Source organism: Miscanthus floridulus, chromosome 9 (assembly GCF_019320115.1).
Source record: "Miscanthus floridulus cultivar M001 chromosome 9, ASM1932011v1, whole genome shotgun sequence".
Taxonomy (NCBI): domain Eukaryota; kingdom Viridiplantae; phylum Streptophyta; class Magnoliopsida; order Poales; family Poaceae; genus Miscanthus; species Miscanthus floridulus.
In genome coordinates this window covers 18,777,599-18,838,546 of record NC_089588.1, presented here as the reverse complement: position 1 = coordinate 18,838,546, position 60,948 = coordinate 18,777,599, and the positions used below count along the sequence as shown (strand labels likewise).

At 42.9% G+C, this 60,948-nt stretch overlaps 1 protein-coding gene, 1 long non-coding RNA gene and 4 pseudogenes across 3 annotated transcripts; 4 read left to right on the top strand and 2 right to left on the bottom strand.

Annotated features, from left to right (window-relative positions):
• Positions 1–4,045: 4,045 nt before the first annotated feature.
• LOC136481491 (uncharacterized) lies at positions 4,046–6,627 on the top strand. The gene is made up of 4 exons (XR_010764728.1): positions 4,046–4,185; positions 6,020–6,087; positions 6,271–6,374; positions 6,561–6,627. It is a non-coding gene; the product is annotated as an uncharacterized lncRNA (long non-coding RNA).
• Positions 6,628–6,987: 360 nt separating this feature from the next.
• LOC136483501 (uncharacterized) lies at positions 6,988–8,097 on the bottom strand. 2 transcript variants are annotated; one of them, XM_066480580.1, is made up of 2 exons: positions 7,960–8,097; positions 6,988–7,868 (listed from the first exon to the last, which is right to left on the bottom strand). In XM_066480580.1, the coding sequence occupies exon 2, from the start codon at positions 7,832–7,834 to the stop codon at positions 7,259–7,261; it is 576 nt and encodes a 191-aa protein (XP_066336677.1). In that variant the 5' UTR covers positions 7,835–7,868; positions 7,960–8,097; the 3' UTR covers positions 6,988–7,258. The 2 variants fall into 2 exon arrangements, with proteins under 2 accessions (XP_066336677.1, XP_066336676.1); XM_066480579.1 differs by lacking the exon at positions 7,960–8,097 and having other exon boundaries at positions 6,988–7,953.
• A 339-nt stretch (positions 8,098–8,436) lies between these two features.
• On the top strand, positions 8,437–11,532 carry LOC136483500 (uncharacterized; annotated as a pseudogene).
• A 13,874-nt stretch (positions 11,533–25,406) lies between these two features.
• Positions 25,407–27,863, top strand: LOC136479364 (uncharacterized; annotated as a pseudogene).
• A 3,417-nt stretch (positions 27,864–31,280) lies between these two features.
• LOC136479363 (uncharacterized) lies at positions 31,281–36,380 on the top strand (annotated as a pseudogene).
• Positions 36,381–39,067: 2,687 nt separating this feature from the next.
• On the bottom strand, positions 39,068–43,679 carry LOC136479362 (uncharacterized; annotated as a pseudogene).
• Positions 43,680–60,948: the final 17,269 nt, after the last annotated feature.

Genomic DNA, 60,948 nt, shown 5'->3' with positions numbered 1-60,948 from the left:
GCAGGGTTGCGGAAATCCCTGGCAGACACCGAGACGGCACTCCAAAAGTCCATGGAGACCCTTGAGTCGGAGCGGAGTACCTTGGTGTCGGAGCGGAGTGCCCTGGAGTCGGCATGAAAGGCCCTAGAGTCGGAGCGTAAGGCCTGGTCGGAGGCAGACCAAGAAGTGCTTGAGCTTCGGGGGTAGGTGATGGGGATGGAGGAGGCGAGCGCCTGGCTGCATGAGCAGGTGGCCTGGTAGGCGGAGGAATTCTCCACCCTTGAGAACTTTCGCCTTGGTATGTACCTTCTCTATTTTTTGTCATGTTGGTTTCTTAGCTTGTTTCTGAGCTTGTCGCCCTTCTTGCAGAGCTGGGCAGAAAGGTGAAGTCACTGGAGCGAGACCTGGAGACGGTCAAGGCGACTTTTGGCCAAAATGCAGAGGCGCTGGCCAAGTCCCTTGAAGAGCGACGTGCTCTCAAGGGGGAACTTGACCAAGTCCGCAATCTTGCCCATCTTGTCGTCTCAGAAGTCTTTGGGTCGTCACCAAGTACTAGCATGCCCGCCATCCAGCTAGCGGTGGTTCCGGATGAGGTCCTGGCCCTTATCACAAGCAGGCTGTTCTATGGAGCGTCGGGGGTGTTGACTTCGGTGGCGACGCACCATCTGAACCTAGACTTCACCACTATCTGCAGCGGGTATGCCGACGGCCTAAGCACAAAGGACATCCAATTGATCGGGGAGAGCTTGCTACCGCTTGCAAGGTTGGTGGCAGAGCAAGTCTCTGCACAGTGGGTGATGAGTGTCCGTCGTGAAGACATGGCCGAGAGCATGCGTCTGGGGGACGTTGTCCAGCCTACGGATGGCACGGAGCCTAGGCCAGAAGTGGACGTCGTCCCACCTTCAACCGAGCCAAATGTCGTCCCACCGGGGAGTGAGCAGCCCGTGCTTGTAAAGTATAAGTAGTTTAGTAGATGTAAAAAGTTTAAGTTCATGGGGGAGCCCCTGTGCAAACGTTTTTGTGTACTTAATGACTGCAATTGGTTTCATTTTTTGTGATGGAGTTACTCCGTTCGGGAAAGCTTGTCCCTTTCGTTCCTTAGTTTTCCCTTAGCATAATTTTGTTTTTTATTCTTTCTTTCTCGTACTTGCCCATTTGTCCCGTAGGCTGCAACCTTAGGAGCCCGGGGCGTGGCCCGCGAGGCTCGGCTGCTCGTAACCATAGGTAGAGGCGGGGTGCGATCAGTTGAAATATTTTAAAGCAAAGCTACGTAAGACAAATTAAAGGAACAAACTATCCTTTTGTTCGGGTAGGAAGGAGTTTCACCATATGATAATAAACGAAAGAGAGGTAGTAGTGCACCTTCGTGGAGCCCCTGAGCGACCCGGGACAAAAAGTGTTCGGGTCGGGGTGCTCTTATAGGAGCAAACGCTAAGTAAACAGTGGTAAGACTGAATTTTAGGGGAAGAAAAACGACATAGCTGTTCCGAGCGTTTGGTGAGAATGTCGTCGTTGTCGTCCCTCAGTCGATAGACGTCTGGTTGGATTACTTCAATCTTTAGTCGTCCAGATCCTTGTCCGCTACGCCCCTTTTCTTGGACGCTGCTTCTGCGCCTTTTTCTTCCTTTGGTCCGTTGGCCTGTCGTAGAAGGCGTTTGAGGAGCTTGCAGTCCTTGTAGAGGTGTTTGATGGGGTAGGTGTGGTTGGTGCACAGGCTCTCCATGAGCTCGTGGAAGTGGCCCGGAGGGTCCTGCTAGGGCTGCTTGCCCGTGTGTTCAGTCGTGGCGACCAACGCGGAGCTGGCCGATCGGCGGTGATCTTTTCTGTTCTTTTTTCCTTTCTGCGTGGAGGTGCCCTCGTCTTGATCCTAGTGCTTGGCCTTGTCTTTGCCTCAGCCTCCGTTGGAGCGCGGCAGGAGCGGCGCTCGCTGGAGGCATTGGACAAAGGTCCGTGGTCCCGGTCGCTGTTGCGTGCGTCTCGGTTCGGCCCGAGCCGCTTGTGTACAGGCAGTGGGTGCGGAGCGATCGTCAAGTCAAGACGAGGCGCAGGTGTGGCCTCTTGTGCCATGCTTGGTGGTTGTAGCGGTGAGCGTGTGGAGCGACTCGTCTGCTGCGTCCCCATTCCCCTGGTGGGGAGAGAGGCTACGAGTCGGTGTCACGATACGGAGCTCTCCGCCTGTTGAACGGCGGTGGTCACCACTAGTGCCCGAAGGTTCCGGTGAATCGCCTGTTCCCGGGGGTCATTCGGCTTGGGAAGGCCGCGTAGAAGCATTGCCGCAGTGGCGATGTTCTGATTGGCCCGAGCGAACTGTGGGGGATCGTTCCCCTGTCCATGGTGTTGCGCTGGACCCGACGGGCGCGACCCCGGGCGCCGCCTAGTGGTTTATGCGCGCGGGGCGTAGTGTGGTGCGCCGAGCGCGCTGGAGTAGTCGGTGGCTGGTTCAGTCGTTGTTGTCGTAGCTCTTCGCCGTGCTCCCATGTGAGCGCGGGGGGTCTTTGCACGAGGGTCTGGAGGGGTGTGAGTCTGTGAGGACTCTGCTTTCGCTGGTGGGTGTCCTGGAGCGTCCGCCATAGAGCACTCCCAGGACGGACGGTGGCTAGGCGCCACGTCACCGATGCTGGAGCCGTCACTCTCGACATCGTCATCCATGAGGTCAAGGAAACAGGTGGGAGCATAGCTCGCCATCCCCACAAATTCGGACGTGAGAGCGGGAGGCGCCGGCATCCTTCGGAGCCCTCGGGCGTACACATCCACAGGGGACGCGAGGCTGTAGGGGAACCGGTCGCACGATGGTTGCGGTGGAGACAACAGGGTCCCTTCGGATAATCGGCGGAAGATAGAAAATAGCAAGTAAATAACGGTATGTATGTTACTTACAGTGGGGTTTGAGCAGAGAGTTTGCTCGGAATGAAGCGCAGATGCCGCGTCGTTGAAGTCGTCGTGCGTCCTAGAGCCGATGGAGGATGTCCCTCCGATGAGCGCCGGGACGAGTGCTGCCTCGCGGAGGTGTAGTATGCCGAGTCGGTCGGCGACGAAGTATAGACTTCCAAAGAGAAAGGCCTGGGATGGCTCGAAAATGGGTGGAACCCGTATCCCAACAGGTGGGAGTGCGGGAAACTCCAGTGAGCCGAAGCGAGTTATATCGCCTGAGCCCGCCACGGCGAGGGTGGCGGAAAAGTGGGCCATCCGATGACCAAAAGTGTTGAACATACAGCGTCTTCCCCACGAACGACGCCAACTGTCGGTGCAGAAAGTGATCAACAAGTGAATATTTATAGTTTTGCCGTACGTTGTGATCGGAGGTGACCTAGCACTCAATGACATAGGGTTTATACTGGTTCAGGCAACGTGCCCTACGTTCAGTTTGAGTCAGTCGATGACTTTATTTCTGAGCCTAGGTGCTCGAAGTTTACAGTGGGGTTACAAACGAGAAGGAGAAAGATGGGGGGTACAAGAGGTCCGGTCGGACTCCTGCCGGAAGGGCCGAGAGTGACGGGAGCCCCGCTATGAACTAAGTGTTCGAGCGTGTGCTCGTGGTTCGAACCTGGCGGTTTTGTGCTAGTGAACTTGATCGATCTAATGAATCTGGAATGACTTAAATCTCTCCACCTATCTGTTGGGAGAGAGCACATCCCCTTTTATAGATAAAGGGGATGACCTTACAAGTGAGAAGGAGAGAGTACGTATGCTTCTACTCCTTGTTGCCCACGCCGGCGGGTACAGGACGATGGTAGGCGCCCACAATGTTGTTGATATTACTGTTGAATGTCAGATGCATGTGGGTGGTCGTGTTTGTCTTCTTTGGGTATGGCAGACGTCGGCGTCTGCCACACTGTTGGTACCTGGAGGCATGCAAGGGGTTTACCATGTTCTCCTGGCACGGTAAATGCCGGCGCCCACAACACTGTCGATGCCCAGAGGCATGTGGGGGGAGCCTTACCGTATGGGAGTTAATGACGCCCACAATACTATAGAGAAAATATCGACGCCTATAACACTGTTCGGATCCCGTTGCACCAGAGAGGCTGTAGAGTCCTGTTGCACCGGAGAGGCTGTAGAGTACTCTGTTGGATGCATTATTTTTCATCTGCTGACAGGCCCAAATTACCTGAAAATATTGATGATTTCACACTTGTATTTGGCCATTTTTCTTAGGCCACGACGATAAGGAGCACATCAACAGCACTAGCAGAAGCTCCTGGATTGGTATGCCTTCCTTTCTCAAAGACATTCATCCATTGCTCAGTGATAGTTAATCCTATGGCGACATGTTCAGCATTTCCATGCTTTCCTTGAGCATTTGGAAATGCATAAACTAATTTGGAATCACAAGCTGTCAGATCGTGCTTCATAAATTATTTAGTGCCTGCCTGCATCCTTAACTCACATGCATCTATGTCCTTGACATCCCAAAATTCTAAGAATTGGAATGTTTCTGCTACAAAATTAGGCTGCTAAGTGCTGCTAGTAAATATCCAAGAATGTCCAACAAGCTAAACTACCTGACCTCAATATCTAGAGTTGGTGATTACTGAGTACACCATTACTTACAGACTCACGCCGTGGATGTGACACAAGTCAACCTTAAAATATTTTGTTTACATGATCGTTTGCAATTGTACTGACTGTAAGTTTCAAACTGTATGTCTGTATCCTCTGTCATTTGAAGCTTTTTAGCTCTTTCCATGCACTAGATCCTTAGGACACCAGTTTTGCTATAACAAAGTTAGCAAATGACTTCCTGTACCTACAGTTAAATTGAGTCATTAGAATGTTGGTGCCAATTTAGTACCTATTTGCAATCACTGAATTTTCTGTGAGTTAGTGTGTCTTGTTGACAACTCTATGGTTAGCACATCTAAATGAAGTACACACTAAAACAGTGAGTTAATTTCCATTTGGCCATTCCAAACGTGCACTCGATTCAAGTCCAAAAATTTGAGCTTAACAGTAAAAGAGGGCAGAGGCTGAGGAATCCAAGCCTATTGCGCACTTTCTAAATTCATTAGTTGCAGCGAAACACAGAGGATTGATCAATCGGCAAGAATAGCTCGTTTGCTTTTCTATGGTGGATTAAATTACGCCCCTAGTGCTTCTCATCCTGTCCAATTGTGCTTGTGCATTCAAGATCTTTCAAAATCTATAGAAAAAATCCAAATGACTTGAAACTTGTTTCTTTATATATCCTTGTATTGGCATCCTCCAGAATCATTTAATTGTGTATATCATGTTTATATTATATAAATAATTCATCCGAGGCTCTAAAATGGTGAATCCAATTTTGTTCGTCTATGTTAGCGATGCTCTATCTGCAGAAACTTCATTGGCACTCAACTCACAATGCTTATACGATACTAAATTATAATAGCTGAAGATGTATTTTCTTTTCTTTGAAGAGTATATAATTTATACCTTATGTAGGTGATTAGTTTTATGTGAACGGTGAACCTAAAGGTGTCACTACTGGAGAGTAGTTTTTTTCTTCCGAATGCTGAAGATGTATTCTCCCTATTTTCTGTATGTAACTATATACAAAGTCTGACAAAAGTTTGTTCTTTTGCGAACTCTGGGATGTAACAGACTGATAAAACTTGAAATCTGGAAAAAAAATCATGGTAATTCATTGTTTCGTCTGTATCCACTGTGTTGTAATAGATTGACAGCCTGATAAACAGACTGTTTCAGAACTCTGAAATAGCTTATGTGTTCCTAACAACCATCAAACATTGGTCAACTTTTCAAAGCAACAAGCATCCTTCTCCACCTGAAAATTATTAACCTGAAGTATCAACAGCCAGTATAATGTTTATTTAACAAATAACTGCAACCTCCAACAGCTGCATCTATATTTTTCGAAGAAAAATGACAGGAGTTCTCCCTTGAACAAATGCATCTATGGTCCTACCTGATTCCACTTATTATCTATTTCTGACTTGGATTAACATTGAAAGCTCATCTTTTGAACCTCAATTAAATACATGGTTCACGTTACTATTATGATCAACTGGAGGATCACAGTTGTGTGTGTTTGTATGTGCAGAGATACAAAGTTGAGCTGGAAAATTCTTTGAGTCGTGCCTTTGATATGCAGCACTTTATACAGAATTCGTAAGTACTCCACAAAACCACACATTTGTAAGTACCAAAAGTATTTCTTCTAAAAAGATCAAGAGCTAGTAAAAGTGATGTGTAAGCCAATGATAGAACAACCAGACTGAGAGTTGTGCAGCATTATTATGAAAAACGGTACTTCACTTTATTTTTCTCATGCTATGTGTTGTTATTGAACAGGGTGATTTCTGAAGAAACTTGGTGGACTCCACAAGATGGTTGAAAAGTAAATATAAGCTCATTTTCTAAGCCTTCTCTGCAGCTAACAGAGTTATCTTAGACGAGTAAGATTTAATTTTGCTTACAAATTCAGTTTTAGATATTTGCATATGTGAAGGAGTTCAGTCTGGTATTATGCCAATAGCAACTTTGTTCGGTCTTTCAAACTTCAAATCATAAACAGCTATCTACATTTCCAATTAACTGGTTTTGCCTGTAACCTAATTACCGGATGTGTTGTTGTTCTGCAGGACGTATGGTTTTATACTTACAGTGAAGGACCTATCGCCAAATAGCATTATTTCAGTAAGCGTTGAGACAAGGAATATGTGTCACTGCCACTCAGCATATCCCCAATGTGTCTTATCCATATGAGAATGAATGCAGGTGTTCGATGAATTGTTTGTCAGTCTTTAGAAGTTTCTTTCTTGTAGCATTCAATATAAACACTTCTTTTATGCCCTTGCGATTTTTGAATAATTTGAAGCATTGTCCGTGCTAATAAATTAGTCCTTCAGATGCAAAGATTTTTGATACCATCTATGTTACTTAGTTGTGTGCTCGTTTTTATTTTTAATCAGTCCCATATGTATCTTATTGTGGTCTTTTTAAAAAAGCTACAGACTCACCTCTGTATCAAAGCCTTCTGGGCTTATTTACTAGTAATGAATTAGCAGGTAGTTAATGCTTCATTACCATTTGTCATAGTAGTATACAATAGCACAACGAAGCAAAGTTCATCCACTGGACTAGAACATATGTACTGTACCATGAGCACGCACAGTTTTTCTATCATTATTATTATTACAACTCTGCTACAAGTAGTAGAGTAATAATAATAGTAGATCAAGGAACTGCTGATAGATAATAAGATTGCTTGGGTACATGTACATTTGGCAACAATTGCACACACGGCTCCACCAATGTTTGTTGTAGGCAGGTCTTAGGGTTAGGGCTCCTCTGGATCTGTCACCGCCGGTGTGCTCTCCTCCTGATGATTTGCGGCAGCGTCTTCGTCTTCGTCGGAGTCAGTGTCGTCTTCGTCGGAGTCGGAGTCGTCTTCGTCGGAGTCGTCTTCGTCCTCAAAGTCTGGGTCTTTATGCTGCTGCGTGGGCAGGGCGTGACGACACAGCGGGCAGACAGCTTTAACCCGGAGCCAGCTGAAGATACAGTCCGGATGGAAGGCGTGGGAGCACGGCATCACCCTGAGTGTCTCCTTGGCGTCCGCGTCGAAATCCTGCAGGCACACGGCGCACTCCTCCGGCATCCCCGCGTCGCCGGCCCTCGCCTCCCGCAGCAGACCCTGGATGGCATCATCGCTGGAGGCGGGGACTCGAGCACGCTTGCGGTTGAGGCCGTATAAAACCATATCATGTCGCCGGACTTCGTCCCGGATTTCGTCCATTCTGCGGCGGTCGTCGTCGGGGATTATTGGCAACTCGGCGTCGACCAAGTAGATCTCGCCATCGACGAGCACCGGCATAGTCACTGGAAGCCAGTCGGAAGTAGGGATTGTATCATCCATCTGCAGCCAGTCCCGGCTCCTCCTGCGGCGGCCACTGACGGCCGGAAAGGACATGGCGGCGGGCGAAGAGTAGTAAGATGGATGAACACGGGATGGATCGAACGAGATGATCGAGCAAACCTTACCAGGGACAACAGGGAGCGAGGGGATTTGCTCTGCCTCGGCTTATATCGTCGGGAGTCAGACCTCCAAATTGGAGTCGGCTTCCGATTTCGATTTCGATTTGGATCCGGGAGTCCCGACGCGCGAGGGGCCTCACCAGGCGCCGCCGCTACGTGTGGAACGGGAGAAGTGGAGGAGTCGGAGGAGGGACGAAGAAAGAAGCCAGGACGACGCAGGTTTTGACCGGCTAAGGGTGTGATGTGAGCCGTCCTTCCAAAGTTCCCCAATCCACAATCCCCAATCCAGTCCGCCCCGATTCCACAAGGCGCACCCGCCACTGCCGCCGGAGCATCGCCGTCAGCTGATCTCGCGTCCTCCGACGCCCGGCCCAACCTTCCACTCCAACCGCCGCTGCGCTGCCCGACCACCGGGGACCGCATCGACACGCGCAGCAGTCACAGGACCCCGAGACTGTGACGTGTGGGAGAGAAGGTTCCCCCAGCCATGGCGAGCGCGGATCTGCTGCGGAGGGAGGAGGAGTTCCTTGTTTGATTCCGCCAAAGGTAACGCCTTTACCAGTCTCTTGGATGGCGATGTGGATTTCGCCCCCAAATTGGGCGGAGGTAGCGATATTTGCTGAAATTGTGGCGTATGGGCGCAGGCGATGGCGCCAAGTCGCGCTCACAACTGATCGAGAGGAAGATTGAACTCCTCGAGGACATGGCCACCAAGGTGAGAGGATGCTCATCCTGATTGGTGTTGGCCTTCTGTACCTCTTGCCACCCCTTTTTCTTCTGTGATGTGATGCTTAATAAGTCAAAAATTTCCTGTGCATCTCCTGTGATGACAAATAAAAAAAAAGTGTGCAAAATCACATATTCTATGTTTGCAGGCTTTAATGTAATGGAATACAAGTCTGATGTAAATGAAACATTTTTTGTTGTGTATACTAGGGGTTCAACGGTTGATGGTTTACACATGACAATGTTATATATACAGGTCAGTAACCGGAGATCACGAAAGTGGATGAATGACCGTTTGCTGATTGATCTTGTCCCGTGTCTTCATGTTGAAGAAATCAAAGGCCTATTTGCTCCTCCACCATGGGGTAAACTCCAGATGCTGCTTTAGTGTTTTAATAATGCAATTTTACTAACCTGACAATAATCTTTGCTGTTGTACTTGCACGGCTTGTTGTAAATATTTTAGATATGCTTCATGTATACGTGTGCTACAAAAACTCTTCAGTGTGTTTACAGGAAAATAGAGGCCATCTTCTCTTAAGCACGCCCATTTTAAAACAAGGGCTACATTATTAAAAGCTTTGGAGTCAAGATATTCTCGTTGTACTTTCTCTATTTGTTGCAAAAGTGTTACATTTCTTCATGTAGTGGTGTACCAGAAAAGCTCTAAATTATGTTGGCATGTGGCAGAAACATAGAGACTGTCTTCTGTTAAGCATGCCCATTTTAACTTCCACATGGACTACAATACTAAAAAATTATTTAGTCGAAGCATATGCTTGTTGCTCTTGTATTATGAATCACATGTTTTCATTCAAATTCTTACGTGGAATCACTCTTCCATTAATCATGGGCATCACATGCATGATATTTTCATGTGTATACTTTGGAAAAGCTCATCTTTATATTATAATGATTATGCAGGTGAGGAAGTACCCTTGTCAGCATTCTGCAGGACAAGTGTTGGTGAATGGGATGCCTTCAGGAACATTGACATGGATGCTGAGGTACGTGCATGTTAATGCCTTTCTTGCTAGCCACATTCTGTTCATCATTGCCCACAATATAATTTAGTGAAATGAACAACTGAGACAGAAGATCTGTATATCACTCCATGCATTAGTTTGTGGATCAGTTGTATTTAGCAAGTTTTTTCTTATTTGTAGGCAAGATTGATGCAACATATGAAAAGATCATCCCAAAAACCCAGGAATCATGTGGACGAAGGGGAATTGATTGCGCTGAATGCCTGGCACCGGATAGATCGCCAAACTAGAGAAGCAATAAAGAGAAATTTCCTTCCTGATCTGCTTGAAATATATGAAGTACTGCCTTCTTTCCTCAAGTTTGGACTTATATTTATTGAAATGATTATAATGGATCATAGCTAATTAGTTTTTCTTGTAAAGAAGACATCAGAGTTCTTGATTATGTATTTGTATATGTCTGTATCTGCTATCTAAGCACATGTAGATAATTTATCAATACCACATCTAGTTTGTTACTTGTAGTTTCTGGACTAAAAAAATTCAGTGAAGTTTATTTCATAGCTGTTTAATAACTGTTATGTTTCCAGTATAAAAAAATATATCAGTTTGACACTATGCCTGTAAAAACAGAGATGTCTTATCAGCCGGCTTATCAGCTAGAATCTATAGTATTTTTCTCTCACAACAAAACAGCTTCAGCCGGCTTATCAGCCGGCTTTAATACCAGCCGAACAGGGTGTGTGTTAAAGAAATTTTTGGTGTTTATTCTCCAAAGCCCTGTAACTACTTTGTTTCCACCTTTTGCTAAAATTCGTTTACGAGTTTCAAAAGTTAGTATCAATACTAGATAACTGAAATTCTTTTGTTCACTAGAAACTGGAGCAGAGTTTTCTTTTCCACTTATTAGAATTATGGTTTTCTTGACTTCATTTACACCACTTGTACCAACTTTTCATCCAGCCAATTTGATTCAGCTTGTCAGTTGCTCACGTCACCTTCGCCTTTTCATGTTTGCAGGAACGAGTTAGGGCCTTCATTGAAGATACTAGTGACTAGGATGTGCTTGTGCTGAATGTCCAGGACCCATTTCAGAGGCTGCTTCTGCATGGTGTTTGTGAGGTGAGTATCTTCCCAAGTCGAAGAAAATCCAACAGCTTCCTCTGGAAGAACTGTAGTGTTGACCATGGCTTTGTCTATATGCAGTTCTACAACATGACCTCGACGACCACGAGCAGTGTAAGAGATGGGAGGCCTTGGAAGACAACTACCATCAAGAAGAGGCAGGGCACGGGTGTTCCCTCCAGAATCACATTAGTTAACTTTCTGAGGATGAAGAAGAATGGGTCCCATTGACGTTAGTTGTGTGAGGACCTGAAGTTTGGGGCGCTCAGACCTTGCCTGAGTGTGTACTGAAGTATCTTGATGTGGCTCAAGAAGACAACAAATTTGTTGCTTTAGATTCCGTTTAGGCTGTTGGCAAATGTAAATTATCCGTATTTCTTTTTGAAACACATTGCAAGGCAAGTGATGGGTCACTGAATCACATCAACCTGTTGGCAATCTGTATGGTTTGAAACCATGACACCTGTCGTGCCATTATGTGGGCGTCTTGTTGGCATCGACGGTGTCTCGGTATTTGATCGAGTCCCTCTTGAGTTTCTTGGATTTCAAAGTTTGAACTCAAGTTAGGGAATGGGGTGTTTTGAGCTAGTGATGGGATGTTTAATATGGCTAAAATTTTGTGGAGGGATTTAGTGTGGAACTATTTTTGAAAATAAGTCTGGACATACTTTTTTTATGTTCTGATGAAAGCTAGTATTTTTTTTAGTTTAATAAGTTTTAAAAGTTTGATCAGATTTTTGACCAAACAAACATGAAGGATTTGTGTAACGGAAAGGGCCAGTACGTCACTTAAACGAACTGCCAGAAGTAGAGTAGTACACCAAGGATGAAGAGAAATAAAACGTTACTGAACTAAAGTAGATGAGAAATAAAACGTTACATGGTTGACTCCTATTATAAGCCGGCTTATCAGTCATGGTATAATGTTTTTTTCTCCCAATAAATTACCCCATTATAAGCCGGCTTATCAGCTATGGTATAATATTTTTTTCTCCCAACAAATTAGTCAAGGAAGAAGAGAGATACTAACCCAATGCTTCTTGTTTAGTTTTATTTTTATTACACTGAATGAAGATAAACACATCAATCTTTCTTTTTAGGAATTATTATTATTACAACTCTGCTACAAGTAGTAGAGTAATAATAGTAGATCAAGGAACTGCTGATAGATAATAAGATTGCTTGGGTACATGTACATTTGGCAACAATTGCACACACGGCTCCACCAATGTTTGTTGTAGGCAGGTCTTAGGGTTAGGGTTCCTCTGGATCTGTCACCGCCGGTGTGCTCTCCTCCTGATGATTTACGGCGTCGTCTTCGTCGGAGTCAGTGTCGTCTTCGTCTTCGTCGGAGTCGTCTTCGTCCTCAAAGTCTGGGTCTTTATGCTGCTGCGTGGGCAGGGCGTGACGACACAGCGGGCAGACAGCTTTAACCCGGAGCCAGAAGATACAGTCCGGATGGAAGGCGTGGGAGCACGCCATCACCCCTGAGTGTCTCCTTGGCGTCCGCATCAAAATCCTGCAGGCACACGGCGCACTCCTCCGGCATCCCCGCGCCGTCGGCCCTCGCCTCCCGCAGCAGACCCTGGATGGCATCATCGCTGGAGGCGGGGCCTCGAGCACGCTTGCGGTTGAGGCCGTATAAAACCATATCCAGATCCTCCCGCTGTCGCCGGACTTCGTCCAGCCTGCGGCGGTCGTCGTCGGGGATTATTGGCAACTCAGCGTTGACCAAGTAGATCTCGCCATCGACGAGCACCGGCATAGTCACTGGAAGCCAGTCGGAAGTAGGGATTGTATCATCCATCTGCAGCCAGTCCCGGCTCCTCCTGCGGCGGCCACTGATGGCCGGAAAGGACATGGCGGCGGGTGAAGAGTAGTAAGATGTATGAACACGGGATGGATCAAACGAGATGATCGAGCAAACCTTACCAGGGACAACAGGGAGCGAGGGGATCTGCTCTGCCTCGGCTTATATCGTCGGGAGTCAGACCTCCAAATTGGAGTCAACTTTCGATTTCGATTTGGATCTTGGAGTCCCGATGCGCGAGGGGGCTCACCAGGCGCCGCCGCTACGTGTGGAACGGGAGAAGTGGAGGAGTCGGAGGAGGGACCCAGGTTTTGACCGGCTAAGGGTGTGATGTGAGCCGTCCGATCTAATCGGACGGTAAAGAGAGCTACATGGACGAGTAGGCCAAACAGGCCCAGGCAGGGGGAGATGGAGGGCTGAGCTAAATAAGGCCCGGTCAATAATTTTTTTTATAAATATTATTTCAAAATATGAGAACTATGACAGAATTTTTGGATAGCAAATGACTTCAAACAAAAAAGTCATAAACCACAAATTTGTAAAACTCGTCAAGATATACAACTTTTATTTTGGTCATTACTCCATCAGACTTTGTTTGCACAATTCAAATTTTAAATTTCAAAAAATGACAACTTCAAACAATATTTTGAAATAGCTAATGATTCCTGCTGAAAAAGTCATCAACGATAGAGTTGTACAACTCCTCAAAATGTTGTTTGAATTTGTCATTTTTGGAAATTCAAATTTTAAATTGATAAAACAAAGTTACATGAAAAGATGACCAAAATAATAGTCGTAAGAACACAATAAATTGATAGAGCATGATTTTAGCCGGCTTATCAGCTAGAATCTACAGTATTTTTCTCTCACAACAAAACAGCTTTAGTCGGCTTATCAGCCGGCTTTAATACCAGCCGAACAAGCCCGAATCGACGGCCGTCAATCTAGCGCGTAAAATTGCACGGGCCCACTTTTCATAGAGAACCCGACACGACCTCCTGCGGTCCTGCCCCCAAATCCTGAATCCTCCCGTGGAGCCGTGGAGGAACGAGGTAGGCGGAGCAAAGGTGCGTTCCTTGCCGGATACTACGTAGATGTTAGACTGACTCTCCCTTCCAAATTATAAGTCACTTTTTTATACATCTATTTTACTATGTATCTAGATACAATATATTATGTATAGATACATAGCAAAATAGATGTACACAAAAAAGTCAACGTGACTTATAATTTGGAAAGAAGGGAGTATTTATATCTATACCCCCTTCGTCCTGTAATATAGTGCATTCTAGCATTCATAATTTATCCACAAATATAATGCATTTTAGATGACAAAAACCATTTTTTACATTAAATACTTTCCATTTATCAACCAATCAACATTAATCACGTTGATGATAGAGTTTGATTAGGAAATAAAATGAGGGTACATGCGTCTTTTATGTTCTCTCTTAATTTGTTTTAAAATTCTTAGAATACATTATATTACAGGACATGTGGAGTATATATGAATGAATTGAGTGAATCGTATTTCAGAATTTAACTTGAGCGGTCGATACGTACAGAATAACATCAAAGATCAGGCTCCACAGCGAAGGCCAATTTGGCCACACCGCACCAATGCAAAAATGATTTATGGGCTCCATTCATATACACACACATACATATATATATATTGTGGTTATATACAAATTACAATGTTACACAACTTAGCAACCAGCGACACGTAGATTGTTGAATGAGCACTTGTTGTGGTATTACTTGTCGTAGTGACACTTATGTTCATGGATGTTTCATATGTTATTATCCAAAAGAAGTTTTACAAGTGGAAACTAAGTGCTACTACTATAATTTAAGCATGTGGGTTCCTCATACCTCAATACTCCCTCGTTCCCTAAATAAATCAATTCCTAGAATCTATGCCAGTCAAACTTTTTTAAGTTTGACTAATTTTATAGAAAAGAATAATAACATCTATGACATGAAATGAGCATATTATGAAAATATATTCTATGATACATCTAATGGTACTAGTTTGATATCATAAATCTTGATGTTTTTCTCTATAAATTCGGTCAAAGTTTAAAAAGTTTGACTTATGACAACTCTAGGAATTGATTCTTTTGCGGGACTATCAGAAATATCCGGTAGTCATCGAAGAAGTATCACACGAGAAACATTGTTGACATCCATCTGACCTCCAATGGTTATATTCAAATGGTATAGCCGTTGGATTGCTCAATGCTCCGATGTCTCCTATGGATCACCACCGGATAAATCCAGTTGCCCCAAAAGGCTAAAACCATACTGTTTGGGTAACCCGAGAGTTCCTCTGGGTCTCCTCTGTTTTTTGTTGTACTATTGTTTGTGTATAGCCAGCATTGTTGAAAGGTCCTAATGGCTAGAGGGGGGGGGGGGGAAGGGGTGAATAGCCTAATAAAAATTTCTACAACAACACTTAACAAACCTGTTAGACAATTATGAGATGAAGCAAGTGTTGCGCTAGCCTACTACAAATGCAAGCCACCTACCACAAATCTAGTTTATACAGTTTCTATCCACACAATAGCTATGTCACAACACTAAGTTAGTGTGCTCTCAAAGGCTAACTAAAGAGCCACACTAACCAAACAAACAAGCTCTCACAACTAGCTACACTAAAGAGCTTGACAACTAGCTCTCAATGCTTCATCTATCTTCTTTGGTTCAATGGATGACACAAATGAGAAATGTTCACAAAATGATGCCAATCTTGATCTTGTTTGTATACCTCTAGAAATATCACCAACGATAGTGTCCAATGGATGATCCCTTGCAACATTGGTTGGTTGGAGTATTAGAACTTGATTGCTTGCACTTGCTTGATCATTTTGTTGAGATGATGTACTAGCCACTTGATCTTGTTCATTGTCATGAGAGCCACTTGTATTAGCTTGATTTGTATCATCTTACACATTTGAGTTAGAGAGCACTTGTACTTGATTATCTTCATCATCATTCACTTGCCTAGGCCTCAATTCACCAACATCCATGTTCTTCATGGCATTTGAAAGTTAAATACCTCTAACATCTTTCAAGTTCTCATTCTCTACTTGTGAACCCTTGGTTTTATCAAATTCAACATCATGAACTTTCTCAAGAGTACCACTATCCAAATTCCAAACTCTATATGCTTTACTTGTAGTGGAATAACCAAGTAGGAATCCTTCATCACATTTCTTGTCAAACTTGCCTAATCTAGTGCCTTTCTTCAAGATATAGCATTTGCAACCAAAGACCCGAAAATATGCAATGTTGGGCTTTCTACCATTCAAGAGCTCATATGGTGTCTTCTCTTTCAATGGATGACAATATAGACGGTTGCTACAATAGCAAGCCATGTTGATAGCTTTGGCCCCAAAAAATTGACTCACATTGTACTCACTAAGCATAGACCTTGCCATATCAATGAGTGTTCTATTCTTCCTCTCAACAAGGCCATTTGATTGTGGAGTGTACTTGGCCAAGAATTGATGTCTAATTCCAAATTCATCACACAACTCATCAATTCTAGTGTTCTTGAACTCACTACTATTATCACTTCTAACTCTCTTGATGGTTGTTTCAAACTCATTGTGAATGCCCTTGACAAAAGATTTGAATATTGCAAACACATCACTTTTGTCCACTAGAAAGAATACCCAAGTGTATCTAGTGTAATCATCCACTATCACAAAGCCATATTTATTTCCACCAATGCTAGTGTATTGTGTTGGCCCAAACAAGTCCATGTGCAATAACTCAAATGCTTTACTAGTGCTCATCATGCTTTTCTTAGGATGGGTGTTTCCAACTTGTTTTCTGGCTTGACAAGAGCTAGAAAGCTTATCCTTTTCAAACACAACATCTTTCAAGCCTCTAACCAAGTCATGCTTAACCAATCTATTCAATTATTTTATTCCAACATGACCAAGCTTTCTATGCCATAACCAACCCATGCTAGACTTAATGAACAAGCATGTAGATAATTTAGCTTCACTAGCATTGAAATCAACCAAGTATAGATTCTCATATCTAAAACCTTTGAAGATCAAATTAGAGCCATCTACACTTATGATCTCTACATCATCTACCCCAAATATACATTTGAATCCAAGATCACACAATTGAGCCACGGATAGCAAATTGAAGTTCAAGCTCTCTACTAGCAACACATTTGATATGCTTATGTCATTGGATATTGCAATCTTACCAAGCCCTTTGACCTTGCCTTTGCCATTGTCACCAAATGTGATTCTATCATAACCATCATTGCCATTAGTGTTGATTGAGTTGAACATTCTTGCATCACCGGTCATGTGTTGAGTGCACCCACTATCAAGAACCCAATGCCTTCCTCCGGCTTTGTAATTTACCTACAAAAGAAGATCAATTCTTTTTAAGTACCCAAACTTGCTTGGGTCCTTGAAGGTTAGTCACTAAGCTCTTTGATACCCAAATGGCTTTCTTCTTTGATCCCATCCATGGTTTACCAATGAACTTAGCCTTCACACCATTTGTATCCTTGGTAAGCACATAGAAAGAATCAAGCTTAATGGAGGATATATTAGCATTTTTGCTCTTGTTTTTGCATTCATGCTCTACATGACCAACTTACTTGCAACTAGTGCAAAACCGACTATTGTTCTTCACAAAACTAGTCTTGTGAGGAGCAAAGGCCGCCTTGCCTTTCTTGGAGGTATAGCCCAATCCCTCTTTGTAGAGAGAAGCTCTTTGGCTACCCAAGCACATAAGCAAGCGGTCCTCACCACCATAGGCCTTAGCCAAAGTGTGAGTGAGCTTGTTGACCTCCTTCTTGAGGTTCTCATTCTCAACCATTAGTGAGGCATCACAAGTGAAACCATCACTACTAGATGACGTGGAAGTAGAAGTACTACAAGAAGGGTTAGTGGGAGCAACGATGATAGGCATAGATAAAGATTCTTCAATTATATCACAAGTTAAGCCTACATTACAAGTTTGAACATGCTTCTTTTTATCTTGCTCATCTAGCAAAGAGGAATGAGCCTTTTTAAGCTTTTTGTGAGCCTTGCTAAGCCTCTCATGGGCTTCCTCTAGTCTCTCATGAGATGCATTGAGCTCATCAAAGGCTTGCTTAAGGGCTTTTAGTTCTTTATGCAAGCTTTTGCATTCCCTTCTCTTGATGTCAAAGTGTTCTCTAGCATCTTCTAACATGTCAAATAGTTCATCCTTAGTAGGTTCATCATCATCACTATCACTTTCATTTTTATTTTCATTTTCATTATCATGCTCTTCATCACTTCCATCATCACAAATTTGTACCTTAGTGGCATTAGCCATGAAGCATGATGGAGTGTCAAAGAGAGAAGGCTTCTCATTGATAGCAATGCTTGCAAGTGCCTTCTTAGTGGTCTTGTCATCATCACTATCATCATCATCACTTGAGGAAGCATCACTATCCCAAGTAACCACATATGAACCACCCTTCTTCTTCTTGAAGGTCATCTTGTCCTTCTTCTCTTTCTTTTCCTTCTTGTCCTTCTTCTTGTTCTTCTTGTTGTCATCATCATTGTCTCTATTGTATGGATATTGAGCAACAAGATGATCTTTGCTTCCACATTTGAAGCACCTTCTTGACTCTTCCTTGTTCTTGGATGAAGATTTCTTTCTTCTAGCACGGTACCCTTTCTTCATCATGAACTTGCCAAATTTCTTGACAAAGAGAGCCATCTTCTCATCTTCATCATCATCATCATCCCATGAGCCATCATCTTCACTTGATGTATCTTGCTTTGCCTTGCCCTTGGATGATGTGGCCTTGAATGCCACAGTCTTCTTCTTCTCATCCTTCTTCTCATCTTTCTTCTCCTTCTTTTCTTCCTTCTCATCATCATCTCTATATGTATCATCGGTCATTATATCTCCCAACACTTGGTTTGGTATCATGGTGTCCAAACCACTCCTCACTAGTATAGTGACTAATGTGCCAAATCTTGAAGGCAAGCATCTCAAGAACTTGTGGGAGAAGTCCTTGTCCTTCACCTCTTCTCCAAGTGCTTTGAGATCATTAACAAGCACTTGAAGCCTATGGAACATCTCCGGCACACTCTCATCCTCCTTCATCTTGAAGCTTGCAAACTTCTCTTTGAGAATGTATGCCTTTGCACCCTTCATGGCTTGAGTGCCCTCAAATGATTCCTCCAATTTCTTCCATGCCTCATGAGCTCTCTCAATGTTCTTGATTTGCTCAAATGTTCTTTCATCCAAAGCATCATGGATGGCACTAAGAGCAATGTCATTATTTTGAAGTAGTATTTCTTCGGTGGCGGAGGGAGCCTCTTCATCTTCAATCTCAATCTTTGTCTCTACCACCTTCCAAACCTTCCTATTGATTGACTTGATATAAGTTGTCATCTTAGCTTTTCAATAGGGATAATTTGAGCCATCAAATTGGGTGGCTTCTTAGTGTTGTTGATTTGAGCCATTTTTACACAGAAGGTTGTTAAGCCTCAAATCACGGTGACCTCGGCTCTAATACCACTTGAAAGGTCCTAATGGCTAGAGGGGGCGGGGTGAATAGCCTAATAAAAATTTCTACAACAACACTTAACAAACCGGTTAGACAATTATGAGGCGAAGCAAGTGTTGCACTAGTCTACTAAAAATGCAAGCCACCTACCACAATTCTAGTTTATACAGTTTCTATCCACACAATAGCTATGTCACTACACTAAGTTAGTGTGCTCTCAAAGGCTAACTAAAGAGCCACACTAACCAAACTAACAAGCTCTCACAATTAGCTACACTAAAGAGCTTGACAACTAGTTTGCGGTAAAGTAAAGAGAGTGAGCAATTTGTTTATACCGCCGTGTCGAGGAAGGAGCCAATCAATCACAAGAATCAATATCAATGAAGACTAATCACCTCAGAATCAAATGATGAACACAATGATTTTTACTGAGGTTCACTTGCTTGCCGGCAAGCTACTCCTCGTTGTGGTGATTCACTCACTTGGAGGTTCACACGCTAATTGGCATCACACGCCAAACCCTCAATAGGGTGCCGCACAACCAACATAAGATGAGGATCACACAAGCCACGAGCAATCCACTAGAGTACCTTTTGGCTCTCTGCCAGGGAAAGGTCATGAACCCCTCACAATCACCACGATCAGAGCCGGAGACAATCACCAACCTCTGCTCGATGATCCTCGCTGCTCCAAGCCATCTAGGTGGCTGCAACCACCAAGAGTAACAAGCGAATCTCGCAGTGAAACACGAACACCAAGTGCCTCTAGATGCAAACACTCAAGCAATGCACTTGGATTCTCTCCCAATCTCACAAAGATGTTGAATCTATGATGGAGATGAGCGAGAGGGCTTTGGCTAAGCTCACAAGGTTGCTATGTCAATGCAAATGGCCAAGAGGATGAGCTTGAGCTGGCCATGGGGCTTAAATAGAAGCCCTCACGAAATAGAGCCATTGTACCCCTTCACTGGGCACAACACGGGGTGCCCGGATGCTCCGGTCAGATTGACCGGACACTGGACCTCAACGTTCGGTCACGCGATGCGTGCCACATGTCCCCTCTCTTCAAATGTTATTCGCCCGATCTCAACGGTCAAGTGACGACCGGACACTGCAGCTCAAAGTGACCGGACGCTAAACCCCAGTGTCCAGTCATTTCCAGTAAGCATCTAGAGACGACTTTTCATGACCGGACGTGTCCGGTCACGCTCGACCAGACACACCCAGCGTCCGGTCACACGGCGACTCCCTATGCACTGCCATGTTAGCAGGACCGGACATAGCCTTTCAGCGTCCGATCACTAAGTGACCCAGCATCCGGTCAGAGACCGACGCCAGCATCTTCGCTGCTTCTACTGACCGGACGCGCCGGTCCAACCGAGGCTAGCGTCCGATCACTTATAGTGACCTCTATATTTTCTGTCTAGGGCACCGGTGGCACCATCGGACTATCCGCAATCTACGGGCGGACACTCTGCCGATGGAGTTTCTTACCCTTGCTCTCAAACTTCACCACCCTTGATCAAATGTGCCAACCACCAATTGTATCACCTTGTGCACATGTGTTAGCATATTTTTCACAAACATTTTCAAAGGTGTTAGCACTCCACTAGATCCTAAATGCATATGCAATGAGTTAGAGCATCTAGTGGCACTTTGATAACCACATTCCGATATGAGTTTCGCCCCTCTTAATAGTACGGCTATCGATCCTAAATGTGATCACACTCACTAAGTGTCTTGATCACCAAAACAAAATGGCTCCTACAATTTATACCTTTGCCTTGAGCCTTTTGTTTTTCTCTTTCTTCTTTTCAAGTCCAAGCACTTGATCATCATCATGGCATCACCATCATCATGTCATGATCTTCATTTGCTTCACCACTTGGAGTGTGCTACCTATTTCATGATCACTTGATAAACTAGGTTAGCACTTAGGGTTTCATCAATTCACCAAAACCAAACTAGAGCTTTCAATCTCCCCCTTTTTGGTAATTGATGACAACTCTTTCACAAAGATATGAATTAAAATTCAATTGAATCCATGTTGCTTGTCCAAGCATATTTACTATGTGTAAAAGGATATGGACAAGTTTCATGAACCCCAAATGGTAGCAATTGCCCCCCTACATATGTGCTAAGAGTTTGGATTGTAGCTTGCACATATGCTTAGATTAGAAATATAGGAGACAATGTCTACCAAATGATGCTAAGGTATAAAAGATGGACATTTGAAGCGTGATACCAATCGGAGTGCACCAATATACCATCCTTAGCACCATGGTTAGCTTAATACCACTTGGAAGCACTTGAAAATGAAATCACTAGATAACCTACGCATGCTAGATTTTAATTTCATCATTCAAACCTACAACTAGCATACACCACACAAGCATGAATATTGAAATTTAAAACTTGTGCCATGCAAGCAAACATATGAAATGCACATTCAAATGCACCATACAAGTTCATGAGCTTGCTCCCCCTACTTGTGTGCTCAAAATTTTAGTTGATCCCTTTGCTTTGTCATGTATCTCTCCCTATGTCAAGTTCTCCCCCTTTGTTGTCTTTTCATTGTCTTAGTGCACTAATATCTTTGTTTTTCTCCCCATGTACTAATATCTTTGTTTTTCTCCTCCTTCGTCATCAATGACCACAAAGGTTTAAAATGTAGATAGGTTGAGATTATCAATGTCAATCAATGGGGTGAGGATCATTTTCTCAAATTTGGTTCAAGCTAGAATATTTACCAAAGATATTTAACTCGGTTTGATCCAAGGACAAGCTTCTTCACACCTCTAAATAAGGGTTATCTTGTAACATGTTGAGTTAAACACTTAGAGCTCATTTTCCAGATCAAACACTAGGTTTACAAGCCCATAAACATGTCATATGCTACCACTAGATCAAAATAAGCAAAGAAGCAATAGTGGTACCATACAATCATCAAATTTATTTGATTTTCATGAATGAGCCTATTAAATATGAAGGATGTCTAGATGCACTAAACATGTCCTTAGCAAGGATGTATGCCATGCCAACCAACTTTTACCCAGGTTTTGACCGGCTAAGGGTGTGATGTGAGCCGTCCGATCTAATCGGACGATCAAGAGAGCTACACGGACGAGTAGGCCAAACAAGCCCAGGTAAGGGAAGATGGAGGGCTGTGCTAAATAAGGTCCGGTCAATAATTTTTTTATAAATATTATTTTAAAATATGAGAACTATGACAGAATTTTGGATAGCAAATGACCTCAAACAAAAAAGTCATAAACCACAAATTTGTAAAACTCATTAAGATATACAACTTTTATTTTGGTCATTACTCCATCAGACTTTGTTTGAACAATTCAAATTTTAAATTTCAAAAAATGACAACTTCAAACAATATTTTGAAATAGCAAATGATTCCAGCTGAAAAAGTAAAAAACAACAGAGTTATACAACTCATCAAAATGTTGTTTGAAGTTGTCATTTTTAGAAATTCAAATTTTAAATTGATAAAACAAAGTCACATGAAAAGATGACCAAAATAATAGTCGTAAGAACACAATAAATTGATAGAGCATGATTTTAGCCGGCTTATCAGCTAGAATCTACAGTATTTTTCTCTCACAACAAAACAGCTTCAGTCGGCTTATCACCCGGCTTTAATACCTGCCGAACAGGCCTGAATCGATGGTCGTCAATCTAGCGCGTAAAATTGCACGGGCCCACTTTTCATAAAGAAACCGACACGACCTCCTGCGGTCCTGCCCCCAAATCCTAAATCCTCCCATGGAGCCGTGGAGGAACGAGGTAGGTGGAGCAAAGGTGCGTTCCTTGCCGGATACTACGTAGATGTTAGACTGACGCTCCCTTCCAAATTATAAGTCACTTTTTTATACATCTATTTTACTATGTATCTAGATAAAATATATTATATATAGATACATAGCAAAATTGATGTACACAAAAAAGTCAACGTGACTTATAATTTGGAAAGAAGGGAGTATTTATGTCTATACCCCCTTTGTCCTGTAATATAGTGTATTCTAGCATTCATAATTTGTCCACAAATATAATGCATTCTAGATGACAAAAACCAATTTTACATTAAATACTTTCCATTTATCAACCAATCAACATTAATCTCGTTGATGATAGAGTTTGATTAGAAAATAAAATGAGGGTACATGCGTCTTTTATGTTCTCTCTTAATTTGTTTTAAAATTCTTAGAATGCATTATATTACAGGACTGATGGAGTATATATGAATGAATTGAGTGAATCGTATTTGAGAATTTAACTTGAGAGGTTGATACGTACATAACAACATCAACGGATCAGGCTCCACAGCGAAGGCCGATTTGGCCACACCGCACCAACGCAAAAAATGATTTCTGGGCTCCATTCAAATACACACACATACATATATATTGTGGTTATATACAAATTACAATGTTACACAACTTAGCAACCAGCGACACTTAGATTGTTGAATGAGCACTTGTTGTGGTATTACTTGTCGTAGTGGCACTCAGGTTCATGGATGTTTCATATGTTATTATCCAAAAGAAGTTTTACAAGTGGAAACTAAGTGCTACAACTATAATTTAAGCATGTGGGTTCCTCAGACCTCAATACTCTCTCATTCCCCAAATAAATCAATTCCTAGAATCCATGCCAGTCAAACTTTTTTAAGTTTGACTAATTTTATAGAAAAGAATAATAACATCTATGACATGAAATGAGCATATTATGTAAATATATTCTATGATACATCTAATAGTACTAGTTTGATATCATAAATCTTGATGTTTTCTCTATAAATTCGATCAAAGTTTAAAAAGTTTGACTTATGACAACTCCAGGAATTGATTCTTTCAGGGACGGAGTGAGTAGTAAATTTCTGAAGATAGTCGACAGAAGGTTCACATTTGGAAAAATGAGACAAAGAAGTTCTAGACAAAAGCGCTGCCAGGCAGCCTTCAATCAAGAGAGCAACAACATTAACACAAGGTATAACAAATACAGTGCTAATGTTAGGAAGTGTAGACCAAACGGGAGACAATAGATGACAAGATGATTTTTCCCCTAAGGTTTGGTGGCTTGCCAACCATCTACTCCCCGATGAGGCAAGTCCAAGGATGTTACTCCTCCCGCTAGACCCCAAGCCCACAAGTTTGAATCACCTCTCAAGGTGAGCTCTGACGTGAGCACTAGCCTCTTGAGCTAGATGATCATCTTGGTACTCTTCACACCTCTTTTTTTTTACTAGAGCTGATCTTCATCTTCCTCTAGTGGGGACGAGCACAAGAGCACCGAACAAATGCTCTCTCTAGAGCTACCTCACAAGCTTCTTCGATGCTTCAACGAAGCCATTTGCCACCAAGTCGTCTATGAGGTGGCAACCTCCAAGAGTAACAAGCACTCAAGCTTGCTCACAGCCCCTAGTGCCAAGATGCTATCCCTCTCAAGCAAATATACTAGATCACTCCAATCTCACCATGAATTACAACCTCAACTATGCGTATGTGAGTGGAGGGCTAACTTTGGCTCTTATACATGTGGGTGGATTCACAAAGATCTCAACCCTCTCAAATGGTGGGCCAACCCACATAGCCTCAAGCCTCAAAATAGATCATGCGGGACTATCGGAAATATCCGGTAGTCATCGAAGAAGTATCACACGAGAAACATTGCTGACATCCATCTGACATCCAATGGTTATATTCAAATGGTATAGCCATTGGATTGCCCAATGCTCCGATGTCTCCTCTGGATCACCACCGGATAAATCCAGTTGCCCCAAAAGGCTAAAACCATACTGTTTGGGTAACCCGAGAGTTCCTCTGGGTCTCCTCTGATTTTTATTGTACTATTGTTTGTGTATAGCCAGCATTGTGACTTAAAAAAATGAGAGACAGTGACATAGGAAAATAATCGAGTGATGAGGCGAGGGGTCAAGAATCAGCCGGAGACGAGGAGTCCCTCCCAAGAAGGCAAAATTGGCCATGGGACATCGTTAGAATGTGGCTTGTGCCAAAAACCACTAAAAACATGTCTTAGCCAAAAGACATCAAAATTCATTGGAAATATGCTACCGAACACTCAACTCATTATTATATTGGGAAAATTGGTTGTGTATCATCCAAAGATCACGATCTCCGTAAAATACCACCGAAAGTTTGGCGCTCTGTAAAATACCACTGAAAGATTGAAGCGTGAACTGAGAGTAGCATTCTGTTAAAATAAAGTCACGGAAGTGACAGAAGCCTCCATCGCGCCCGTACGCGATGTTGTCACGGATGCTCGTCGTGAATAGGAACGGCTCCTGCGGCACCCCGCCACCACGTGCAGCGCCCGCAGGTTGTGCTTGCGCACGTCCTTGCCAGATAGGACTATAGGAGCACGCGCCAGGACGTGGGCTCATAGAACCGCTGCACCAGCGCTAGCAGGTTCCAGCAGCCAGAAGCACGCATCCTTATTGAGTTGAAGAAGCACTCGTCCAGCAGCAGGTTCTGGCGGCCAGAAGCAGCGCATCGCCTTCGCCACCGTCGGACCATGGCCCTGTCAGCGGCTTGGACGAGACCGACGAGGCGCCGAGGGTGGAGCCAAAGTTGGCCTTCCACTTTAGGAGCACACCATCGTCAGTGCCAGCTCGATGTGTAGGTGTCGTAGCTGAGCGGCGAACCTCGGAGCATGAGTGGTGGACTGGTGGAAGACGTCTGCGATGAGCGCGGGCAGTGGCTCAGAGCGCTAGGAGACGCTGAAAGCTCTAGTTTGATTTTGGTTAATTGATGAAACCCTAAGTGCTAACCTAGTTTATCAAGATGATTATGAGATAGGTAGCACTACTCCAAGTGATGAAGCAATGGCGAAGATCATGACAATGGTGATGACAATGGTGATGGTCAAATGCTTAAACTTGGAAAAGAAGAAAGAGAAAAACAAAAGGCTCAAGGCAAAAGTATAAAATGTAGGAGCCATTTTGTTTTAGTGATCAAGACACTTAGTGAGTGTGATCACATTTAGGATAGATAGCCATACTATTAAGAGGAGTGAAACTCGTATCGGAATGCGGTTATCAAAGTGCCACTAGATGCTCTAACTCATTGCATATGCATTTAGGATCTAGTGATCAAGGTTAAATCCCATCTGAAACTCAAGAAGAGACACTACAAGTTGACAGAACTGAAGTCCTGACAGATTGTGGCCAATCTATCTTGCCAGCATCTTTCAATTATCAGAATGCTATACTTGAGAAGGCTGAAAACAATGAAGTTTTTGTGAATCCTTTTGTGCAGCCTGGTACAGGTTGTTTTGCTGACCCGAAAATTATCGCCAAACATGTTGAATTCGTGCAGGATGCAATGGAAGTAGATACAATAGAATCATGTAGGCCAAAACTCGTTGTCAGTGACAATATTCTTTCAACCTCTGATACTAGTACGAAGCTAGCATGTTATGCTCTTCCCCATGGCATAGAGTTTTCTGGTACTAGTCTTGAGCATCAGGGGCCAAGTCACTCTAGTGAAATCCTAGCTAATGATAAGTCTTATATGAAATATCACACTGATTGCACCTCTGGTGTGAGGTTCATGAAATTTCTTCTGGTGCTGATGTTTGGCCTAAGGACAAGGATTCAGACAGGTATAATGGAATGCAAGCTGATAATGAGGCTTGCAGAGGTACTTCAGAACCACTGGAGTGTCCCCCATGTGGGGTAGATGACGAGGCACCATCTGATCTTTCATTTTACTCAAGTCATGAATTATGCAGGGATGTTATAATTCAGACGAAAGTTATGGAGGGAAAAGTAGAGCAAAGTAGGGATGAAAACATAGTACAAACTGTGGAAAATGAAGCAGAATCCATTGACACAAAAACAAGAACATCTATTTCAGTGGAACCTACGTCCCATGGTCAGGAGATCAGCTCAACTATTCATACAAGAAGCACTGGTGCAAACTGTGAAAGTGATGAGCTGAAAGAACAGAATTCTAAGGACATAAATGCTTCTTTGGATAAAAGTATTGCTAAAACGCATGAGCTACTTCTAAAATGTCCTTATCCAAGTGGTAAGGCTGGGATGTCCACAGTCATATCAGGTAAGATATGATGCCTTGACTAATCTTTTTTTTTTTAATTTGGAACACTCCTAATCTTTCTACTCTTTAATATTCAGAATTGTTTCATTTATTTACGGTGCATACTGCCGTTTTGTGTTGCATACCTTTTTTTTCTATGTTAATTCTCTAGTTTCTTGAGATGATACAATGGGGTTTCTGTCATCTTTCTTTTATAAGGGAAAGGCAATCAGAAGGATACTCCTTGTTCCTTGCCTCATTTACATATTTTGTTATAGAGTAAAATTCCTTTTGGAGAGGCCTAGAGGGTTTATCTTCTTGTTTCGTGAAAAGGATTTGATTCTGTAGAACACAAAAAATAAGTTCATATTATATCTATCTTCTAAACAAGTCTAAATTATTATTACTTTTGCAGAAAAGCGAAGACATAAACTAAGGCCGCACCATCCAGCTTATCTTCCTTTCTTGGGCTTCCTTAGGTCCGTTTGTTTCAAGAAGAAAATATGCAAAGTAAGAGGACTGATCAAACGTGCATGAGGTTTTATTTCACTCTGACAGGAGTTTGCTGTCAAATACCATCCCTGAATCATTATGTAACAAGGGAAGATCAAGAAATCTCGTTTTAAAGTTTTGATCTGAAATGGAAATCCGTTTACCAATCAGTTGTATTGTACATATGGAAAACAGAGACATACCTGAAAGGTGGAAAATTTTCTTTTTTGGTTCGTCCGTATGTAACCTAGGTCTAACTTTCCCCGGTGCCACTACAAATCTCAACTTTCATGTTTTGTATAGTAAAACTCTCCTTTTGGTTCCTACTTTCATGTTTGGTGACTTTGATCAAATTAACCTTGGACAAATTAAGATATATACTGATCTGACCAATGACTAATGGGACCGGCAGTTCCACCTGGCTACAACAACAATAAAGCCTTTAAGTTCCAAACAAGTTGGGGTAGACTAGAGTTGAAACCCAGCAGAAGCAATCAAGGTTCAGGCACGTGAATAGCTATTTTTCAATCACTCCTATCTAAGGCTAAGTCTTTGGGTATATTCTATCCTTTCAAGTTTTCTTTTATTGCCTCTACTCAAGTCAACTTCAGTCTTCCTCTACCTCTTTTCACGTTACTATACTGGCTTAGCATTCCACTACGCACCGGTGCCTCTGGAGGTCTCCGTTGAACATGTCCAAACCATCTCAACTGGTGTTGGACAAGCTTTTCTTCAATTGGTGCCACCCCTAATTTATCACGTATATCATCGTTCCGAACTCGATCCCTTCTTTTATGACCGCAAATTCAACGCAACATACGCATTTCTGCGACACTTATCTGTTGAACATGTTGTCTTTTCGTAAGCCAACATTCTGCACCATACAACATAGCAGGTCTAATCATCGTCCTATAAAACTTGCATTTTAGCTTATGTGGTACCCTTTTGTCACATAAAACACCAGATGCTTGGCGTCACTTCATTCACCCTGCTTTGATTCTATGGCTAACATCTTCATCAATATCCCCGTCTCTCTGTAGTATTGATCCTAAATATCGAAAGGTATCCTTCCTGGACACTACTTGACCTTCCAAACTAATATCTTCCTCCTCCCGAGTAGTAGTGCCGAAGTCACATCTCATATACTCAGTTTTAGTTCTACTGAGTCTAAAACCTTTGGACTCTAAAGTCTCCCGCCACAACTCCAGTTTCTGATTCACTCATGTCCGGCTTTCATCAACTAGCACTGCATCGTCCGCGAAAAGCATACACCAAAGGATGTCCCCTTGTATGTCCCTTGTGACCTCATCCATCACTAAGACAAACAGATAAGGGCTCAAAGCTGACCCTTGATGTAGTCCTATCCTAATCGGGAAGTCAACCGTGTCTCCATCACTTGTTCGAACACTAGTCACAACATTGTTGTACATGTCCTTAATGAGCCCGACGTACTTGAAAGCTCTAGTTTGGTTTTGGTAAATTGATGAAACCCTAAGTGCTAACCTAGTTTATCAAGTGATCATGAGATAGGTAGCACACTCCAAGTGATGAAGCAAATGAAGATCATAGCATGATGATGATGATACCATGATGATGATCAAGTGCTTGGACTTGGAAAGAAGAAAGAGAAAAACAAAAAGCTCAAGGCAAAGGTATAAACCATAGGAGCTATTTTGTTTTGGTGATCAAGACACTTAGAGAGTGTGATCACATTTAGGATTTATAGCCGTACTATTAAGAGGGGTGAAACTCGTATCGAAATGCGGTTATCAAAGTGCCACTAGATGCTCTAACTCATTGCATATGCATTTAGGATCTAGTGGAGTGCTAACACCCTTGAAAATGTTTGTGAAAATATGCTAACACATGTGCACAAGGTGATACACTTGTGTTGGCACATTTACAAAGGAGGTGGTGTTTGTAGGGTTGAGATGGGTTTAGGTCCCTCTCTCCCTCCCGCCTCGCAAGCTCGGCGGGATTCGGCGCTTTTGGGAAAATGGAATGCCTATTTTCTATTGCGCCGGATGCAAATTCTTGTGGTTGGCACATTAGAGCAAGGGTGAAGAAGTTAGAAGTGAAAACGAGTTGATCGCGAAGACGCTGACGTCGGTCAACTGACCGGACGCTGGATCTGAAAGCACCGGACCCTAGCAGCGCGTGTCCGGTCAGGTGTGGCAGAGAGGTCGCCAGTTTCGGTGTTGCACCGGACGCTGGACCTGAGATGCACCGGACGCTGGTTTCTGCATCTGGTCAAACTGACGGGTCTGCACAGTATCAAGGGCATTGCACCGGACGCTGGTCTATGTCCGGTCAAGGTGGACCGGACGCATCCGGTCGAAGAAATACGCCTCGGGGAGCTTACTGGAAACAACCGGACACTGAGATCCAGCGTCCAGTCACTTTGTAACTGACGCGTCCGGTCATGTCATGACCGTTAAGATTAGACGACTCCTGTTGAACGCAGGATGACACGTGGCTTACATCGGTTGACCAGACGCTGGGTCTAGAGTCCGGTCAGTATGACCAGAGCGTCCGGTCAGAGCGCGTTTTGCCCAATGAAGGGGTACAACGGCTCTATTTGATGGGGACTCTATTTATAGCCCCATGGCCGACTCAAGGGATAACTCTTACACATTTTCATTAACATATCAACCTTGTGAGCTTAGCCAAAGTCCTCCCACTCATCTCCATCATTGATTCATCATTTTTGTGAGATTGGGAGAGAATCCAAGTGCATTGCTTGAGTGATTGCATCTAGAGGCACTTGGTATTCGTGTTGCGCTGCGGATTTCGCTTGTTTCTCTTGGTGGTTGCCACCACCTAGACGGTTGGAGCAGCGATGGAGGATTGGCATGAGTCGGTGATTGTTCGTGGCCGCCTTCGGTGATTGTGAGGGGAGTTGTACCTTCCCTGGTGGAGTGCCGAAAGGTAACTCTAGTAAATTGCTCGTGTCATTGAGTTACCTCACTTGTGGGTCGGTTCTTGCGGTGTCCTATCATGTGGACGAGGTTTGTGAAACACCTCTTAGCCGCCGAACCACCAAGTGTTGGTCGACACAACGGGGACGTAGCGTGTTGGCAAGCACGTGAACCTCGGGAGAAAATCAATTGTCTCTTGTCTTTGGCATTCTCCCGGTGATTGGCTATACATTCTTCTTGTGATTGGTTCATCCCCTACACGTCGGTATAATCACCCTACTCACTTATTTACATTCTTGTAAACTAGTTGATACAAGCTCTTTAGTGTAATTAGAATTGAGAGCTTGCTTCATTATTTACATTCATCTAGTTGAGCTCTTTAGAGTAGCAAGATTAAGAGCTCTTAGTGAGTAATTACTTTGGAAGTTGTGTGCCTAAGTAATCATTGCAACTAGAATTGTTGGATAGGTGGCTTGCAACCCTTGTAGAGCTAGAGCAAGTTTGCATTACGCTATTTGTCATACTAATCAAATTGCTCTAGTTGATTTGTAGATTTTTAAATAGGCTATTCACCCCCCCTCTAGCCATATTAGGACCTTTCAGACGCCTACCGCGGCGGGGTCAGGATCTGTCCGAGCGCGTGGCGATGCCATCAATCAGGACGCGCGCGATGTGCATGAACACGCCGCTCCCACAGCTAGCGCCTGGTGCGGCGGGATCCCGGTACAATGAAGGAGGAGGATGGTGGGTCATCGGGATGACACAGTCGATGCGGATGAAGACGAAGTCGACGAGCAGCATGAGCGCGTGGAAGCAGCGTGAGACGAGGGCGCAGCTACCGAGCGCCTTGGTGTCACCAATGTGGTTGAGGATGTCCCACTGCAGGGGCCCTCCTCCTCCTCCTCCATCCCATGCATGTTACAGGCACACAGATCGGGATTGAGGAGTGGCGTTGGCGCGAGGCAGGACTGGGCAGGGCGAGAGCCGGGGCGGCAAGGACGTGCGCAAGCACGGGCGCTGCGGCACTTGGTGCCGGTGGTGCCGCGGGAGCCATTCCTGTTTGTGGCGAGCGTCCACAAGAACAACCCGTAAGGGCGTGATGACGTGACGGAGGCTACTTTCAGTTCCGTCACTTCTGTCGCTTTATTTTAACGGAATGCTATTTTCAGTTCACGGTTCAATCTTTTGGTGGTATTTTATAAGGACGCAAACTTTCGATGGTATTTTATGGAGATCGTGATCTTTTCATGCTACACAACCAATTTTTCATATTATATTTGGTTTTAGCGGATAGCCACGTGAAATGATGGGTATGCCCTTGCCTCTTTATTATATCCCTTCAATTCAAAACAGATAGGGACTTCAGGAGCCCGTGCATCGGTGCGTGCGGCCGCCCTCAACTCGCTCACACGGAAAAGCAGCAAGAACGGCCACACCATCTCCCCCACCGCTGGTGGCACCCTGCAACGGCTGTGGTGGCAGCGCCCGTAAATGGCTATGCGACAACGGCAGGGCTCGCTTCCCATGATGGCAGCAACACCCGTTTTCTGTACCAGCGAACGGAGCGGCGACGGCGCCTAATGCCGAAGGTAGCGATAGTGATGGAGTCTCCACGATTCTTGAGCGACATTTTCCCCAAGGAGCATGCTAATCTCTCATGGGTTCCCGACGGGTAACTAATTTCTGCCATTATTCGTACCCTAGGGTTCATTCAGATTATCTCCTACCCTAGCCTTAATTGAAATCATATGGCGTGTTCATTCAAATTATATTTCTGTTCATATTTATATATGTAGGATGGATCACAATTCGTCCTACAGGTTTGTTGCACGTGTAGGTGCTTTTGTTAAATTGACTGAAGATGGCAAGCACGAGTATTGTGATGCTTGTAACATTGCTAAGATTTTAGACATGGATACCACAAATTGGAATGAGTTGCTACTTGACATTGGTATAGAAATTAAGCTAGACTCTAAACATAAGTTACGTGTCACCTATTGGGATAATATGAGTCATAGCTATGAAGAAATTGATTCTGATAACAACTGCTGCATGCAATTGACATGTATTGGGATATAAGAAGGCTCTCAGTGCAAGTGTGGGTTATGATAAAGTGAAAGGACCTAGGATGCCGCCTAGAGGTGGGGGGGTGAATAGGCGTTTCTGAAAATTAACACCTTTAAATGCAGAAACGATTAGTAAAGGGAGTTACTCCAAATAAGAGTAATACCCCCCTCACAAGTTAGCCATAGAGTATGTAAAAGATACTAAATAAATCTAGGAGCCACAACCCTGCAACACAACGATTAGTGCAGTGAATAGATAAAAATAGAGCAGGGGCCAATACCGAACATGTCCAGTAGAGGTACCAGACATGTCTGGTTTGATCGAACACTTCAGGCAATATCGGACACGTCTGGTAGTTATACCAAACACGTCCTATATACACGAGTTCTACAGTGTGACCCCTAGCTTCCTCCTTTTGATGCCAAACTTCAATCCAACCTATAGGCACCCACTAAAGATAGTGCCACACACAGGTAACCTGCACAAGAGCTAGAGCAATACAAATATCAAATGAAATGCAAATTGAGACACGATATTTGTTTTACCAAAGTTCAGACTCATTCGAGTTCTACTCTTCATTGAGGGGGCTATGGGCGACCCATCGAAGGTCAGCCCTAGAGGGTACCATGAAGGTCACTCTAGCCGGAGTCTTTTCCAACTCCTTTTCCTCCTTCCACTAGTTGATTCCGAGGTGGTGGAATCGACCGTTACAAACTTTTCGAGGCACACCACAATCTCTTGGGTGCTCTCTGGCGACACCTAGCCGTCTAGGACCAAAGAGTCCAAGAGTAACATGCAAATCATGAAATAGACAATATGCACAAGTGCTCAAGTGGTGGCTTGCTCTCAATTTTGAATTCCCTCTCAACCCACAAATGGATTTGGCAATTTGGATCACATACTCACTAAGAGAGGGTTTGGAGAGTTTGCAAGGCTAAAAAATGTGTATTGCAACCAGCAGAATCAGCAGCCTCCAAAGGTGAAGGCTTGGGGGTATTTATAGCCCCTTTGAAAAACTAGTCGTTTTCTAGCTGTTGGAATACCGGACACATCCTATATGCATACCAGACACGGTATGACTTGCACTACGCCAACAGTAACAGAGTAAAGTATCATTGTGAGGCATCGAAACTCCCGACGAATGCCAGAACTCCCAACCATCAGAACTCCCGACTCACGTCGGAATTCCCGACCCTTAGCTCATTTGAAAACTAGCCGTTGGGCTCTCACTGAGTTAAAGTATGCGAGGTGTCAAAACTTCCGATGCTTGCTGGAACTCCCGACCGTCGAAACTCCCAACTCACGTCAGAACTTCTGACCCTCAGCTCATTTGAAAACTAGCTGTTGGGCTTTGGCCGTCCGTTATGAATACCAGACACGTCCGGTATGATCAGGACAGTGAACTTCTCCAAGTTAGTTAAGCGCGAGACGTCGGAACTCCCGACGATTGTCGGAACTCCTGACTGTTGGAACTCTCGACTCACATCGGAACTCCCGATGAACCAACCCAAGGACATCAAAAAATTTACCATGGCTGGGCACATACCGGACATGTCCGGTATCCCAGACCAGCAAAAAACTAGTTAGCTCTTTTGTCTCTCAAACACTCAAAACTCACATGGGTTGGCATGAGCACTTATGAATGATTATCTATCAACATGATACATCCCTCTTAATAGTACGACATACCTATTAAACTCAAGATCAAAGGAAAAAATGAATTTATACCGCTTGAGTTGATCTCTTTTGAATTGATGCCGTCTCTTTTAATCTTCATCAAGTAAGGGTGCCAACATGTCAACTTTGATCTTTTTCACTTGAGCCTAGCCATCTTGAGCACGTGACTTGATTCCATTCATCAAATATGAATAACTCCAAATGCATCAAGTTACTTTCAACACTTTGTCCAATATAGATTTGATCCTCCACATCAATATGACCATCATAGCTTGATTAGTACCTCAACTAAATGCAAGTACTTCCTTCTTCACCCTAGCTAGGTTCTTCAGCCGCCAAGCCATTGCTTGCCCTTCACCCTTGCTTAGTACCTCGAAGCCTTTCCTTGCTATCTTCACCATCTCAAGCCATCAAGTCACATCTTGTGTTGAATTATCCATTCATTTGTATTGTTATCTTTTTCATTTCAATTTAGCAAGCTTCAAATATGAGATCATTCCATATGCAATCCCTCATGTCTCATTAATTAATTTTTACCATGCTTGCTTTCACATAGTTCATGGAAATCCCACAATAAAATAAGCCTTTGTATGAATTCCATTTGCATTGTTGTCTTATGCTTGAACTGGATTATTTATACAACAACACATCATTTTGGCTTTATTAAGTACCTGTGAGATAACCTATTACCTATTCACACTTAGCAAATGGGTTAGACATTTAATCATGTTGTCATTCAATCATCCAAAACCCACTAAAGGGCTAGATGCACTTTCATAAAGGATGATTTTTGTTTGGAGCTTGATATTGGGCGACAATAGAACTTGTGTGTTATAGGGTAGCACTGATGCTCCTGCCAACCAGTTAATTGCGTAGCCTACTCTTGAAATTGCATCATCCCTAGTAGAGCCTTGTGTGTTGGTTTGGAGGATGACTTAGTAGTGGAGGATGCACGGGATTGTGAGACCATTATCCATGCAACTGACTTAGAGAACCCAACAATAGAAGTTGGTGTAACCTTTGGGGATGGTGATACTTTTAAGAAGGCTATTAGACAATATGCAATAAAGGGTGAATATGAAATTGCAGCTGTCTATTCTGAGTCAACAAGATACAGAGGCTACTGCAAAGCTAAACGGTGCAAGTGGAGGATACATGCTTCACAGTTGTAGGATGGGATGACCTGGAAGGTATGATTTTGCAACTTGCATTATTGTTTGTATATAGTTTTGTACAATTTCAGATTTATACAACTTTAATTTTTTCCATTTGGTGTAGATAAAAAAGATACCTCATGTGCATACTTGTCAAAGCACTGGAAAAAGTTGAGCATAACTGCATGGCAACCAATCATTGGGTCAAGGATAGGGTTCTTAGTTGGGTTGCCAAGGATCACACAATTGGAGCTAAAGAACCAAAGGAAAGACTAGAAGAACAGTATCACCTGAAGTTGTCATATTATCTAGTGTGGGATGGTAGGAATATGGCTTTGGAACAACTCAAAGGGAAGTGGGATGATAGCTTTGAGCATGCTTTTAGTTTCAAGGCCGAGGTGAAGAAGACCAATCCAGGGAGTTTGGTTGATATTGAGTATGAGCAAGTGGGAAAGAAGATAAGATTTACAAGAATGTTTGTTGCCCTAAAAGCCTGTGTAGATGGTTTTCTAAATGGTTGTAGGCCTTTCCTTGGTGTAGACTCTACTCATTTGACTAGGAAATGGAAGGGACAACTTGCATCTGCTACTTCTATTGATGGGCAGAATTGGATGTTTCCAGTGTGCTACGGTGTGTTTGGATCAGAGACAACTGAAAATTGATCTTGGTTTTTTAGGAGACTTCATCAAGCAATTGGATCACCTCCAGGCCTACTGATCTCAACAGATGTAGGCAAAGGAATTGATTATGCTGTTACTCAAGTCTTCAAAAATGGAGTTGAGCATAGGGAGTGCATGAGACACTTAGTTGCAAACTTCCAAAAATGGTTCAGTGGTGAGGCCTTCGAGAAGCACTTGTGGCCAGCATGTTGAGCTTTTCAAAAGCACATGTTTGCATAGCACTACAATTTGATGTATGAAGCATGTCCTAAAGCTATGAAGTGGATACATGAAAACCATAAGCACCTATGGACAAGGCACCTATTTTCTGAAGCAAGCAAGTGTGACTATGTAACAAATAACATAACTGAAACATTCAATAGCTGGATTAGGGATGAGAAATCACTGCCTCTGGTTGATCTTATGGATAGGATAAAGGCAATTATGCATGGACAAAATGTTCTTGAGAAGAAAAATTGCCAAAAAGCTTAAAGATAAGATTTTTGCCTAATGTCATGAAGGACCTCAATGCAAGAAGCTGGGGGCTAAAATATATGTGGAGGTATGCATACAAAGATGGTGGCAGAGATAATGAAATGTTAGGTGAAGTCAAAGGTTTTACAAGGGATCTAGTTCATTGGAGGCATACTATTGATCTTCAAGAGAGGAAGTGCACCTGTAGATGTTGTCAAGTTATTGGTCTACCATGTACACATGCCTTGTGTGTTATCACCTCAATTCGAGGTTGTAATATTGAAGGCTATGTTCATGAATACTACTCTGTTGCAAAGTTTAAGAAGGCATACCAAAAGTGTGTGAAGCCAATGACAGATAGGAAACAGTGGCCTCAATTGAACCTTGGATTTAAGTTGTGGACTCCAATTCTGAGACCAACAGCTGGGAGACCAAGGAAGAGGAGGCTTAAATCGGCTGCAGAAAGTGGATCTAGAAAGAGAACCACAAGATGCAAAAGGTGCAAACAACTTAGACACATGGCAAAAACATGCAATGAATATGTCTATGATTATGATGCACCATCACCCGCTGCTCCAAAGCCAAAGAGAAAGAGAGGCAAGAAAAGTGTCACAGTAGTGCCATCTAGTGCCGCTGAGCCACCTCAGGAACTACCATCATGTGTTGACCCATTGTAAGCTTTTTGAACTTCTTTATGAATTTTCAATTTTCACTTAACTTACACATATCTTATATATTTAAACAACTTATAGTGCTACACTCACAAGACCCATCACTTGTTCTCATACACCAAGCCCTATTACAAGAAGGTACAATTCCAATTTGCACATTTGAGATATTTGTCCCCTTGTCAAATCCGTAATAATGCAATATCATATGATTGTATTTGCATGTAGTATGACAAGGAGGCTGCTGAAACTAGAATCATCTACACCAATTAGACTCACCACCTCTATTTCTACCCCAAGTCCTATGACAAGAGGGTATAACTCTTGTAGATTTTTATTGTGTTCATGTTGCTGTTTCTATCACTACTAAATTTTGACCCTGTTGCACCGGTCAATTTTTGATGTTGTAGGTCTAAAATAGATGCAATAGTTCGGTTTCGCATCAATTTCTCGTTTGATGCCAGCCGATGCAAGTGGTCTTGATGCAATAGCCTTTCGCATCGGTTACTTGTGGTTGATGCGAGAAGCAGCTATTGCATCGTCCATCCGTTGTCTCTTGCATCAAAATTGAGAGATGCAATAGCTTATTGCATCCAAATCATGTTGATGCAATACATCTATTGCAACGGCTATCGTTCGATGCAATAGACTATATTGCATCCATATTAGGTTCGATGCTATATAATCTATTGCATCACCATTTTGATTCAATGCAAGAGGTTCTATTGCATCATCATTTTGGTTCGATGCAATAGGAACTATTGCATCGACGTTATGTTCGATGCAATTCGAACTATTGCATCGACATGAGGTTAGATGCAATACAAACTATCACATCGACGTGAGCTTGGATGCAATACAAACTATTGCATCGACATGAGATTTGAAGGGCAACCAATTATTGCATCAAATTCATTGCACAGAAATTCATAAAATTACAAAATTCAATGGCACAAAAAGGCAATCATATTAATAACTTGGATCATAAGCATTCAATAGTTTGTACAATGTAAGGAAGTCAAATGCCTTCCTATTTCCAAATAGGTAATTGCAAAGTTGAACTGCATTACAAACCACTAACTTTTGCTACAAATAGGCAATCATAAACAAAAATACATGTCTCTTAGCACAGATCAACATGCATCTTTCTCGTTGCACAATATTTGATTCATTTCAGCTTGCCAAGACTCCCTCAAGGTTGATCTTCCTGAAAAAGTCAAAATGACATGCATTAGTAATATATATAGTTGATCACACAGTTGGAATCAAACATAGACAACACATAATAGACAACAATATTTTTGGGTTTAACAAATAGAATGGATACTGAAGCCGAACTATAAACACATAAGGCATGAACTCCTGATTGCTCATGTTAAGTGAACAAACATACATGTATAAGTGAACAAAGTTCATGTTAATAATCTGGACAACAACTTAAAATGACACCTGATTGCTCATACCTTTCCTCCTTTCTTTCTGCATTGTAGCTTTTTATTTGCAGCAGTATTTCTCAGTGTTTGTGATGTAATAAATGTCACTGTCTCATTACTATCTTTATCATTTGGGAAAAGTGATCTGTTGGCGCTGCGAGTGAGGCGACTAGGTTGGATACTCTTCTGTTTGCTCAATAATACACTGTCTGGTACAGTCTGTAAAAACCAGAAGATTTGAAGGAGCAATCACCACTTAGCAATTCTAAGAATCTGTTCAACTGCAGGTGATAATTTTGAAGTATATTACCTGTTGCACATTTCTGATCCTTGGATGGGAGTCGGAACAACAAGCAGGTTCATTATGTGTGGGCAGGACAGATTCTGTACCAGCCTTCATATTTTAAAAAAAGATTCACACATTATGTCAGATTAAATGTAGGTATCCATTACATCGCAGTTTGCATTTATCAAAAAATAATACCTGTGCTAAATCTGCACCTTCATTTCCACTAACCATATTTTCTGCAGGCTGAGGGGCTGTTGTGGTTGGTGCAACATTCTTGCATTGGAGTTATAAGGAGAAACATTAGCAATCAAGCTTTACTAAAATCAATGATGTTGGTAACAATTAAGAAGTAGTATTATTACCAAAGGCGGTGCTTGATTGTGTTGTTTGATTAGTGAAAAAAAACTCTTGCCTTAGTTCTTCTCTAATCTTGCTACTTGTACTCTCCAGTTGATGTTGCAGCTGCTGAATTTTTTCCTTATCGCTCTCCCTCTCAGCGGCTTGAACGGTAAGCTTTTCTTTTAACTTCTCTACCTCAGCTTGCATCTCACTATTCTTCTGTTGGGCTGCTGCTGCTAATGCAGATGCATGAGCTTGCTCTTCAATTCGTTCATTCATAAGTTGGCTTCGGGTCGGATACTTTGCCAAGTATCCATGTCCAGGACCTTTCTTGCTCCTGCATCCAGTGGTTTCCTTGTAGGTTTCATGAAGAATGTGCCTTTCTTGTTCTTTTGAAATCACAGAAGCTTCCAACTCAATTCTCTCTGCAATTTTGGAGAATGGCGCTTTCCTAAATTTAAGAACACAATTAGTGTTTTCAACTTTAGCAAGTAGCAACAGCAGTTCCAGTTCAAGTATAATAAGAATTAGGTAAAATGGATACTTTGGAAATCAAACTGTATCAGTTAGATTCATGTACTTGATTACTTCCTCAAAAAATCCAAGTCCCATGTTAATCATGCAAATATGATTCCTAGCAAAGCATGTTGAGAGGTAAAAAGCAATGGACAGTTGAACTCTAGCATTTCAGAGATATGTATGACATTGGAGATAAATGAATAAAACATGTTATGAGAACATACATCACTGGACACTCGTTTACCGAGTAGCCCAGCTCTATTCAAATCACTTTAAAGAACATAATTAACTACATAAAGCATCTAACATAAGCAACTTGCTTTCCAGCAAGTTCCCAGAAATCTGGGCATGCAACAGCTGTATAGAAAATAAATCATATCTGGAGATATACAAGTCCAAATGACTTGCAAGAGGACATTCTGGAAAGATTATAAAATTCTCGAGATTTCATCTTCATACATCAAAGCATGATTCAGAACTTAAGTACTTCGAAATAGCAGAATTACATGAAACTACTCTGCTGAAACAGAGAGCACCCAAAAACTGGGAGGTAACTTCAAACAGCTGTAACTTTCAAACCACTAGGCCAAATGACCTCAAATTTGAACAGCAGCTAGATATGACAATTATCTTCGACTTTGGTATTCACAAGTTTCCCAGGAAACCAACTTATCAAGGTGAACTTCTCTAAGTCCCCAGATCTGTCCAGATGGGACCAACATCTCACTTAAAGAATTAACGATGTTCCAAACTTACATTTGGACCATACCAACCATATCATGGCAACATACATAACTCATGGACACCAGAAAATATGATGGCCATCATAAAATAAAATTATTTGATGCTTTTCTAAATTTAAATAGATACAAGGATGCATAAAAGAGCCATATACAAGACTTGCATAGAAAATTCTACAAAAATTACAGCAGCTACCATATGCTATCAGGAGACCACAGAAAAAGTTTGGAAGCATTTGGCTCATCCAAACTTGCTATACCAAAAAGAACAGGTGGCACAGCTGAAAATAGCATAAATAAGAAACTAAAGATAGGATTGCCAAACCCAACACAAGGACAAGGAGATGATGACCTTTTATCACCCAATCAGGGCATGTACAACCATCAATATAATAATTATGTTATATATAATTGCAACATCACTAAGTACTAATGAACAAAGTAGCACTTACATATATTTCCTTAGCAGCATCAGAAGACCATCGGCCCTCCTTGGTGCGTGTACTCCTCCAAAATGTCAAACCATCTGGCTCTTCACCAGTCTCCAGGTTTCTCTAAGATGTGAAAATTGAACATTGTTACTGTTTAGGTAAAAAATAAAAGAAGAAGATTAGGTTCCATATCATTACCTGCTCATAACTAACTTGTGAAAAAGGTTTTGATCTTGTAAGATGTATTGTCTGTCGATGCTGCGAATTGCTAGAGTTTGTGGTGCTTATTCGCTAATATAAACACAGATATGTTAGTTGCACTACAAAAATACAGACAATAAACACATATATGTCAGAGGCTTGGAACCTGGAATTTGTCACTTCCAAAATACAACACCAAGTAGTGCCACTCCACAATGTCCAAATCATCTGGCTTATGTCTCATTCTTTCATGATAACTGTTGTATGCCTTGTATGTGGCACTCAATTGAGCTCGCCATCCTTTGTAACGATACTTTGCAATCTTCCATATCCTAGCCTTCTCATCATCATTGTTCTCAATGTTCCACCTAACCTAGTAGAAAAGGGATACCAACAAATTGTGAACAAATAAGATATTACAAAGAATTAATTTATCATATGCGGGAGCAAGACTATAACATACCATTATATCTCGTGCTATTTTATCTTTAACAATCTGCTTGACATCTCCCCACTTTTTAACTCCAATAAGTGGAGTCCTTTTTCTTGTAAACCGAACTATTTCATCAACAAACCCGCGATAGTTATCTCCTATAGGACCGCCTTTCGTGGATGAGAAATCTATACTAAGTTTCTCAGTGCCAAGTTTAAATCTCTTAGCTTCGACCGATAAACCTTTCAAGGTTCCACGCCCAATCTTTCTCTTGTCGCCAACCCCTACTGTAAAATTGATGTTATAAAATGGAACATATGTTAACATTATAAATCAGCATTTTTATGTTATAGTAATGTATGAACACTCTGAACCATTGCATACCTTTCTGAGAGGCCTTTGGCCTACGAGCATGAGCTGGAAACTGCATTGGTGTTGCGCTATTGTCACCACTTCCGTCTTCTTCAATGGTTTCATCATCTAAATATGCGTCTGCACATACAAAAAAGTGAAAGTACATAGTTACAATATATATATATATATATATATATATATATATATATATATATATATATATATATTAATGCTTCTACTAATGCCAAGATAAAACAAAATCAGATTACATATATCTTGAAGAAGCCCTTCCCTCCTCAACCATTCTTTATATGTTGCAACAGTATTCAGCCGGGTGTCATCCTTAAATTCTGCGAGATACATATACAGATGTTATATATATAGTGTCAGTTTTAGATCAGTAACTAAAAATCATTGAGATATATTTTTCTAGTACATTAGTACCTGGGTTGTTTTCATCCTGTGGCAGCTTATTGAGCCACACCTTGTACGCATCAATGTCTTCATCCTGAATTCCTTTTCCACTAACTTCCTCATGTGTACTACGTTGCTTAATCGGTGTGATTGAATATTCTCCTTCCTGATCTACCTGAGTTGTTGAAACTGCTATCCTAATTGTCTTCTCTTCTGTACAAACTTCTATCATTGTCAATGCATCTTCTTCGTAATCTATACTGCTGCAGCAAAGCTCTATCGTTGCCACATCTCTTCATATAGTACATGAAGTCCCTCGCAGAATAACCCAACTTAACTTTGTACTTTAATAAGTTGGCAAAGGTAATTCTAGCACGGTCAATGTCCAATATGGCACGTTGCTGGTCCTTGGGTCCCCCCTGAGAAATCAATAAATATTTTCCATCTATCTCCCGTTTTCTCGTGTGTTTTCCTACAAAATATTTTAACTTCATTCAACAAATTTATCTTATGATTGTAAAATCAATTAATGACTGCAATATGGCAAATTCCTAACAATTTTGGGAACAAACCATATAAAATTATTCACTGCAATATGGTCAATTTATGTATGGTCAGTACCTCAATTTTCAAATTTACCCAATATCTAAATTGTTCTTTAAATAGAAACAGTAGTGTTATAACATCATGTGTGCACTTATCCTATCTCTTCCCAGGAAACACAAGCATACCCCAGTTGTATCACATCCAACCAATTATAATTGAAAGCTTAAAACTACAAAGATTTTTAAATCATCAACTCAGCCACCACAATTTCTTGAAAATAATGACGGATAATTGATTTTTTTTAAAAAGAGTTCAATTAATTAATTAATTGACCAACCAATTATTTGACGGCAATTCTCCAACCAACACATAAAACTGCATATCGACAGGTACCTGGGTTGGTCATCTTTTTGCTTCTCGGGTCCATCTTGTCGACGATGAGGTGTGTCTATGACACCTTCAGGGCTGGACCGCGTGGAGAACCTCCTGCTGGACGGAGGAGATGGCGAGCTCATGGAGGGAGGAGACGGCAACCTCTTGAACGGAGTAGACGGCGACCTCCTGGTAGGCGGTGGCGGCGGCGACCTCCTGGTACACGGCCTCCACGGAGGCGGCGGCGGCGGCAACCTACCGGTAGTAGACGACGATGGTGCGTGTGCGGTCTTCTCCATTGCGCCTCGGAGTGGAGAAGATGCGATGGAAAGAACCGCTAGGTTGGGGGCATCGGCTCCTCTTCTACCGTGATGCAGATTAGTAGGAATATAAACCGTGTATTAGGGAGGGAGAGTAATTAGCGGCCCAGGTTGTTTTTTCGCGGGAGGAGGGCGCGCGCTGTGGAAATTTTTGCGGTTTTGGGAATTTTGAGCGCCAGGTTTCGCAGACATGATGCGGACTATAATAAAAAGTAATAAATAAAAAACAGTTCCTGATGTGAAATAAATAAAGAGAAAATATAGAAAATTGTAAATAGGTTTAAAAATAGTTTTAATAATTATACTTAGATTTGTAAAAATAATTAACAAATATACTAATCTAATTACATGATTTATTTTTGTATTTGTGTGATTTATTTTGTACTTTTTCTAATACTTGTGTGATTTATTTTTTTACATTCTATAATTTTAAGATAATTACATCATATTTAGAAAAATAATAAAATGATAGTACATGATTTTGTATTGGAACAATAAACTATTTTTGAATTCACTTAGGCTTTTTTTCTCTTTGTATCATTGTTCGTGGTGGGGCGCCCTCGGCTGCAAGTGTCGTCATGGTGGTCTTCGTCGCTATATTTGAGTTCCACGATGAGAACCTAGCTCACTCCAAGTCTTGGTGCGTCGGTAGCGGCAGCATCCAGGGCTAGGGATGAAGCACCAGTAACAGGGCACCAACATAGTCTTGCTGCCGAGTCGACTAGGGGTGTTGCTGTTATATGCTTAGGTGCTTGTCGCCTCGCTCGTGTTTCAAGATCCGCTGTGGCAGGGGCCATAGTTGGCATGTTAGGGGTATGACACCAATGTTGTGAGATCCGATGTTGTTGGGTGCGATTTGGCGGCGGCTTTGCTACGAGGTTGTGCTCGAATGTTGGTGCGTCTTTGATGAGAATAAGAGCAACGTTAAAGGACGCGCTCTTGCGCACGAGGATCAAATCACTATGTTTCCATAATTGGTGTCTAGGCTGGGCTCGATTGATGGTATGACGCCCATGTTGTGAGATCTCGAAGGATGCATCAAGTTCACTGCACGATCGGAAACTCGATGACATATGACAATTAGGTACTAGCTAGACATGATCGGAAACTTGGTGACACATGACGTGGTAGTACATGAGATGAGTCTACATATTAGGTTGTTGGAAATGACAGGGCAAGTAAATGGATGACGACAACAATAGTAACCACGATAGAAATTGTTTTCAAAATTTTATAAATGTTGTTGGAATGTTGAATTTAAAAAGATAAACATAAATTGTTAAAAAACACGTTGAATTCGAAAAATTAAACAAAAATTGTTTAAAAAAACAAAAATTGTTAAAAAACACATTGATTTTGAAAAGGTAAACAAAAATTGTAGGTGAAAAGCACAAAAATATTGGTGCTGGACACAAGCCAGTGGCCTCACCAGGTTGAACCCTAGAACTGGCCCAACAAAGTACATCTTAGTCATGGTAATATTACAGGTAGTGAGTTTGACCGAGCTTGTAGCATTGAACTTTTAAGCAGGTCTCTACATCGCTGAATTTGCGATGTGGGACTAATGTGCATGCTCAGTTGGAGAACAGGCAAACAATATCCTAACTGGGCCGGCCCAGTGATTCCTGAATACGAAGAGTAACACCTCAGCGATCCACCGTGTCTCGCACCCCCCGTGACCCACCATATGTTTCTTTGTCTATTTTCTTGTCCTCGGGAAAACATGTAAAGTGGTTGACTGTTTCTAGGTTGGTGTAAAAATGATGTGTCGTTGCAAACCTGCATGGTTAGTAACCATTTGTCCAGAAGTGTAAGCGCTCGCGTTTCTGTTGCATGTTTGAGCTATTCCAGTGACTTACCTCTTGATCCGGCCATGATTTGTGGCTCGCCGTCTTAGGCAAAGTAGTGCTAGTGTAGGGGTATTAACCCCTATACCCTTATGGCTAAGCTTGGGCCGGCCCGGACCAGGGGGTCTAGCCCACTAGAAGACGACGCGCGGCCCAGCCAATCTGTTCGGAGTATCATGCAAGGAATCAAGGCTGGTTTGGAGATCAAGCAAGATCCTGGTCGGTTAGAATAGGAATCCTTGTCCGGCCATCTATGACAATTGTAACTAGTTAGGATTAGTTTCCAGATCTATAACCCTGCCCCCCGGACTATATAAGGCGGGCAGGGGACCCCTCTAAAAATCATCTCTCATTGACATACAGCAATACAATCAGACATAGGACGTAGGTATTACGCCTTCATGGTGGCCGAACCTGGATAAAACCTCATGTTTGTCTTACATCACCATCTTGTTTGTAGCTTGTGCATCTGTCTGCCGATAATCTACTACCTTGGGCATACCCCTAGGTAGACTGCCGACCATATTTCATCGATAGTGGCGCGCCAGGTAGCAGGTGTGCGTACTGCTCTCCAGATGAACAAGATGGTCATCATCCCTGGTTCCATGGCGGTGCCGAACGGCCTCACGTTCACCATCGGCCAGATCACCTGGACCACTGGCTCCAACGACTACATCGCCATGACCACGGAGGAGGCGTAGATTCAATTTGCGTCGACCACTGCTTCATCTGCATCGGCTACAGCTCCGACCATGATGGATCAGGCTCCTGCCATGCCAGCATCGTCTTCAGCTATGCCGACAACCCGTCATCCACTTCCTCGCTACAAAGGGAGGCAAATCGACAACACCGACCTGCTCGACTCCATCGATCGGGTCGGCACCAAACTTGCTGAAACCCTAGCTCTGGTTAGTTCGATTCAAAGTCAACCTAATGAGCAAGTAACAACTACCCACAACAGATCTACCCGACCAGCTCAGGCCAGTCATCCTGCATGACTCGGTATGGATCTTGTGGTCACATCTACTCCTGAAGGGCGCTCCGTTTGTTGCTGGCCAGCCCCCGCGATGGGTCTCCGGCTCTCCGAGTATGAAGCCTCGATGGAGAACTACCAGGCCCAGCCCTATGGCTTGCGCAACTTCATCGACATGGTTCGGATTGAGGATTATCAAGAAGGATCAGTCCACATAGTTCAAGAGGGTGGCTCAAGCTCCTCGTTCGGCATCGCATCTAATGGCTCCATCCACACCGAGCTCCAGCATCATGACGATGAAGGCGTTGAATACAGTCTAGATATCCCAGACCACGCCCTAGGGTTCCCACGATTCCCATCCTTCCCACCAAGGTGAGGAGACTTGATCAATGTTGTTAGTAATGACGAACCACCGGCAGTTGGCGAAACAGAACAAGAAAGGCTAGCACGCGAAGCACGCAATATTGACCGGTTTAATTGCCGACAAATCGAAGCCGAGGCAGAAGAGGAGGCACGCCGCATAAGGGTCCAGCCGCACGACCTTAATAATGCCTTTGATAGGGTGGGGGACAAGCAGGTCTTTAGGACCCCAAGCGCCAATGTACCTATTGCTATGGCGACAATGCCCGGGCTCCTAAGACAATGCAACGACTACCCAATACCCCATAAACCCAGGTAGTTCATGATGATATACAAGCTTACCTGACGGCTGCTATGGCCTAGACCGCAGAGATTGTAAATCAAGCCCAGGCTCCATCCGTCTCAGTCGAATCAAGCCACAGCCGCCAGTACTCAAGTCGCTCACAGCCACCCAACCAATATGGCTCATGCAACAATGACCCATCAGACAACCATCAAGGCGGAGACGGTGGCCATGATGGTGGTCGGGACGACAACCGCCGTGACTACCGGGACGATAACCACCGAGACAACCACGATAATCGCTGTGATAACCGCGGTCGCAGGGTTAACCAGGGTGGCATCCGGGATTGCCGTGATGGCAATAATGATCTTCGCCATTACCTCGGAGAACGTGATCTGCGCGATCGCATTAACCAAAGAGCCAATGATCGTGCATCCCACGAAAGTTATCGCCGTATGGAATATGATACTACCTATGGCCCTCTGGGTTTGAAGCAGTTTACTCCACACCTTCGCCAAGTCATATGGCCCAAGAACTTCAAGCTTGAAAAACTTCAGAAGTACGACGGCAAGGAGAACCCCGAATTATGGGTCATGCTCTATGAAACCGCGTGCAGATCAGCCATGGCTAACGAGCACGTCATGTCTAATTACTTCCCAGTCGCCGTTGGCCATGCAGGCCACCAATGGTTGGTTAGCTTGCTGGTGAACTACTTTGATTCTTGGCAAGAGCTCAAGCAAGCATTCATCGAGAACTTCATTGCTACTTGCGAGCAACCCGGCAACAAATATGATCTGCAGCGGATTCGAGACTGCAAAGATGAGCCACTGCGTGAGTATGTCCGACGTTTTTTGGAGATGCGCATCAAGGTCCCGTCAATCTCCGACAACGAGGCAATCGAGACTTTCATCACTGGTCTCCGCTTCCACAATGCCCTAAGGGACAAGCTCCTCCGCAAGAGACCTGAATCAGTCACAGCGCTCCTGGCCACTGCTAAAAAATATGCGAATGCCGATGATGCTAAAAAGATAATCATCAAAGAAGCAACAAGGGTTCCACGCTCTAACCACCCCCACACCACGACGACTACCATGGCAACCGTGGTCGGAACGACAATTTTGATCGCCGCAACCAACGCAACAATTCCCGCGACCACCGCGACCAGCGTAATCAGCGGCGTAATCGCCATGACGATTACAGGGGCAAGCGTGCTCGGGAATCCAGAAAATGAGTCACGCAAGTATTTAGACATGCTAGTAGCTGGGAATCCAAAAAATAATCCTTCACAAAAATTCAAACCTGCTAGTTGCTGCTCACACACACACACAAACGCACGTTTTAACATAAGCATGCTATTGATCAGCTAAGAACATCCAAACGTCATTCAAGAAAAATTGTGAATACTTAAACGAAAAAATCATCATCAGCTTCGTCATCTGTCGCAACGGCAGGTGCGACAACTCCATCGTCAATATATGCGTCTACATCATCTTCACCCTCATCACTAAAATCTTCATCATTTGGTTCTGGTACAGACTGAGCAATTGCTTTCTGAATAACAGAAGTATCAATTGCTTCCCCTTCCATGTCCATTCATCGCCAATTCATCAAGTCCCCCTGATCGCTTCTAACAGTCATGTCCTCCACCCCAACAAGCAATGAGTCAACATCAATTTCTGCTTCCTCTTCAACACTAGCTGATTCCGGCATGGAGAAAAGGTTTCTTGGTTTGATTCAAACAACGCTACACCAATTTGATTTCTTTGTGTGTTTGACATAAAACACCTGCTCTGCTTGTGTCGCCAGAATATAGGGATCATCTGAATATCTGAGATGGGTAGTATCAATATCTATAATTCCATATTGATCTTTGTTGTACCCTTTACCTTTGTTCTTTGTTGGAGCGGGGACATCGAACCAATCACACTGAAACATCATCACTTCCTTTCCACCAGTGAATTGTAGAGAGATAATTTTCTTAATAACTCCATACCAGTCCATATTACCCGTATTTTCATCACCCTTGACAAGGACACCACTGTTTTGTGTGATCAAGTTCGTCTCTGCCGACACCGTCCGAAATAGGAAGCCATTGATGAAACATCTATTGAATACACGAGCACGATCATCTGGTCCTTGAGAAAGGTTGTACATCTCCTCACTAGCTTTTCCTTGGTCATATTCTTGTTGGTTTGTACTTCCATTTAACAAAAATTAATAAGATGCTTTCATTACGATGCATCATAATATGAACAAAAAAAATTCTGGTGACTCACTTTATCCTCAAACCAACCAACAAATTGCTGCTTGTGTCTTCTCTCAACATTATGCGGATTATATTCCTTTAGTGAAGCCTTATGTGCACTGTAGTGGGCAGACCAAATAAAATGCAAAGAATTAGTAATATATCATGTGAACAAAAAAATAGCATGCTGAAACATTAAATTTAACTCACTCAGGCAAAGTAGCACACTCCTCGGTATTTGTGAGTATGTAGTGCCTTATTCTCAGCATCTTGGATTCGTCCAAGACCTCGAAACTATAGCCTTTCCTACTGTAATCAAGGTCACCAAAAACGCTCAAACCAGATGGTGGTTCAGGTGCTGCGGCGCTTTCATGACGCTCTGGGCGAGTTGGCATGTCTTTGAAGAACAAAGAACAAAATGTCATGCACTCTTCTGTGATATATCCCTCCGCTATTGAGCCTTCAGGATGTGCTTTGTTCCTCACATAACCTTTTACCGTACACAGATATCTCTCCACGGGATACATCCATCTATAGCATACAGGTCCACCAAGTGAAGCCTCTTCAGCTAGATGAACTGGCAAATGTACCATGATGTCAAAAAAAGTAGGTGGGAATATCATCTCAAGCCGACATAGAGTCTCCCTAATCGAAGCACTCATGTTAGCAAGCTCCTTTTCATCCAGCTCCTTTGAACAAAGTGAACTGAAGAACCTACTCAAGTCAATCAATGGGACAACAACTTCTTGAGGCAGAATGTTGCGTAGTACTAATGGTAAAAGTTTATGGAATATAATAATCGTGAGTTTTCAGACCAGACAGCTGACACCGATTTTCATCCACACATCTTCGGATATTGGACGCGTACCCATCAGGCAACTTAACTTCATGTAGAAATTTGCATAAAAGTTTCTTGTCATCTTTCTCTAATTTGTACAAAGCAGGTGGTAAGGTGAACTTACCATTCTCATGCTCTGGATGCTGATCCATCCTTATCCCGAGATGCTGCATGTCAAGCCGAGCTTCCTTATTATCCTTACTTTTACCTTCTATGTCTAGCAAAGTGCCCAATATGCTCTCACATATATTTTTCTCGATATGCATCACATCCAAGTTGTGCCTAATAAGCAATTTTTTCCAGTACGGAAGCTGGAAGAAAATACTCTTCTTCCTCCAGTTGTGCCATCTCTTTTCTTCATCACGCTGCTTCCTTTTTCTTGATTCAGGGCCGAATGTGACTTGGTCAAAACTATCATAGTGTTGCAACACCTATTCTCCAGTCAGTGGTTGCGGAGCCTCCCTATATTCTGTCTTGTTGTTGAAACTGACCTTGTTTTTGCGCCACTTGTGGTCCATAGGCAAAAAGCGATGATGCCCCATGTAGCAGTGCTTCTTCTCATGCTTCAACCATAAGTAGTCTATTTCCGTATGGCAGTATGGACATGCAAACTTGCCTTTCGTACTCCATCTAGAAAGCATCGCATATGCTGGAAAGTCATTGATTGTCCACAGTAGAATTGCATGCAAATCAAAATCCTTCCTCTCCTTTGCATCCCAGGCTTTGACACCCTCTTCCCAGAGAACTTTGAGCTCATCAATTAGAGGCTGCAAGTACACATCAATGCTAACACCAGGCGATCTCGCTCCTGGGATCATCATCGATAACATCTAATACGACTGTTTCAAACACAACCATGGCAGAAGATTGTAAGGAATTAAAATCACATGCCAACAATTGTATGACACATTCAGCATACCAAACGGATTGAATCCATCAGATGCCAGACCAAGCCTGACATTACGAGGATCCTCTGCAAACCATTCATAGGTTGCATCCACATGTTTCCATGCTTTGGAGTCTGCAGGATGTCGCATTTTTCCATCAACCACCAATTCTTCCTTATGCCAACGCATATATGATGCTCTAGTCTCTAACATATATATCCTTTGGAGTCGTGGAATCAGTGGGAAGTACCGTAGGATTTTACGTGGAACACGCTTTTTTGAGCCACAACTACTGCCAACATCCTATACCTCTTTAGACTGCTTCCACCTTGTCTCACCACATTTTGGGCAATTATCCAAGCCCTCATATTCTTTCCCTCTAAATAACACACAATCATTATAGCATGCATCTATCTTTTCATAATTTAGACCAAGATCTCTAACAACCTTTTTGATCTTCTCCATACTATCTGGGAGGCAGTGTCCTTTAGGAAGAATAAGTAGGAACAGCCCAAGTACGTACTCCATGCAAGCATTACTACAACCAAACATGCACTTCATCTGAAACATTTTGACAATGAAAGACACCTGGGTAGCTTCCGTGCAGCCTGGAAACAACTCCTTGGCCTTTTGTAGCAATTTAAAGAACTTCTTTGCCATCTCATTTGGCTGTTCCTCATCGATTTCTCCACGTATAGTACCCCTGATCAAAGAATGTAACAATTCTGTGGTACCAGCCCTATCATCAACATCATCATCATCATTAATAGTTGAACCTTCACATATACTTTCCTGCTCTCGGATGAAGCTTTCATCAAGACCTTTCCGAAGCAAATGATTCTGAACATCCGACCGTTTTCTAAATGACATGGAACGACATGCTGAACATGGACATGGTGCCGTTCCTCCTTTAGAGCTGCCTCCAAAGGTGCTATCAAGATAATCTGTTAATTCTTGTTGCCACTCTGCAGATGCCTTATCCAACCGCATCCAACTTCTACCTTGGTGTGACATTGATTTGAACACCTGACAAACACACACAAAGATAAATAAGAACATGCTACATATTGGAAACAAAGCAGTGGCGAATCAAGGATTTTAGGTCAGGGTATGCACTACAAAAAAATTCATACACAATTCAGTAAATCCATTTACCAATTCGGTAATAAGGTTTAAATTCATGAATTAAGTGGAAGCCATATCTACTAAATACAATTTAAATAATTTCAAAACTGAAATTATACTACCTGCAGCCTCTTAGTTGTTTTGTCCCTATATGGCTTGATGAATTCAATTAAATTAATGGATCAACTATTAGCTTCAGTCGCTTGATGCTAGTATGGATTGAATTGCAAGGTAAAAAAAATTATAAATACTGCAACAGAAGCCAATGAGACTGTACTACTGATTAGTGATTACTGAAACCACTTACCGCAGCCACAGGAGTCACAAGTAAGAGACGGAGGGATTGTAGATCGATCTGCAGTGACCGTGTTAGCGCCTAGCGTCCGCACTTTGGGATCACGAGATTAGCTTACAGGAATTGGGAACTCCGATCCAAAACCACGCGCGGAACGGCCGCGCAGCGGCGTAGCAGCACGACGTCATGCAATGCCGCGGAGTCGCGATTCGCGAATAGGAAGGGTTGCCGCACAGACTGAACTAGAACCAGGGGCGGATTTGGGCCTAGGGCCACTAGGGCCATGGCCCTAGGCATGGCCCAAAGAACCCTTTATAGTATATGTTGTTCTCTGGGCTGGCCCTAGGAGGTTGGGCCAAATATTGTAGCCTCACAGCCCAGCCCAGAGAGGAAAGCTGAGAGGCACGTGATTTGCGAGCTGAGAGGCACGAGCGTGGCGCCTGTCTGTCTCACTTATTAGGTAGCCACAAGGTGTTTTCACGTTAGTCAATTTTCTTTCAAAAAATACCGGTTGCATCAAACACAAATCCGTTGCAATAGTACTTCCTAATTGCATCCATATTCTAATCCGGTGCAATACCACCTACATATTGCATCAAAAATTCAATACTAACACAACCAAATGTGTCTGATGCAATAATTTCTACCTATTGCATCCCTTGTTCCAAATGATGCGATAGATCATAACTATTGCATCGACATGAATTACTATCACATCCAACTCTTTTTCGATGTAATAACGACCACATATTGCATCAGATTCCAAAAATTGATGCAATAGCAGCCACCTATTGCATCAGATTTTTGTTTGATGCAAGGGGCCGTGATGCAATAGGGTCAAAATTTAGTAGCTAACATGTTTCTATACTCAACTATAGCCGTAAAAGGTTGCTGGAACTTGAAGACACCATAGAGCCTGTTGGATGTCCAATCACATCTCCATTTATTGTTGAAAAGGGAAAGGCAAAGAAGCTGCAAGTTGTTAGGTCTAAAAAAGCATAGGCTATTACTGTATTAGTTGGTTGAAATCTATTATTCAGCCTATATTTTGTTGCTGTATTTGAAAGGCTGAAATGTTGCTAGAATATGTTATTTTGTGGGCTGGACCTGCTACATTCTTTTGAACCTGTCATGTTCACGGATCTGCTAAAATGGTGTTGTAGTGTGCATGTTATGGTGATGAAATATGACATATTATGTTGCTGGAACCTTCAATTGAAGATAGAGGTATTTCTGTCCAGATATTATGTTTACTTACCTATTTGAATGAGAAATTATATTATAAAAGTTATAGTGTCCAACAACAAATCACCGTACTTTTATAATGGTTCGTGGCAAAGCCATTCTTTTTCAGTGGTCAGTGGCAAAAGCCACGTTTTTTTCAACGTCCCCTGGCAAATTTTGCCCCCCCAAAATTACCTCTTATTTCGAAAAAAAAATCCACGAAAAGCAAGTGTGAGCACGTGCCCAATGTTCGATCTCGATCCTGATCCCGTCCCCATGCGGCCATGCTCGTTCCGTTGCGGCTGAAGAGGGCCAGCCAAATCGAGAAAGCCACTCCAGCACCGCCGTCTCCCGCCGGCTCGTCCAGGTCTAGCCTCCTCTCATCTCCAAGCCGTGCCGGTGCCGCCGTCTCCCTCCGCCTCACCGGTTTCTCTACGGTCGGCTCGCACTTCCTGTGCCTGTCCGATCCCCTCTGCAGCGCTGTTCGACGCTGCTGCCTGGCACCGTCTGTCAAGCGCTGCTGTCTGCCTCGTTCCCATATACAAATGCCGTCGCCTTACTCTGAGCAGGTACCGTAGGACCAAGTCGGTCGCCGAGTAAGAGCCTCCTGAGTCCGTGAGCTGGTTCTGTAATTTTAGCTATCGTTGATCGTCGTACAGGTTCTGATTTGCCGCCAAATGCTTGTAGGGGTACAGAAAAGAGAGAAGATGTCGAAGAAGAACTGCTACAAGGAGAATGGTGTGGTGGAAGTAGTACTCCACAGTACCTTTGCTTTTTTCAATTTGTTTCAGCGGATTTCTTAGTGCCCGATTGGGAATGGGAAAATTGAGTAAAGCTGGAAGAAGGGACCTAGTTTGGTCTTGTCCAATAATCCACTCACTTGTAGTTTTCAAAAAAAAATCCACTTACTTGTAGCTTTAGCAAAATTTACAAGCTAGGTCTTTTTCACTACCTCCTCGTTCGGGTCAAAATTATTGTCTAAATCTTCCTCCGTTGGCCTCCTTCTGGCTTCACTTGGGAAAGGATCATCGGGACTTACATATCTCTCTTCTGAGTCCTCCTCATCATCATCCTCTTCTTTTTCTCCTTCAGCAGCCTCTCCTGCTCTTCCTACTGCTCCCCCTTCCTCCTCGTCACACTGCTTCTGAGTAAGCATCACTTCTAGATCCTTTTCTAACTCGTTATCGAACTGCTCCTGAGTAAGCTGGTCCTCTAGTGCTTGCTCCTCATAGGTTGGCTGCTCATCATGCTCGGGGTATCAGGCTGCACTGTCTGGTATCCGTGATATTATTTCGCGCTTTGTTCTAATAGATGGAAGAAAGTATGTTTTAGGTACGCGAGAAGGTATAAAAAATAAAAAATGTCTATAAACCAAAGTAGTCCTATAAAACAACAATATATAAAAAACGAGTAGTATCAGCAGTAGAGATCTCAGAAACATGTCAATCATCATTTGATCATGAACTCGGAGAGGTCCTGCGGAGACTACTGGTGAGGAAGCCTTCTCAGCAGCTACCACAATTGATCACACGCAGGTTGAGTTCTTCATAACAAGTTTGTAAATTTGTGACACTTGTTAATGGTGAGAGAAGGATGAAAGAATTGGTTTAGCCAACTTGTAGTTTGATGTGTTGGCCAGCAAGATGACTGACTTCCAAGTACAATTTGTGCGCTGCTAATACGCAATTCAATGATCTCAATGAAAAAGGACACAATGCCGCGCAGGGAAAACTCTGAAAGAATCAAGAGAACAGAACAATGAACTTGAAGCTAGGATGTGCAATGGCTAAGAACTCAGGGGCTCTGCTCAATGCATGGCCGGCGAGTCCGTGCCACCACCGTCCGCTGTTGCAACTGGCAGACCTGTGCTGGGAACTTGCACTCGAACCGCTTCGTCACTATCGCGCCCCACCTCCCATCCGCCGGCACGGACGGCGCTCCCCTATCCACCTACGCCCCACCTCATCGGTCCATCTTATCGATGGCTTTCCTCATGCTCGTGCACTCGCGTTCGAGCTCCTGCACGTGGATCCGCATGCTATCCATGTCAAGCCACAACATCTAGTTGCCCCGTGCCGCCACGCACCATGTCCCACCACCATCGCTCTCACCGCCTTTGATGAGGACATGACACCCATGCATATGACCATGTTTGGTGCATGGCATAGAGAGGTAGGAGGCCAGCAAGGGTGTCCAAGTCAAGAAGGAGGTCCGAGACTAATTCGGTTCGAGTCCCCGAGGTGGAGGCCCAAAGCAACTCAAGTTTGAGTATGTCTCGGATTCCAGGACCAGTCTGCCTTAAACTGGTCACCCAGGACGCATCCGGACTCTGTTTTCGATGATCCACATATGGTTGGAAAGCTAATTTGATAAGGAAGCCAATCCAAGTAGTTTCACGTCAAAAGACCTTCAGAATCAATGGGAATCGTCGAAACAAGTCAGCATCTAGAATCTACCAGGGTGCTACGACAATGTCTTTTAGTCCGTTGGACCGTGTATCGTGTTTGGGCCCATTAGGGGGCGCATCCAGGGGGTGATGCCCAAGACTCTATAAATAGCAGTTATCGCTCTCCTTAGGGTTTGGGTTTAGTTTAGTTCTTGATTTCCTCGTGAAACAGACGTCATTTTGCTGCAACTGTGACGCCAAGGCTGCTTGCTGTGAACTAGGGCTACAGTTCTTGATCTTGTTCGCCTATGGCGATTAGTCCTTTCGAATAAAGACTTGAACTCTTTCTTGTTTTCATAAGCCTCATATCTATTTGCAATTTCAGATTGTGTTTATCTTGTTCTTGCTTGTGTTCTCGATTCGCTTGCAGGAAAGCCTTCTCGGCGAGGTCAATCGCGTTCGCGTGGTTGATAACCAACGGAGCAGTGGTGTAACGGTTGCGGGGGTCCAAATCAATCTTGGTTCGAAGCCTAGATCGTGAACGTCGAGTCTCCACCAATCGATGCTATCGTACCTATCGGAAGATCAGGCCTAGTCTACATCAAGTGGTATCAGAGACCTTGTTGCCCGTTAGGTATAACTTTGTTTTTCCCTTTAGATTGTTACTATTTTCGCATTACCTATAGTCCACAAAAAGCCAAAAAAAATATATACACTGCCACATATACCCTGTCCTATAGCCTCGTTGTGCCGTGCAATTTTGTCTCTGTGTCGCGTGGTTGAGTTTGTGCCCTAGGTCAAGCTCTAGTTGCTAGTTTTAGATCGTTTTTAGTCCAATTTGTGTTTTTTCCCTTTATTTTTTTATTATAATCCATGAACACCTTCAAGTCTTGTTGTGTTTCCTTTATATCCATCAAATCCTAGTCCATGCTATCTAATTTGTTATACTTATCTTCACTATTTCGATCAAATCCTTGCTGCAGTGACCAATTTTACACGTATTGTTCCCGTTTTGTCCTCTAATTCGGAGTCAGTTCGTAAAACTGATCTAGTTTTCGCATACGAACTCGGATTTCTACGTTCCATATATCAAAATCGATCAGAATTTTTTTTGGATCCGTCCATCCCTGCTATTTTAGGGTCGGAGATTTTTATTTTGGTCAAAAACTGATCAAAAGATCCTCTTTTCGTGGTCACAAGCTTTTTGTCGATTTTGAGCACGTCTTCTGAAATTTCCACAGGCTACGCCTTTCACTTGTTTAAGCTCATATTTTCTGTGGTTACTTCTTTTGTTCTCCTAAGTGAGGAAAAAATATCAAAAAAATAAAAAGAAAAAGTCAAAGAATCCCAAAAAAACAACGATATCCCAAAAATAGAGAAAAAAAGAGAGGGGCAAAAGTGGAACAATATCTAGAGGAGCACATAGAGAGCACCATTTGAGCTGTGTTTGCGTGTGCTAATTTATGCCTTGTTCCTAATCATATTCCTGCTGTTCACATCACCTAATACATCTGTTACTTAGAACGTGAGTAGGCCAGCAACTAAAAGAAGTACTTGGGATACTTATTCAGCTTTACTATTTAGTTACGAATTTTACTATTTCTTGCTACTATATTATGTCTGTCCAAGCTCCACTTTCTTCTAACCAAGTACAAGTTCACCTTGCAACTGTTACACTCAAGCTATAATGGTATCACAGTCACCGATCAATTACACCGCCTGTTGCTTTGGTAAGAACACTTATAAGACTGTGGTAAGACGCTTGAGAGTTGAGTGCCTTATTTTTTCCTTGTCCACAACCTAAGTAGTTGATAGGGATAATACTTTTGTGTTGTCTTTTGCTGTCTTCTAACAATGATAGGTTGTTCGTATCCATCGACTTATGATGGTATAGGTGCTGCTGAGTACATGGAGTGGGAAATTGCCATAGATAACATATTTGCTACAAGCTTGATGTGTCCAAGGAGGAAGGTAAATAATGCAGCTAGTGTTTTGCGACATTCTGCTTTATCTTGGTGGGAGTCTTTAGATACTTCTGATAAACCTCAAACTTGGAATGATATGAAACTCCTTATGCGAGAAACCTTTGTTAATCCACCTCATGTTTTGACTTCATATGCTGAGGTGCACCATTTAGAGGAAGAGTCTGTTGTTATTCCTCTTGCAATGACTAACCTTCTACAGGATAATGTACATAAGCGAGAGGATGACATGGAAGAAAATGAGGAGCTCACAACCTCATATGCAAGTTCAGAACCATCATTACACAATGCACCTATTACTCTTACTGAAAATACAGGTAATGCCCATGGTGCTACACTCACGGAATGTGAGAATTATTTTAATGTACTAAATTTTTTCACAAACCATGCTATTATAGAGCAATTGTTAGTGGGACCCTCTCTTGATTTATCTTTGTCCTATGATAATTTGCTTGATGTTCCTTGTGATAAAGATAAATTGGTTGATGATGGTTTAGTTTTACATGTTTTGGAACCAACCACTTGGGCTGAAAATAAACATGTTATTCATATTGCTACTAAAACTGATGAGCTCAAACTGTTGTCTTCTTTACATACTTTGGGTTACATTGAATTTGATGTTTTGTGTAACCTAGATTGCTTGGAGGAGAGCCTATTTAAATATGCTGATTTGCCTTGGTTTTCTAAACATACATATCATGTTATTGGCAAATATAACAACAAAGGACAATATTTGATACATCGAGTATACATTCGTAGTAATATGAATTTTCCTTTTGTTGTACAAGATTATGATCGTTTAGAGGGCAACCTTAATAATACAAACATTTTCTCATGTTCCTCAAAGAAATAAGTTCACTTCCAAGATGGGGAGCATTGTTGGTTGCTACCTATGTCTGCTAGACCATCTATTCCTGCATTGTCTTTGGTTAGTTCTAATCTTTTGCAGGATAGTGTTAACATACATTGTGTGCATTCGGATCATAGAGTCTACATGCTTGATGAAATTTTTATGCGAGATGACATGCTAGAAACTTGGAAACATGGTCACGTTCCTTCTCACAATTATTTCAGTTCCCTTGGTCTTCGCAACCCCGTTCTTCTTTGTGTTGTGTAGGATCAGTTTCAAGCACAATCGACGCCGAGGACGGCTTTTCGTCAAGAAGGAGAGGATGATGAGGACATGACACCCATGCATATGACTATGTTTGGTACATGGCATGGAGGGGTAGGAGACTAACAAGGGTGTCCAAGTCAAGAAGGAGGTCCAAGGCTATTTCGGTTCGAGTCCCTGAGGTGGAGGCCCAAAGCAACTCAAGTTCGAGTCTATCTCGGATTATAGGACCAGTCTGCCTTAAACTGGTCACCCAGGACGCATCTGGACTCTGTTTTCGACGATCCACATATGGTTGGAAAGCTAATTTGATAAGGAAGCCAATCCAAGTGGTTTCACATCAAAAAACCTTCGGAATCAACGGGAATCTGCAAAACAAGTCAGCATCTAGAATCTGCCAGGGTGCTACGACACCGTCTTTTGGTCCGTTGGACCGTGTATCGTGTTTGGGCCCATTAGGGGGCGTGTCCAGGGGGGTGACGCCCAAGACTCTATAAATAGCAGTCATCGCTCTCCTTAGGGTTTGGGTTTTGTTTAGTTCTTGATTTCCTCGTGAAACAGACGTCGTTTTGCTGCAACTGTGCCGCCTAGGTTGCTTGCTGTGAACCAGGGCCCTAGTTCTTGATCTTATTCGCCTGTGACGATTAGTCCTTTTGAATAAAGACTTGAACTCTTTCTTGTTTTCATAAGACTCATATCTATTTGCAATTTCAGATTGCGTTTATCCCGTTCTTACTTGTGTTCTCGATTCGCTTGCAGGAAAGCCTTCTCGGCGAGGTCAATCATGTTCGCGTGGTTGATAACCAATGGAGCAGTGGTGTAATGGTTGCGGGGGTCCAAATTAGTCTTGGTTCGAAGCCTAGATCGTGAACGTCGAGTCTCCACCAATCGACACTATCGTACCTATCGGAAGATCGGGCCTAGTCTACATCAGCTTTCCTCGCCTGACTCGGCTGCACTGCCTTTGTTCGCCATGATGGTCCATCAAGGTAGCAATGAGACTCTCAAAGACATTCTTCTACATGTGCATAGCATCAATGGCATGGGGGACCTCCAAGTCTGGCCAATAAGGTAGATACTGAAAGAAGATCGATTATTTCTTGAAAGGTACACCTTCGACAGGAGGTGTGCTTCTATCTCTGTTCATCCCATCCGGATTCTTCTTTCTATAGATGACGCGTATGTTTTTTACCATTCTGTACATGTGTTCTCTGTTATGACATCTCTCTGAAGGGGGTTCAATCTTCGGGGTGTTGTCATAAAATCTAAAGAATAATTTGTTGTAGTACTTGTGACTTGTCTTTAAGAAGCACCAGTTTCTTAGGTAAACTATCTTCTTGGATGCATCTAGGAACACCCATGTAGTACCATCCAAGTCACACTGTCCAGACAAAGCAAACAATATGGGGTAATCATTGGTAGTAACAAATATTATTGCTCTACATATAAAGTCCTCCTTTCGGAATGCATCATACATTGGCTCCCCATGCCTCCATAGCCTCTCCATTTCTTGCATCAAAGGCTTGAGGAACACGTCTATATCAATGCCTGGTTGTTTAGGGCCAGAAATAAGAATAGTGAGGAGAAGATACTTTCTCTTCTGACACAACCACGTTGGGATATTGTACATGGTCAAGATCACTGGCCAAGTGCTATGGTCGCTCATCCTCTCATTGAAGGGATTCATTC

Excerpts from the sequence above, each read along its gene's own strand:
- LOC136483501 (XM_066480579.1), bottom strand. The coding sequence starts at position 7,888 with ATGTCCTTTCCGGCCGTCAGTGGCCGCCGCAGGAGGAGCCGGGACTGG.